Below are 72,089 nucleotides of genomic sequence, written 5' to 3' on the forward strand. Positions count from 1 at the left end.
GCTGGGGGACGGTTTTCCATTTATCCCCCCTTTCTTCTCTCTTTTTACAGTACATGCTGTGGGAGTCTGCTTTTACTCTCGAAACCACTCCCTTTAGGAGTTTACTTCCTCCAAAACCGCAGGGCACATCATTGCGGTGCTTGGGGCTAGCCTTTAGGACTGTTGGGGTTATCCTGCATTTGATGAATCCCCCTTCGGTCTCTGGTAGTAAGCTTTGAAAAATCCTTTTCAAGACAAATATTAGGAAGAGAAATAAAAGATAGAAAAAGGAGAAAATCTTTCTGAACCAATATTTGGTGGGAGAAGAAACTCATAAGAACTTATCTGGAGGACATGACTGGTCCCCGTGATCATGACGTGCACCATAGATTCCCGACCCAGTCTAGTTGTATCAATCGATTTGCCCGATGGTCTGACTTGCTGGGGATGATAAATGAGGGTCCATTTCGTTGCGAATGTGGTTGTTTTTTGTTGATCTGTCTTGTCGCCTCATAGTGCCCTTCGAGGGGTTTTCACTAATGAGACTCTCTCTTTTCTCTCATCTCCCGGCGCCTTATGGTGTCTGTGAAGGTTTTCACCGATAAGACTCTCTCATTTTATATCTCTCATCTTACGTCGCCTTTCGGTGCCTGTGAAGGTTTTCACCGATAAGACTCTCTCATTTTATTTCTTCATTGAGGAATCGGGGTTGTCGATACGACCCTCTCTTCTGGAGATTCCTTTGACCATCAATTCATTCCCAGTCTTATGATCTCTTCTTTTGCTGGGGATCGGTGTATTATTCTCGGCTTTATTTGCCTGACTTGGCATCTCTTGGATATTGATCGGGAGGTCTTTTGGACGTCGATGTTGGTTTTGGTATGGGGCTAAAGAAAGGCTATCAAAAATGAAAATAATTTTGATGGGTGATCTGCTACAACTTTTGGAATCAAACCTTTGTTGGAACTTAAAACATAGCCTCTGCCCCAGTTTTCTTGCTTGGGGGAATTTTATTTTTTTATACTTATGTTGAGCTATGTGCGTTACGCGCACTGTGCCTATTATGCACACTATGTACATTATACATCCTATATATACTATGATGCACACTATGACCGAGCCGTGAAGCGCCTACGTATCCTCTTTGAGGAATCAGGTCAAACGTAGTTCCCACGGTTTTGTATTTCTTATGATTTTTATCTTCTTTTTCTTTTCTTTCTCCTTTTTTTTTCATTTTCCTTTTTTATGTCTTTTCCATTAGTGATTCCAAAAGAGGGGTATGAAAGAATAACTTAAGGCTCAAAGGGGGAAGCAAGGGTTAAAGTGTTTGGATAGAAGAAAGAATTGCCTCCGTCATTTCATTATCCAATAAATACCAGATACAAACAAACGAACCAAAAATTGCCATAATCTAAAGAAATTACGCATAATATCTCTTGACTGCATCAGAATTGATAGCCATGTCGACACATCTTCCCTCGATATCTGTCAAACACAAAGCACCATTGGACAACACTCTGGTCACGATATAAGGCCCTTGCCAATTTGGGGCGAATTTGCCTTTTGCCTCAACCTGATGTGGGAGGATTTTCTTCAATACCTGCTGCCCTACTTCAAACTTCTTGGGGCGTACCTTCTTATTATATGTTCTCGCCATTCTCTTCTGGTATAGCTGACCATGGCACACTGTTGCCAATTTTTTCTCATCTTTCAAGCTCAACTGTTCCAATCGAGCTTTGACCCATTCCTCATCATCAATCCCGGCCTCAGCGACAATTCGGAGGGACGGAATTTCGACCTCTGCTGGTATTACAGCCTCAGTTCCATACACCAACAAATAAGGAGTTGTGCCTATGGAAGTTCGGACGGTAGTGCGGTAACCCAACAAAGCAAAGGGTAATCTCTCGTGCCATTGTCTGGACCTTTCCACCATTTTTCGCAGTATCTTCTTGATATTCTTATTGGCTGCTTCGACTGCTCCATTCGCCTTGGGACGATATGGGGTGGAATTGCGGTGTGTAATCTTGAATTATTGGCATACCTCTCTCATCAGGCTGCTATTAAGATTCGCACCGTTATCCGTGATGATTACTTTTGGGATCCCAAATCTGCAGATGATATGGGAGTGCACAAAATCCACCACTGCCTTTTTAGTTACCGATTTAAAGGTTTTAGCCTCAACCCATTTGGTGAAGTAATCAATGGTCACTAGAATGAACCTATGACCGTTGGATGCTGCCAGTTCGATAGGTCCAATGACATCCATGCCCCATGCTACAAACGGCCAGGGTGCTGACATCGTATGTAACTCTGTTGGCGGAGAATGGATCAGATCTCCATGTATCTGGCACTGATGGCATTTCCTCACGAAAGTGATATAGTCGTGTTCCATGGTGAGCCAATAACATCCTGTTCGAAGGATCTTCCTTGCCAATACATATCCGTTCATGTGTGGCCCACAAATTCAGCATGTACTTCTGCCATAACCGTCGTGGCTTGACCGGCATCTATGCATCTCAACAATCCCAAATTCGGGGTTCTTTTGTACAACACTCCTCTGCTGAGGAAGAAACCATTCGACAGACGCCGAAGGGCTCTTTTTTGGTCTCCAGTGGCCTGTTCTGGATATGTCCCCATTCTGAGGTATTCCTTGATGTCATGAAACTAGGGTTCGCCATCTGGTTCCTCTTCTACGGCGTTGCAATAAGCGTGATGATCATGGACCTGGATATGCAGAGGATCAACATACATTTTGTCAGGGTGGTGCAACATTGATGCTAAAGTGGCCAAGGCATCCGCAACCTCATTGTGAACTCTCGGGATATGTTTGAACTTTACCGATCGAAATCGCTTGCTCAGATCATGCAAGCATTGTCAGTATGGTATGAGCTTTAAATCTCGTATTTCCCATTCACCCTGAATTTGATGTACCAAGAGGTCCGAGTCTCCCAAGACCAAGACGTCTTGGACATCCATGTCCGCAGCTAAGCGCAGACCCAGAATGCAAGCTTCATACTCGGCCATATTATTGGTGCAATAGCAGCGTAGTTGAGTCGTAACAGGATAATGGCGTCCTGTTTCAGAAATGAGTACTGCTTCTATTCCAACCCCTTTTGCGTTTGCAGCTCCATCGAAGAAAAGCTTCCAACCCGGCTCCTCAGGTAATTCCAACTCATTTGTATGCATTACCTCTTCGTCGGGAAAATACGTTCTTAAAGGCTCGTATTTTTCATCAACAGGATTCTCTGCCAGATGATCGGCCAGCGCCTGGGCTTTCATGGCTGTCCTCGTCACATAGACAATATCAAACTCTGTGAGCAGAATTTGCCATTTTGCCAACCTTCCCGTGGGCATAGGTTTCTGAAAGATATACTTCAATAGGTCCAAACGGGATATGAGATAAGTAGTATACGAAGACAGGTAGTGCTTCAACTTCTGAGCTACCCAAGTTAGGGCGCAACATGTTTTCTCGAGTTGAGTGTACTTGACCTCATGTACTGTGAATTTCTTGCTAAGATAGTAGATGGCCTGCTCCTTCCTTCCTGTGTCATCATGTTGCCCTAGTACACAACCAAATGAATTTTCCAGGACCATCAGGTAAAGAATTAAGGGCTTCCCAGGCTTAGGCGGGACCAATACGGGTGGATTAGACAGATACCCTTTGATTTGGTCGAAGGCCTCCTGACACTCTGCCGTCCAACCTACCACAACATCCTTTTTTAGCAGTCGAAATATAGGCTCACAAGTCGCTGTGAGTTGAGCGATGAACCTGCTGATGTAATTAAGTCTACCCAAAAAACTCATCACCTCTGTTTTGTTCCTTGGCGGTGGCATATCTTGGATGGATTCAATTTTGGATGGGTCTAACTCAATCCCTCGTCGACTGACGATGAACCCTAACAGCTTTCCTGATGGAACCCTGAATGTGCATTTGGCCGGGTTAAGCTTGATATCATACCTTCGGAGTCTTTGGAAAAACCTCCTTAGGTCTGCTACATGGTCCTCCTGACGCCAAGATTTTATGATCACATCATCGACGTACACCTCAATTTCTTTGTGTATCATGTCATGAAACACAGCAGTCATTGCTCGCATGTACGTTGCCCCGGCGTTCTTCAATCCGAACGGCATTACCCGATAGCAGTAGGTTCCCCATGGCATAATAAACGCTGTCTTTTCCACATCCTCCTCGTCCATTAGGATCTGATGATAACCCGCATAGCAATCCACAAAGGATCCGATCTCGCGCCCCACGCAATTATCGATCAGGATATGAATGTTGGGTAACGGAAAATTTTCCTTGGGACTTGATTTGTTGAGGTTGCGGTAGTCGACGCACACCCTGATTTTTCCATCCTTCTTTGGGACTGGTACCACATTGGCCAACCACTCGGGATATCGAGTGACCCGAATGACCTTTGCCTGCAACTGCTTAATCACCTCTTCTTTGATCTTTACACTCATTTATGTTTTAAATTTCCTTAGTTTTTGCTTGACCGGAGGTTATGCCGGGTCAGTGGGCAGTTTATGAACCACTAAATTGGTGCTTAATCTAGGTATATCGTCATATGACCATGCAAAAACATCCTTGAATTCCTTGAGGGTTTTGATCAATTCTTCCCTGACATTCGGCTCAATGTGGATGCTAATTTTGGTTTCTTGGACGTTATCAGCATCTCCTAGATTCATAGCCTTAGTGTCATTTAGGTTGGGTTTGGGTTTTTCCTCAAATTGGTACAGTTCTCGGTTTATCCCTTCGAAGGCTTCACCTTCGTCACATTCAGATTCATTGTCACAAACGTCCTCTTGCATCATTGAGTCGGATTCAGATTTATTTATTAGACTAGGTCGAAGATCCGCTGTGCATGCCATGTCATTAGAACCAGTAAAAAGAGAACTGTTCAGAAAGAAAAAGAACAAAACAAAAATTAAAATAGGACAAAAAGAGAGAACTTTATTAAACTTGCGGGATAAAAGGGTTCACACTTTTACAAGACAAACGTAAAATTTGGATTACACCCTGGAATAATCCGAACAAAACAAACAAACAAAACATAAATCAAAGCCTACTACCAAGACTCCCCTCGGACCGGAATAGGAGTAACAGTCCAATTGTTGGTTTTGGCCTCAGGCCCCACAAACTGTATCTCTGCTCTACTGGAACCTTCTCCAGCTTCCACCATACTGACATCCGCGAATAGCCTCTCAAAACTCTGATTCAGGTCCTCATTTATACCGATCAAAGGTCCTAGAATCTTTGGGACCGGTGACCCCTTGGCACTTGCTTTGACAAAAGACCTTGAGAGACGTGGCACTGGTTTAGGCAGAAACCAAACCCTCTTTCTCATTTTTCGCGATTGCTTCCTATCTGCTGCGGTTGGTTTGAACCCCAATCCGAAAGTTTCCAGATTTTTAGGTAAGGTGACAGGTTGGACAATCCCCTGAAGCTTGATTCCCAGGACCCTTCCCGGCACGAATCTATTACCCAGCATTTCCGAGACCATCATGACTGTTGCTGCAGCTACCCTAGGGTGCGGGATGATTTCTCCTTCAGAAATTTTGTTGGCCGACCCTGTATCGAAAATCTGGTAGACCCAAGGACCTTTGTCATCAGCGGTCTCTATGAAAGGTACAATGGCTCCGCCCGTGGTGCACGTTGTATCCTCGCTGTGTAACACGACCTCTTGTCTTTCCCATTCGAACTTCACCATCTGATGTAGGGTGGAGGGCACCGCTTTGGCTGCATGAATCAATGGTCGTCCCAACAGCAGGTTATAAGATACTGTGGCGTCCAACACCTGGAATTCCATGGTAAACAGGACCGGACCAATGGTCAGTTCAAGTACAACATCCCCTACAGTGGCTGTTCCGTTTCCGTCAAACCTTAGGACACAGATACTATTCTTGTGGATCCTTCCGTGGTCGATTTTTAATTGGTCAGGGTAGATAGTGGACAAATATTGACGCTTGAGACGTTATCCCCCAATACTCGAGTTACCACCGAGTCTTCACATTTGACAGCTAGGTGTAGAGCTTTATTATGCTCCGTACCTTCCACCGGCAGATCATCATCTAAGAACGTTACCCTGTTCACCTCGAAAATCTTGTTGGCAATGGTTTCCAGGTGGTTTACAGAAATCTCATTGGGTACATGAGCTTCATTCAATATCTTCATCAGAGCCCGTCGATGCTCCTCAGAATGGATCAGTAATGACAGCAACGAGATCTGGGCCGGTGTTTTTCTCAGCTGTTCGACCACGTAGTAGTCCTGCACTTTCATCTTCCTCAGGAACTCCTCAGCCTCTTCTTTGGACACAGGTTTCTTGGTTGCAACTGGGTTGGTTCTTCTTAGCTCCACCGGAGCAAAACATCGACCTGATCGAGTCAGCCCTTGCGCTTCACAACTAACTTCTTCCACCTGTTTTCCTTTGTACATCACCACCGCCTTTTCATATTTCCAAGGCACAGCCTTGCTATCAATCATCGGCAGCTGGACTACCGGCTTTATGGTGACCAGTTCTCTATATGCCCCCTTCAACACAACAGCAGGTGCGGGCGGAACCCCTGATAATACCAACTTGTTTGGCTCGGGTTTGCTTGTCATGGCGGACGGGCTCTTTCCCAATATCACTACTGGCTTGACGCTTTCTCGCTGTGACTGTACCCTCGTTCCCCCACTGGTTGAGACTTGTTTTTGGGTGGCTTGGATCATCATCACTGTTTATGAGGGTTTTCTCAATTCTCCTCCCTCATACACCAACTCAATCATGTGAGTCTCGTGGTGCGCTGGCAGTGGGTTTTGGTTGATGTTAGGAGCTTCCGGTGTTTGGACCTCGATCTTATTGGTGTCGATAAGATCCTGTATGGCATGCCTTAACTTCCAACACTTCTCGGTGTCATGCCCGAGCATCCCTGAGCAGTATTCACAACTTATTGATCGATCCAAATTCTGAGGTGGGGGATTTGGTTCTCGAGTCTGGACAGGACTAACCAAACCTAATTGCCTCAGCTTGTGGAACAAAGCGGTGTAGGTTTCTCCCAACTCCGTGAAAGTTCTCTGTTTCCGCAACCTGTCATTCCTAGCATCTGGATTTCCCCGAAAGCCTGCCCCTGAAGGGTTTCTATACGCCCTCGGTGGAGGGTAGGTGTTTTGTGGTGGTGCATATATGTTCTGGGGAGCCGGCGCGCGTCATTGCGGGCGAACCGGAGGCTGAGTGTATGCTTGGGCCTGGTGTACGGAACAATGTGGTTCTCGAGGTGGATAGAAATTTTGTGGTGGGTTGTATGGGTAGTTTGCCCTGTGAGGTCTGGGTTGGTTGTAGTGTGGCCGGCCAGCCCTGGACCAACTGCCTGCCTCGATCGTGGCAACCTCTTCTTTCTTTCTTCTCAGCGCACCTCCCGTGCCGCTTTGAATAGCCTGGGTTGTGGCCTTGAGTGCCGAATAGTTCAAGATTTTGTCAGACCTCAGACCCTCTTCTATCATGACCCCTATCTTGACCACCTCGTTGAAAGATTTTCCAACTGTTGTCACCAAGTGACCAAAGTAGGTTGGATCCAATATTTGCAAGAAATAGTCCACCATCTCTCCCTCTCTCATGGGAGGTTCGACTCTAGCTGCTTGTTCTCTCCAGCGGAACCCAAACTCGCGAAAACTTTCCCCGGGTTTCTTCCCAGTTCTTAATAATGTGAGACGGTCAAGGACTATCTCGAGATTGTACTGGAAATGACCTGCAAAAGCCTGCGCCAGATCGTCCCAAGTATACCATCTACTGGAATCCTGCCTGGTATACCATTCTAGTGCAGATCCGCTCAGACTTTGGCCGAAATAAGCTATCAGCAGCTCATCTTTGCCGCCTTCCCCTCTCATTTTGCTACAGAATCCCCGCAAATGTGCCATGGGATCACCGTGCCCTTCATATAGATCAAATTTAGGCATCTTGAACCCAGCCGGGAGTTGGACGTCTGGGAAAGGGCATAGATCTTTGTATGCTACGCTGACCTGGTTGCCCAAATCGTGCAGGTTCCTGAAAGACTGCTCCAGGCTTTTGAACTTTCTCAATACCTCATCCTGTTCAGGGGCCTTGACCGGCTTCTCAATCTCTGCCGGCACTTCCAAGTGTGGATTGTAAGTCTGTGGCTCGGGAGCATGAAACGTAGGCTCGGGGGGATAGTATTGTGTATCGTGAGCCTGAAACAATGGCTCACTGGTCGTTCTTTGCAAAGGGGCTGATGTTGGTCCCACAAAAATGGGAATATTGGGTGTTGGGAGAGGTTGATGGGGTGGTGGAGCTTGGGAATCATGAGGGCTTCTTTCTTGATGATAACGGGGATTTGGGAGGCTTGTGGAAGGGCCGGAGTGAGGGTATTCCGGCGTGTGTCCCAGTGTTTCAGGGCTCTTTTGTGTTTTGGCTATGGCTAGCTGCATTGCGTTCATCTCTAGTCCCATCCTTTCAATCTTTTCCATCGCTTCTTTTAACAACTGGCTCATCGGCCTCTCTTCCTCATTGCTATTCTCTGAGGTAGTCATGCTTATTGCTATCGGTCCTTTGGATCTGGTTTGATAGGAGTGTGTTGCCAGAGTTCTTTAACAACTAACTTGTCTGGATCAGACAACAACAAACTTTTGTTAGCGTTACAGTTTAACAGATTTGATCATAACACATAGAGGATGCAATGCTCTTAGGCAGTTAACTGTTTCTACATGCTTTGCTTCGAACAACATGCGTCATCCCGGTTTGCTCATTTGTCCCCTTTTCTGTTATTTTATTTTATTTTTGTATCTTCTTTTTCTTTATTAAGAGCGGTCAAATCTTATGGGGATTGCCTACGTATCACGTCCCCGCGCGAATCAGACCAGACGTAGTTCTGCCTTAAAGTAAAGAAATACAAAATTCTTGTGAAATCATTAAATTCATTCTCAAAATTTTGCTATTACAAATTACTTCAAACAAGGAATAGCAACAATACAGACTCCACGGTTCTTTGACCCTATTTGATTGAAGGAAAAATAGAAAACAACATATGGGAAAACATCAAAGCCTAAATAAACAAGACTCGACCAAAGGTTAATTTTCCAACTTAAGGACCCGCGAGGCATCATTCGGCCTTTTCGCGGTTCTAGGTGCGAGATCCCTTTCGAGCTGCTCCAACTCGTGCATGGTCTGTTTGACATAACCCATCACTGCTGAGAGAACGGTAACGCTGGTCATGTTCTCACACCGCCGACACCGTCTGATGATGGCGTGGGCAATGGCCCTGATCTTATCTCTGGTTTGTTTCTTCTCTATGAGTAGGTGTCTTATCTGATCACTGCACGTCTTGAATACCTGTGAGTCCTGTATATGCTGATTCTTCAGCTGCCGCACTTCTGTCTTCATTTGGGCCAACAAGTCGTAACAGTATCTACTCTTCAATTGGAAATCACTGGCCTGCTTAACTGCTTTAAACTCAAGTGTAGCCATGTCTCTCTTTATATTGGCAACAGTCTTCTCGTGGTCACGTTTCAATTGGTTCAAGCATCGGCGATGCTTGTCTACTCTTGTTCCCCACTGTTCCTTGAACTCTGCCATGACCTTTTCGGATTATTCTAACCCGACTCGCCATTCCGTGATTTCTCTTTTCAAACCCTTTATTAACTGCTGGTCTGATCGACTGCTGGGTTGCTCCTCAAGAGACAATCTCAATTTTTGGATTTGGGCCTTAAGTTCTTCATTCTCTTGGATCAATCTATTCTTTTCGCTTCGATCCGCTGCGATTTGTACGCTGTTATCGAATTTCAGGCTGTCCATTTGTAGCTTCAAATCACCAATCTCTGCCCGATAACCCTTCTCTTTTGCTAACCAGTTCCATTGCCCTTGGGATGATTCTACGAAATCTTTGAGATGCGGTCTCTTAGCCGGTCTTTCGTAGGACAGGCTACCTCTAAACCAAGCGTGATATCCTGGGGCGACTTCCCCTTTTGCCGTATCAATCACACAAGTGTTTGCTGTCAGATGTTGGCACTCACTCCAGATTTGGCGAACTTCTTCTTCAGGGAAATGACCGTTCGGACTGATTTCAATCACTTGGGTACTCAAATCTTCATCTTTCGGTACCACTTGGTACCTCCCAAGTTGCCTCAAAACCCGATACGGTGCATAGGGTTGGATACTTTTCAGTCCCATCAACAGAAAGTGAGGCCGGGTTGCCGGCATGTATATGATTTCCTCAATAGGTGACCATCCGAGCGTCCACTGGATTTGGCTGGCAGTGAGAGTTCGGAGAAATGAGGTCCATGATGTGACTCCCTCAGGTAAATTGAGCCCTTTGATTCTCGTGTAGAATTCTCCAATACAAGTTTTCTCGGGCGAACCATAACCCAAGAGCGAGGAGCGATGGCATAAATGATCGGTCATCCACATTTGCAACAGTAGGTTACATCCTTCGAAAAAGTCGCCCCTGGCTCGACAAGCAGTGAGAGCCCGGAAAATGTCAGCCATAATCATAGGCGCCAGAGTACTTTTATCTTGGGTAAGCAAAGTATTGACGACCCCGGTTACCTTTAGATCAATGTTTCCATCTTTCCTAGGGAACACTATAAGACCCAGAAAGGCTGTCATAAAAGCCACTAGCCTGTGTTCGTCCCACTTTTGTCGGTTGCCTTTACTGCATAGTTTAAAATCCGGCTTATTGAACCCGCCCACGTGGCCGTATCTAGCATATATGAGGTGGAGACTGCAGAACCCTTTGGCAAGATCTGGATGGTGGAACGTTCGAGGTATTTTTAGGAAATCCAGAAACCGGTGTACCGTGACAGCTCTAGGTGCAATCAAGTATTTGAACCTAAAAGGGGCTTCATCACTTCCGATGTACCCTGCTATTTCTTCCAACGTCGGGGTGAGCTCGAAGTCCGAAAAATGGAACACGTTGTGTGCGGAATCCCAACAAGTGACCAATGATCTGATAATATCACCCCGAGGCTGAACGTTTAGTAGGTCCGGGAGACCTTTCAGATATTTCCTTACTTTGTCTTGCCCTTCTTTGCCTAAGTCGTTCCACCGTAACCGCAACTCAAAAGGGATCTTGGTCATTACTGAAAAAGGTTCGTTTTGTATCGTGCTCATCCTGCACATTTATTAGGGTGATTATGCCAAGTGAATAAAATAAAAAAAACTTTATTTAGATCTTTTTTTTTTAAATTAGGGGTCTAAAAACTTTTCAAGACTTTTTGGCAAGACAAATATTTTTGCAACAAATAAAGACATATATATATATTATTATTATTACTCGGATTTTCATAAAAATAATAAAAAAAACATTTTTTTTTAAAAATAAGACTCTTTTTCATCTTCATTTTTACGACAAGACACACTATATATTTTTTGAAAAACAAAATAGAACAATGACCCTTTTTTTTTCTTTTTTCTATTTTTCCTTTGCTTTTAATAAAACAAACTAACAAGACGTTTTTTTTTCATTTTCTCAAAATTTCGGCAGAGTTTTGACAGTATTTTGGCATTGGTTTTTTTTTTCAAAAATAAACAATTAGCTCCTTAACCGCTATTTCTTCTTCTTTTTTGTTTCCAATTTCACATTATTCATAATATTCAAACACCGGTCAGCATGCGGGCGTGAGACAAATAAATGCACGGAAAACAAATAGGATGCATTAGGACGGTCCTTTCATATCAGGTTGCTATTCCTAGACGGACCCAACCCCTGTGTTGAGTCCCCTAAGTCAAATGCAACGTGATGCAAATAAGCGTTCCTACTAGGGATCCTGCATGGAGTTTCGTTATACTAGGTTTATAACCTGGGTATATGTTCTAGACTGTGTACCCGAGCGGACAACTCGAGTCGAGGAGGGGCAACTTACCGGGAACCAAAAGGCCGTCCGGCTTCGTAACTTATCCGTCCTCTTTCTTATTTTGGGTATTGACACTAACAAAATAGGGAGCCTCGACCAGCGAGCTTCTCCCCGAAGGTAAGAAGAGAGAGGTTTCGGCACAGTTTATATACAGTTCAAATAATATCGAAGCGGTAAAAGCGACATTTAGCACATTAGGCTTAAATATGTAAAATCAGATAGAACCAAATATAACAATTTATCTAAGCTCGAATTCTAACCCTGAACCAGAGATTCTGGGTTTTCTTCCCCAGCAGAGTCGCCAGAGCTGTCACACCTCCTTTTTCCGCACCCGAGAGGGCGCAGGGGAGTTTTTTCCAATTAAAGGACAATCGAAACGGGATTTGTTTATTTATTTCAGAGTCACCACTTGGGAGATTTAGGCTGTCCCGAGTCACCAATTTTAATCCCGAATCGAGGAAAAGAATGACTTCATATTACAGGCTGCGTACCAGAAATCTGGATAAGGAATTCTGTTAACCCGGGAGAAGGTGTTAGGCATTCCCGAGTTCCGTGGTTCTAGCACGGTCGCTCAACTGTTATATTTGGCTTGATTATCTGATTTAATACATGTTGAACCTGTGTGCAAAATTTAACTTTTAACCGCTTTTGTCATTATTATTATTTTTACGAGAATTGCAACGTCGTGAAAACATATCTCGAACCACGTTACATCAATGTACCCGTGGTTATCGATATATCTCGACTCGGTTGAGATTTGGATTTGGGTCACATAAATGTGCACCCAAATTAAGGAAAATAAATTATTAAAGGCGCGCCTAAAGCAACTAGCGTCTTGTTATTTTAAGGAAAGTCGTAAAAATTCGTTAAACGGCATATCCTGAATTCTAAATACTTTAATATATACATACATCTAGAGGGCCCCGCAACTTTATACATTTTGTTTGTCGAGGCTCGTCTCATTCTATTTTTAAGAGGAATTTGCGACGTCATGAACATGCATCTCGAACCACGTCACAATCAATGTACCCGTGATTAGAAACACATTTCAAATTCGTCAAGATTTGGATTTGGGTCACACAAATGCGCACCCGAATTTAAGAAGGTAAAATTATTAAATACGTGCTTAAAGAGGCTATCGCGTTAATATTCCGGGAGGGTCGTGAGATTTGCTAAACGACCCGCCTTGGAAACTGAATGCTTCGATATATACATTTAACGAGGGCCCCGCAGCTTGTGCGTTTTTATTTGTCGAGGCTCATCTCGTCCTTATTTTAAAAGGATATCCTATAGCAACTACGTTTCTTGTCGCGTTTGTCTCTACTAATTGAAAACAGAGACAGTCCTAGTTAATTACATGCTTGTAAGTTATCTATAACAGAATTCCGAGTGCTTGCGCAAAATCAGAAGCGCGACCACGTACACAATTAGCCAAACGAATATTAAGCGCCCAAACCCCAAACCAAGCAGTAGCGGTTGGGCCTGGGCCACTATTTTTGATGCGAGCCTGCTTGGTCTATTTTGATCTAGGCTCAACCTTCATGAGATTGAGATTGCAAGTCTTATGTTCTTTGTTCTAAAGCATGGTTTATCAGTTATATGAGGCAATTTTATCGGAAGAGAAAGACCTTAACTAGTAGTGTACAGTTTTCATGCTTAGCATACATTAAAGAATTATACTACACAATTAAACTAAATCCAAGATACAACCTACTGCATTGGGAATACCTTTATCTAACAGCATTCATATACAACTATCATTCAATCCCCTACATTGACATCAACTAGGCTTGTAAGCTACCTTCAGTATCCCAAACAAAAATGTGAGCTATTAGACACTACATGACATTTAACACAACAGTCCATGTACATAAAAAGAAACATCTGCAGATCTTCTCTTTTACACTCATTGTTCAAACTTTCGAGTTACATTGATAGTGTAATTGTGTACCTGGTAAGGAAAGCAAAGGAAGAAGGAAATGATCAGCTGAGTCGTATGCAACAAACACAGCAACAGCAGATACACAACAACAACACAGCAACAACAACCAGCCAACAATGATGAAACTCAAGAGCAGTCGAGCAACAAACAAAAAATTCCAGAACCAGAGTAATGAACCAACAGAAATAACGGAGTACTCAATGCAGCAACACCAGCAGTTCAACAATCACAAGCAGCTCAATCAGGGCAAACAACAGAACTTGGCCAAGACAGCTTGACCAATGTGAATTCTTATGCAGTTTACAGACAATGTTTGGTTACAATATCCTCTGAATTTATGTGTCTTTCTTTCAGTTTTTCTTTTAAGAAAACCTTCTCTCTTAGGCTCCAAAAAAAAATCCCCTTCTAAATGGAAGGTCTCCCTATTTTATAGCCTGAATTCAGCACTTTACAGGCTGTGTAACAACTCAAAATTCCCCCTCCCCGTTGTTTTTCCACTCAGTTATTTTAAATAACCAAACTCCCATGAGATCCCTGACAACCCCCTTTTAATATTTATTAAACTAAAACAGGCCATGGGCAACAAGAATATAATCTGACAGCATGTGCTGTCAGACTATTTTAATCCAAAACAGCTGACCATACGCATGTTGCCCACAATCTGAACTAAGTGAACATGGCATCCATTTAAGCTCAAAGTCTGAACTGCCATTATAACCTACCCCCTAGATGTTCTTTAATTTAAATTGAACAAAACCAATAGGCAATACAATTCAGTTCCTAATGGGATTCAAATGTGATCACAGCAGAAATAAACAACACGAATCAAGTTGTTACCATTAATGACTGAAACTAATTGACGACATACATCGACTCGACTATATTTATCGTAACACATAACAATCAATCGTTCATATAAACAACACGTACAGAGTCCCGAATGACTTCAGACAACTTTGTTCAATCAACTGGGAACCTATATGAATTAACTCATTTGACGACTAATCTAATTGACGATCATGTATACCACAGAATACATTCAGAACACACAGAAAATCAACTGACCAAATAAAAGGTTTTTTGACAGAGATGGAAGAAATCCGGATGAAAAATAACAACAAATAACAAACAAACACAACGAAACATGCTGACAACTTAATTAGCAGTTGAATAAAACAAAAAGGACAAGAAAAACTTACCGGAAAATGTCCAAACCAAATTGAACCAAATCTGACTCAATTTTGACCCCTTGAGGCCGAACAAACTTTAATCAGGGTGTTCTCATATGAGAACACCTTGATTAAGGTCTATTAGACCTCAAACCTTGTTAAGACTGGCCGGTTTCCAAGGCTATTCATGTTCTAGGTTTTGGATTCTCAGATTTGAGATTCTAAGAGTTGTGGGTAGATTCGGACCAAACCAAGCCTGGTTTGGTCACGAGGGGGTCAGAGGGAGTGTCTGGTATGAAGATGGTGGGGTTTGGCATTGGTCAGAGTTTGACTCGAATCTTCAAATGAAGATTCGAGACGAAGGAAGGTGATTCGAGGCTAGGGGGTAACAGATCCATGTTCAGGAGAGTGAGGTGGTCCTAGGGTGTTCAGGAGGGGGTCATCGGCGTTCATGCCGCCGGGTTCTGGTGAAAGGGGAATCAGGGCGGCTGCTAGGGTTTGGGGGGTTTCAGGCTTGGGGAAGGAGATGAGTGAAGGTGAAGGGGGGGTTCGGATAGGGGGCGTGGGGTGTGATAGAAAGCTTATATATGGTCTAGGGGTTTAGATCTGAGCCGTTGGATCAGATGATCTCAACGGCTTGGATCTGATGGTGAGGGGTGAGACGAGGTCGTTTGGTATTAAAACGGGGTCGTTTGGGTTTAAGTGATGGGTTGGGTTGGACCGGCTAAACAGGTCGGGTTACGGGTGTGTATGTGGACCGTTGGATGGGTGTGTTTGAACGGCTCAGATCAGATGCCTGATGCGGCGTCGTTTTGGGAGGTGCCTGGGCAGGCCTGGTTTGGACCGGACTTGTGTGCTGGTTTGGGCCTATTTTTCTTTTATTTCTTGGGCCCAAGCTGATTTTCATTCACTCTTTTTTTTGTTTTCTATTTTTAAACAAAAAATGAAATAATAATAATAAAACAATGAAATTAAAACAAACAACAATGTAACATTTTAACATAATTATCACAAAAATATTTAAGTTAAATCACAACCTAGAACGAACGATGCATATATGTATATTTCGAATTTTCTTTCAACGACCAAATTACGGTTTGATTACCATGATAGACATAAGTTCTATTTTGATTGATAAGATCAAATGCAACATGGACCGAACCACAAATGACTAACAGCACATGCCACGAAAAAAAATTGAAAAATTGTACAGCGGAGTCATTTGTCACTATTTTTGTTTTCTTTTGGAGCGATTGTCCGGGAAGCAAAAATCACGTGCTTACAGCTGCCCCTCTTTGCACGAAGACACGAAGGGTTTTCGCGCAAAGATAAAGCGAGCGATTTTTGCCCGTCCGAATACTCCGTGTGAAGCATTTTTTTGAAAAAGATTTGACCGAACCTTTGCTTCAGAGGTTTCCTACATATCCTGGGCTGAGCAGGAATCAGGTCAATGTAGTTCGAAAAATTTTGGTAGCTGGGACTACCGTGTGACTGTAGTGCTCGCTGCTGTTGTGCGCTGTTGCATGCTGCTGTAGGATGCTACTGCTCACTGATCTCCTTGTTACATTGTTCGTGAAAGGAAAAACAAGAAGCTAAGCTAGAGTATGAGATCTCATCTATCTTCAACTTGTTCTTGTTGCCTTGCTTTCTTGTCGGCTAACGCTTTCCTTTGATGCCTTTATTTTGTGAACTTGGGGGATGATGCTGGTCCTTCGCCTTTTCTGAATGCCAGTTTTCATCACTTTGCTTGATCTGCTGGGAACATGGCCCTCTTCTTTAAACCTTCCAATGGTTTCTTCAGTGGTATCACAGTTTGTTATGTTGGGCATGCTATAACGTTCCCAAACTGCTTCTTTTGAGACGCGTTCCTTCTTCCTTTTGAATCGCGCGCTTGTCTTTGCAGCCTTCTGCTTCTTGGTGCTGGGGATTTTATTGTTTCCTGCTTGGGGGTCTCTGTTGTAACCTTCCACCTTCAGGTGGGGTTACTGATTCCAAAATCTAGAGCTGAAAAGTATTCCCGCATTTACTGGTGGGCGACCTAAAACTTAAACGTATTCTCGCATTTTACTGGTGGGTGACCTAGAACTTTAATGTATTCCCGCATTTTACTGGTATAAGACCTAGAACTTAAATGTATTCCTGCATTTTTACTGGTGGGCGAACTAGAACTTAAAAGTATTCCCGCATTTTTACTGGTGGGCGACCTAGAACTTAAAAGTATTCCTGCATTATATTGGTGGGCGACCTAGAACTTAAAAGTATTCCCGCATTTTACTGGTGGGCGACCTAGAACTTAAAAGTATTCCCGCATTTTACTGGTGGGCGACCTAGAACTTAAATGTATTCCCGCATTTTACTGGTGGGCGACCTAAAACTTAAAAGTATTCCCGCATTATACTGGTGGGCGACCTAGAACTTAAATGTATTCCCGCATTTTACTGGTGGGCGACCTAGAGCTGAAAAAGTATTCCCGCATTTTACTGGTGGGCGACCTAGAACTTAAATGTATTCCCGCATTTTACTGGTGGGCAACCTAGAACTTAAATGTATACCCGCATTATACTGGTGGGCGACCTAGAACTTAAAAGTATTCCCGCATTTTACTGGTGGGTGACCTAGAACTTAAATGTATTCTCGCATTTTACTGGTGGGCGACCTAGAACTTAAATGTATTCCCGGATTTTACTGGTGGGCGACCTAGAACTTAAATGTATTCCCGCATTTTACTGGTGGGCGACCTAGAACTTAAATGTATTCCCGCATTATACTGGTGGGCGACCTAGAACTTAAAAGTATTCCCGCATTTTTCTGGTGGGCGACCTAGAACTTAAATGTATTCCCGCATTTTACTGGTGGGCGACCTAGAACTTAAATGTATTCCCGCATTTTACTGGTGGGCGACCTAGAACTTAAATGTATTCCCGCATTATACTGGTGGGCGACCTAGAACTTAAATGTATTCCCGCATTATACTGGTGGGCGACCTAGAACTTAAATGTATTCCCGCATTTTACTGGTGGGCGACCTAGAACTTAAATGTATTCCCGCATTTTACTGGTGGGCGACCTAGAACTTAAATGTATTCCCGCATTATACTAGTGGGCGACCTAGAACTTAAAAGTATTCCCGCATTTTTCTGGTGGGCGACCTAGAACTTAAATGTATTCCCGCATTTTACTGGTGGACGACCTAGAACTTAAATGTATTCCCGCATTTTACTGGTGGGCGACCTAGAACTTAAATGTATTGAGATTGTTTCCCCATTCTTTCGAGAAATTTTTTGACAATCGGTAATAAATTTTCTGCCCCGGTTTTTGGTGATTTCCCTGGCGTTGCGTCTTGCTGCCATTATCAATCCTTTGTTTTCCTGCAGCAGACAGAAGGATTCAGTCAGTTTCACTTATGGTGGGAAGAGGTGCCTTTCCGGTGGATGCTTCTCCTTCTCTTTCCTTTTTTCTTGCTCCGTGTCCCCATAATTGGTTGGCGGACAAAATCGCTTGCTGGGGGTTTCCGGCCTGCTGGGGGACGGTTTTCCATTTATCCCCCTTTTCTTCTCTCTTTTTACAGTACATGCTGTGGGAGTCTGCTTTTACTCTCGAAACCACTCCCTTTAGGAGTTTACTTCCTCCAAAACCGCAGGGCACAACATTGCAGTGCTTGGGGCCAGCCTTTAGGACTGTTGGGGTTATCCTGCATTTGATGAATCCCCCTCCGGTCTTTGGTAGTAAGCTTTGAAAAATCCTTTTCAAGACAAATTTTAGGAAGAGAAATAAAAGATAGAAAAAGGAGAAAATCTTTCTGAACCAATATTTGGTAGGAGAAGAAACTCATAAGAACTTATATGGTTGACATGACTGGTCCCCGTGATCATGACGTGCACCACAGATTCCCGACCCAGTCTAGTTGTATCAATCGATTTGCCCGATGGTCTGACTTGCTGGGGATGATAAATGAGGGTCCATTTCGTTGCGAATGTGGTTGCTTTTTGTTGATTTGTCTTGTCGCCTCATAGTGCCCTTCGAGGGGTTTTCACTAATGAGACTCTCTCTTTTCTCTCATCTCCCGGCGCCTTATGGTGTCTGTGAAGGTTTTCACCGATAAGACTCTCTCATTTTATATCTCTCATCTTACGTCGCCTTTCGGTGCCTGTGAAGGTTTTCACCGATAAGAATCTCTCATTTTATTTTTTCATTGAGGAATCGGGGTGTTGTCGATACGACCCTCTCTTCTGGAGATTCCTTTGACCATCAATTCATTCCCAGTCTTATGATCTCTTCTTTTGCTGGGGATCGGTGTATTATTCTCGGCTTTATTTGCCTGACTTGACATCTCTTGGATATTGATCGGGAGGTCTTTTGGACGTCAATGTTGGTTTTGGTGTGGGGCTAAAGAAAGGCTAAAAATGAAAATAATTTTTATGGGTGATCTGCTCCAACTTTTGGAATCAAACCTTTGTTGGAACTTAAAACATAGCCTCTGCCCCAGTTTTCTTGCTTGGGGGAATTTTATTTTTTTATACTTATGTTGAGCTATGTGCGTTACGCGCACTGTGCCTATTATGCACACTATGTACATTATGCATCCTATATACACTATGATGCACACTATGACCGAGCCGTGAGGCGCCTACGTATCCTCTTTGAGGAATCAGGTCAAACGTAGTTCCCACGGTTTTGTATTTCTTATGATTTTTATCTTCTTTTTCTTTTCTTTCTCCTTTTTTTTTCATTTTCCTTTTTTTATGTCTTTTCCATTAGTGATTCCAAAAGAGGGGTATGAAAGAATAACTTAAGGCTCAAAGAGGGAAGCAAGGGTTAAAGTGTTTTGATAGAAGAAAGAATTGCCTCCGTCATTTCATTATCCAATAAATACCAGATACAAACAAACGAACCAAAAATTGCCATAATCTAAAGAAATTACGCATAATATCTCTTGACTGCATCAGAATTGATAGCCATGTCGACACATCTTCCCTCGATATCTGTCAAACACAAAGCACCATTGGACAACACTCTGGTCACGATATAAGGCCCTTGCCAATTTGGGGCGAATTTGCCTTTTGCCTCGACCTGATATGGGAGGATTTTCTTCAATACCTGCTGCCCTACTTCAAACTTCCTGGGGCGTACCTTCTTATTATATGTTCTCGCCATTCTCTTCTGGTATAGCTGACCATAGTACACTGCTGCCAATCTTTTCTCATCTATCAAGCTCAACTGTTCCAATCGAGCTTTGACCCATTCCTCATCATCAATCCCGGCCTCAGCGAAAATCCGGAGGGACGGAATTTCGACCTCTGCTGGTATTACAGCCTCAGTTCCGTACACCAATAAATAAGGAGTTGTACCTATGGAAGTCCGGACGGTAGTGCGGTAACCTAACAGAGCAAAGGATAATCTCTCGTGCCATATTCTGGACCCTTCCACCATTTTTCGCAGTATCTTCTTGATATTCTTATTGGCTGCTTCGACTGCTCCATTCGCCTTGGGACGATATGGGGTGGAATTGCGGTGTGTAATCTTGAATTGTTTGCATACCTCTCTCATCAGGCTGCTATTAAGATTCGCACCGTTATCCGTGATGATTACTTTTGGGATCCCAAATCTGCAGATGATATGGGAGTGCACAAAATCCACCACTGCCTTTTTAATTACCGACTTGAAGGTTTTAGCCTCAACCCATTTGGTGAAGTAATCAATGGTCACTAGAATGAACCTATGACCGTTGGATGCTGCCGGTTCGATAGGTCCAATGACATCCATGCCCCATGCTACAAATGGCCAAGGTGCTGACATCGTATGTAACTCTGTTGGCGGAGAATGGATCAGATCTCCATGTATCTGGCACTGATGGCATTTCCTCACGAAAGTGATACAGTCGTGTTCCATGGTGAGCCAATAACATCCTGTTCGAAGGATCTTCCTTGCCAATACATATCCGCTCATGTGTGGCCCACAAATTCCAGCATGTACTTCTGCCATAACACTCGTGGCTTGACCGGCATCTATGCATCTCAACAATCCCAATTCCGGGGTTCTTTTGTACAACACTCCTACGCCGAGGAAGAAACCATTCGACAGACGCCGAAGGGCTCTTTTCTGGTCTCCAGTGGCCTGTTTTGGATATGTCCCCATTCTGAGGTATTCCTTGATGTCATGAAACCAGGGTTCGCCATCTGGTTCCTCTTCTATAGCGTTGCAATAAGCGTGATGATCACGGACCTGGATGTGCAGAGGATCAACATACATTTTGTCAGGGTGGCGCAGCATTGATGCTAAAGTGGCCAAGGCATCCGCAACCTCATTGTGAACTCTCGGGATATGTTTGAACTTCACCGATCGAAATCGCTTGCTCATATCATGCAAGCATTGTTGGTATGGTATGAGCTTTAAATCTCGTGTTTCCCATTCACCCTGAATTTGATGTACCAAGAGGTCTGAGTCTCCCAAGACCAAGACGTCTTGGACATCCATGTCCGCAGCTAAGCGCAGACCCAGAATGCAAGCTTCATACTCGGCCATATTATTGGTGCAATAGAAGCGTAGTTGAGCCGTAACAGGATAATGGCGTCCTGTTTCAGAAATGAGTACTGCTCCTATTCCAACCCCTTTTGCGTTTGCAGCTCCATCGAAGAAAAGCTTCCAACCCGGCTCCTCAGGTAATTCCAACTCATTTGTATGCATTACCTCTTCGTCGGGAAAATACGTTCTTAAAGGCTCGTATTTTTCATCAACAGGATTCTTTGCCAGATGATCGGCCAGCGCCTGGGCTTTCATGGCTGTCCTCCTCACATAGACGATATCAAAATCTGTGAGCAGAATTTGCCATTTTGCCAACCTTCCCGTGGGCATAGGTTTCTGAAAGATATACTTCAATAGGTCCAAACGGGATATGAGATAAGTAGTATACGAAGACAGGTAGTGCTTCAACTTCTGAGCTACCCAAGTTAGGGCGCAACATGTTTTCTTGAGTTGAGTATACTTGACCTCATGTACTGTGAATTTCTTGCTAAGATAGTAGATGGCCTGCTCCTTCCTTCATGTGTCATCATGTTGCCCTAGTACACAACCAAATGAATTTTCCAGGATCGTCAGGTAAAGAATTAAGGGCTTCCCAGGCTTAGGCGGGACCAATACGGGTGGATTAGACAGATACCCTTTGATTTGGTCGAAGGCCTCCTAACACTCTGCCATCTAACCTACCGCAGCATCCTTTCTTAGCAGTCGAAATATGGGCTCACAAGTCGCTGTGAGTTGAGCGATGAACCTGCTGATGTAATTAAGTCTACCCAGCAAACTCATCAACTCTGTTTTGTTCCTTGGCGGTGGCAAATCTCGGATGGATTCAATTTTGGATGGGTCTAACTCAATCCCTTGTTGACTGACAATGAACCCTAACAGCTTTCCTGATGGAACCCCGAATGCGCATTTGGCCGGGTTAAGCTTGATATCATACCTTCGGAGTCTTTGGAAAAACCTCCTTAGGTCTGCTACATGGTCCTCCTAACGCCAAGATTTTATGATCACATCATCGACGTACACCTCAATTTCTTTGTGTATCATGTCATGAAACACAGCAGTCATTGCTCGCATGTACGTTGCCCCGGCATTCTTCAATCCGAACGGCATTACCCGATAGCAGTAGGTTCCCCATGGCGTAATAAACGCTGTATTTTCCGCATCCTCCTCGTCCATTAGGATCTGATGATAACCCGCATAGCAATCCACAAAGGATCCGATCTAGCACCCCGCGCAATTATCGATCAGGATATGAATGTTGGGTAACGGAAAATTGTCCTTGGGACTTGCTTTGTTGAGGTTGCGGTAGTCGACGCACACCCTGATTTTTCCATCCTTCTTTGGGACTGGTACTACATTGGCCAACCACTCGGGATATCGAGAGACCCGAATGACCTTTGCCTGCAACTGCTTAATCACCTATTCTTTGATCTTTACACTCATTTCTGTTTTAAATTTCCTTAGTTTTTGCTTGACCGGAGGGTATGCCGGGTCAGTGGGCAGTTTATGAACCACTAAATTGGTGCTTAATCCAGGCATATCGTCATATGACCATGCAAAAACATCCTTGAATTCCGTGAGGGTTTTGATCAATTCTTCCCTGACATTCGGCTCAATGTGGATGCTAATTTTGGTTTCTTGGACATTATCAGCGTCTCCTAGATTCACAGCCTCAGTGTCATTTAGGTTGGGTTTGGGTTTTTCCTCAAATTGGTACAGTTCTGGGTTTATCCCTTCGAAGGCTTCACCTTCGTCACATTCAGATTCATTGTCACAAACGTCCTCTTGTATCATTGAGTCGGATTCAGATTGATTTATTAGACTAGGTCGAAGATCCGTTGTGCATGCCATGTCATTAGAACCAGTAAAAAGAGAACTGTTCAGAAAGAAAAAGAACAAAACAAAAATTAAAATAGGACAAAAAGAGAGAACTTTATTAAACTTGCGGGATAAAAGGGTTCACACTTTTACAAGACAAACGTAAATTTGGATTACACCCTGGAATAATCCGAACAAAACAAACAAACAAAACATAAATCAAAGCCTACTACCAAGACTCCCCTCGGACCGGAAGAGGAGTAACAGTCCAATTGTTGGTTTTGGCCTCAGGCCCCACAAACTGTATCTCTGCTCTGCTGGAACCTTCTCCAGCTTCCACCATACTGACATCCGCGAATAGCCTCTCAAAACTCTGATTCAGGTCCTCATTTATACCGATCAAAGGTCCTAGAATCTTTGGGATCGGTGACCCCTTGGCACTTGCTTTGACAAAAGACCTTGAGAGACGTGGCACTGGTTTAGGCAGAAACCAAACCCTCTTCCTCATTTTTCGCGCTTGCTTCCTATCTGCTGCGGTTGGTTTGAACCCCAATCCGAAAGTTTCCAGATTTTTAGGTAAGGTGACAGGTTGGACAATCCCCTGAAGCTTGATTCCCAGGCCCCTTCCCGGCACTAATCCATTACCCAGCATTTCTGAGACCATCATGACTGTTGCGGCAGCTACCCTAGGGTGCGGGATGATTTCTCCTTCAGAAATTTTGTTGGCCGACCCTGTATCGAAAATCTGGTAGACCCAAGGACCTTTGTCAACAACGGTCTCTATGAAAGGTACAATGGCTCCGCCCGTGGTGCACGTTGTATCCTCGCCGTGTAACACGACCTCTTGTCTTTCCCACTCGAACTTCACCATCTGATGTAGGGTGGAGGGCACCGCTTTGGCTGCATGAATCCATGGTCGTCCCAACAGCAGGTTATAAGATACTGTGGCGTCCAACACCTGGAATTCCATGGTAAACAGGACCGGACCAATGGTCAGTTCATGTACAACATCCCCTACAGGGGCTGTTCCATTTTCGTCAAACCCTCGGACACAGATACTGTTCTTGTGGATCCTTCCGTGGTCGATTTTTAACTGGTTCAGGGTAGATAGTGGACAAATATTGGCGCTTGAGCCGTTATCCACCAATACTCGAGTTACCACCGAGTCTTCACATTTGACAGCTAGGTATAGAGCTTTATTATGCTCCGTACCTTCCACCGGCAGATCATCATCTGAGAACGTTACCCTGTTCACCTCGAAAATCTTGTTGGCAATGGTTTCCAGGTGGTTTACAGAAATCTCATTGGGTACATGAGCTTCGTTCAATATCTTCATCAGAGCCCGTCGATGCTCCTCAGAATGGATCAGTAATGACAACAACGAGATCTGGGCCGGTGTTTTTCTCAGCTGTTCGACTACGGAGTAGTCCTGCACTTTCATCTTCCTCAGGAACTCCTCAGCCTCTTCTTTGGACACAGGTTTCTTGGTTGCAACTGGGTTGGTTCTTCTTAGCTCCACCGGAGCAAAACATCGACCTGATCGAGTCAGCCCTTGCGCTTCACAACTAACTTCTTCCACCTGTTTTCCTTTGTACATCACCACCGCCTTTTCTTATTTCCAAGGCACAGCCTTGCTATCAATCATCGGCAGCTGGACTACCGGCTTTATGGTGACCAGTTCTCTATATGCCCCCTTCAACACAACAGCAGGTGCGGGCGGAACCCCTGATAATACCAACTTATTTGGCTCGGGTTTGCTGGTCATGGCGGACGGGCTCTTTCCCAATATCACTACTGGTTTGACGCTTTCTCCCTGTGACTGTACCCTCGTTCCCCCACTGGTTGAGACTTCTTTTTGGGCGGCTTGGATCATCATCACTGTTTGTGAGGGTTTTCTCAATTCTCCTCCCTCATACACCAACTCAATCATGTGAGTCTCGTGGTGCGCTGGTAGTGGGTTTTGGTTGATGTTAGGAGCTTCCGGTGTCTGGACCTCGATCTTATTGGTGTCGATAAGATCCTGTATGGCATGCCTTAACTTCCAACACTTCTCGGTGTCATGCCCGAGCATCCCTGAGCAGTATTCACAACTTATTGATCGATCCAAATTCTGAGGTAGGGGATTTGGTTCTCGAGTCTGGACAGGACTAACCAAACCCAATTGCCTCAGCTTGTGGAACAAAGCGGTGTAGGTTTCTCCCAACTCCGTGAAAGTTCTCTGTTTCTGCAACCTGTCATTCCTAGCATCTGGATTTCCCCGAAAGCCTGCCCCTGAAGGGTTTCTATACGCCCTCGGTGGAGGGTAGGTGTTTTGTGGTGGTGCATATATGTTCTGGGGAGCCGGCGCGCGCCATTACGGGCGAACCGGAGGCTGAGTGTATGCTTGGGCCTGGTGTACGGAACAATGTGGTTCTCGAGGTGGATAGAAATTTTGTGGTGGGTTGTATGGGTAGTTTGCCCTGTGAGGTCTGGGTTGGTTGTAGTGTGGCCGGCCAGCCCTGGACCAACTGCCTGCCTCGATCGTGGCAACCTCTTCTTTCTTTCTTCTCAGCGCACCTCCCGTGCCGCTTTGAATAGCCTGGGTTGTGGCCTTGAATGCCGAATAGTTCAAGATTTTGTCAGACCTCAGACCCTCTTCTATCATGACCCCTATCTTGACCAAACTCGCGGAACCCAAACTCGCGAAAACTTTCCCCGGGTTTCTTCCCAGTTCTTAATAATGTGAGACGGTTAGGGACTATCTCGAGATTGTACTGGAAATGACCTGCAAAAGCCTGCGCCAGATCGTCCCAAGTATACCATCTACTAGAATCCTGCCTGGTATACCATTCTAGTGCAGATCCGCTCAGACTTTGGCTGAAATAAGCTATCAGCAGCTCATCCTTGCCGCCTGCCCCTCTCATTTTGCTACAGAATCCCCGCAAATGTGCCATGGGATCACCGTGCCCTTCATATAGATCAAATTTAGGCATCTTGAACCTAGCCGGGAGTTGGACGTCTGGGAAAGGGCATAGTTCTTTGTATGCTACGCTGACCTGGTTGCCCAAACCGTGCAGGTTCCTGAAAGACTGCTCCAGGCTTTTGAACTTTCTCAATACCTCATCCTGTTCAGGGGCCTTGACCGGCTTCTCAATCTCTGCCGGCACTTCCAAGTGTGGATTGTAAGTTTGTGGCTCGGGAGCATGAAACGTAGGCTCGGGGGGATAGTATTGTGTATCGTGAGCCTGGAACAATGGCTCACTGGTCGTTCTTTGCAAAAGGGCTGATGTTGGTCCCACAAAAATGGGAATATTGGGTGTTAGGAGAGGTTGATGGGGTGGTGGAGCTTGGGAATCATGAGGGCTTCTTTCTTGATGATAACGGGGATTTGGGAGGCTTGTGGAAGGGCCGGAGTGAGGGTACTCTGGCGTGTGTCCCAGTGTTTCAGGGCTCTTTTGTGTTTTCGCTATGGCTAGATGCATTGCGTTCATCTCTAGTCCCATCCTTTCAATCTTTTCCATCGCTTCTTTTAACAACTGGCTCATCGGCCTCTCTTCCTCATTGCTATTCTCTGAGGTAGTCATGCTTATTGCTATCGGTCCTTTGGATCTGGTTTGATAGGAGTGTGTTGTCAGAGTTCTTTAACAACTAACTTGTCTGGATCAGACAACAACAAACTTTTGTTAGCGTTAGAGTTTAACAGATTTGATCATAACACATAGAGGATGCAATGCTCTTAGGCAGTTAACTGTTTCTACATGCTTTGCTTCGAACAACATGCGTCATCCCGGTTTGCTCATTTGTCCCCTTTTCTGTTATTTTATTTTATTTTTGTATCTTCTTTTTCTTTATTAAGAGCGGTCGAATCTTATGGGGATTGCCTACGTATCACGTCCCCGCGCGAATTAGACCAGGCGTAGTTCTGCCTTAAAGTAAAGAAATACAAAATTCTTGTGAAATCATTAAATTCATTCTCAAAATTTTGCTATTACAAATTACTTCAAACAAGGAATAGCAACAATACAGACTCCACGGTTCTTTGACCCTATTTGATTGAAGGAAAAATAGAAAACAACATATGGGAAAACATCAAAGCCTAAATAAACAAGACTCGACCAAAGGTTAATTTTCCAACTTAAGGACCCGCGGGGCATCATTCGGCCTTTTCGCGGTTCTAGGTGCGAGATCCCTTTCGAGCTGCTCCAACTCGTGCATGGTCTGTTTGACATAACCCATCACTGCTGAGAGAACGGTAACGCTGGTCATGTTCTCACACCGCCGACACCGTCTGATGATGGCGTGGGCAATGGCCCTGATCTTATCTCTGGTTTGTTTCTTCTCTATGAGTAGGTGTCTTATCTGATCACTGCACGTCTTGAATACCTGTGAGTCCTGTATATGCTGATTCTTCAGCTGCCGCACTTCTGTCTTCATTTGGGCCAACAAGTCGTAACAGTATCTACTCTCCAATTGGAAATCCCTGGCCTGCTTAACTGCTTTAAACTCAAGTGTAGCCATGTCTCTCTTTATTTTGGCAACAGTCTTCTCGTGGTCACGTTTCAATTGGTTCAAGCATCGGCGATGCTTGTTTACTCTTGTTCCCCACTGTGCCTTGAACTCTGCCATGACCTTTTCGGATTCTTCTAACCCGACTCGCCATTCCGTGATTTCTCTTTTCAAACCCTTTATTAACTGCTGGTCTGATCGACTTCTGGGCTGCTCCTCAAGAGACAATCTCAATTTTTGGATTTGGGCCTTAAGTTCTTCATTCTCTTGGATCAATCTATTCTTTTCGCTTCGATCCGCTGCGATTTGTACGCTGTTATCGAATTTCAGGCTGTCCATTTGTAGCTTCAAATCACCAATCTCTGCCCGATAACCCTTCTCTTTTGCTAACCAGTTCCATTGCCCTTGGGATGATTCTATGAAATCTTTGAGATGCGGTCTCTTAGCCGGTCTTTCGTAGGACAGGCTACCTCTAAACCAAGCGTGATATCCTGGGGCGACTTCCCCTTTTGCCGTATCAATCACACAAGTATTTGCTGTCAGATGTTGGCACTCACTCCAGATTTGGCGAACTTCTTCTTCAGGGAAATGACCGTTCGGACTGATTTCAATCACTTGGGGTACTCAAATCTTCATCTTTCGGTACCACTTGGTACCTCCCAAGTTGCCTCAAAACCCGATACGGTGCATAGGGTTGGATACTTTTCAGTCCCATCAACAGAAAGTGAGGCCGGGTTGCCGGCATGTATATGATTTCCTCAATAGGTGACCATCCGAGCGTCCACTGGATTTGGCTGGCAGTGAGAGTTCGGAGAAATGAGGTCCATGATGTGACTCCCTCAGGTAAATTGAGCCCTTTGATTCTCGTGTAGAATTCTCCAATACAAGTTTTCTCGGGCGAACCATAACCCAAGAGCGAGGAGCGATGGCATAAATGATCGGTCATCCACATTTGCAACAGTAGGTTACATCCTTCGAAAAAGTCGCCCCTGGCTCGACAAGCAGTGAGAGCCCGGAAAATGTCAGCCATAATCATAGGCGCCAGAGTACTTTTATCTTGGGTAAGCAAAGTATTGATGACCCCGGTTACCTTTAGATTGATGTTTCCATCTTTCCTAGGGAACACTATAAGACCCAGAAAGGCTGTCATAAAAGCCACTAGCCTGTGTTCGTCCCACTTTTGTCGGTTGCCTCTACTGCATAGTTTGAAATCCGGCTTATTGAACCCGCCCACGTGGCCGTATCTAGCATATATGAGGTGGAGACTGCAGAACCCTTTGGCAAGATCTGGATGGTGGAACGTTCGAGGTATTTTTAGGAAATCCAGAAACCAGTGTACCGTGACAGCTCTAGGTGCAATCAAGTATTTGAACCTAAAAGGGGCTTCATCACTTTCGATGTACCCTGCTATTTCTTCCAACGTCGGGGTGAGCTCGAAGTCCGAAAAATGGAACACGTTGTGTGCGGAATCCCAACAAGTGACCAATGATCTGATAATATCACCCCGAGGCTGAACGTTTAGTAGGTCCGGGAGACCTTTCAGATATTTCCTTACTTTGTCTTGCCCTTCTTTGCCTAAGTCGTTCCACCATAACCGCAACTCAAAAGGGATCTTGGTCATTACTGAAAAAGGTTCGTTTTGTATCGTGCTCATCATGCACATTTATTAGGGTGATTATGCCAAGTGAATAAAATAAAAAAAAACTTTATTTAGATCTTTTTTTTTTTGAAAATTAGGGGTCTAAAAACTTTTCAAGACTTTTTGGCAAGACAAATATTTTTGCAACAAATAAAGACATATATATATATATATTTTATTATTATTACTCGGATTTTATTACTCGGATTTTCATAAAAATAATAAAAAAACATTTTTTTTTAAAAATAAGACTCTTTTTCATCTTCATTTTTACGACAAGACACACTATATATTTTTTGAAAAACAAAATAGAACAATGACCCTTTTTTTTTTTTATTTTTCCTTTGATTTTAATAAAACAAACTAACAAGACGTTTTTTTTTATTTTCTCAAAATTTCGGCAGAGTTTTGACAGTATTTTGGCATTGGTTTTTTTTTTCAAAAATAAACAATTAGCTCCTTAACCGTTATTTCTTCTTCTTTTTTGTTTCCAATTTCACATTATTCATAATATTCAAACACCGGTCAGCATGCGGGCGCGAGACAAATAAATGCACGGAAAACAAATAGGATGCATTAGGACGGTCCTTTCATATCAGGTTGCTATTCCTAGACGGACCCAACCCCTGTGTTGAGTCCCCTAAGTCAAATGCAACGTGATGCAAAAAAGCATTCCTACTAGGGATCCAGCATGGAGTTTCGTTATACTAGGTTTATAACCTGGGTATATGTTCTAGACTGTGTACCCGAGCGGACAACTCGAGTCGAGGAGGGGCAACTTACTGGGAACCAAAAGGCCGTCCGGCTTCGTAACTTATCCGTCCTCTTTCTTATTTTGGGTATTGACACTAACAGAATAGGGAGCCTCGACCAGCGAGCTTCTCCCCGGAGGTAAGAAGAGAGAGGTTTCGGCACAGTTTATATACAATTCAAATAATATCGAAGCGGTAAAAGCGACATTTAGCACATTAGGCTTAAATATGTAAAAATCAGATAGAACCAAATATAACAATTTATCTAAGCTCGAATTCTAACCCTGAACCAGAGATTCTGGGTTTTCTTCCCCAGCAGAGTCGCCAAAGCTGTCACACCTCCTTTTTCCGCACCCGAGAGGGCGCAGGGGAGTTTTTTCCAATTAAAGGACAATCGAAACGGGATTTGTTTATTTATTTCAGAGTCGCCACTTGGGAGATTTAGGGTGTCCCGAGTCACCAATTTTAATCCCGAATCGAGGAAAAGAATGACTTCATATTACAGTCTGCGTACCAGAAATCTGGATAAGGAATTCTGTTAACCCGAGAGAAGGTGTTAGGCATTCCCGAGTTCCGTGGTTCTAGCACGGTCGCTCAACTGTTATATTTGGCTTGATTATCTGATTTAATACATGTTGAACCTGTGTGCAAAATTTAACTTTTAACCGCTTTTGTCATTATTATTATTTTTACGAGAATTGCAACGTCGTGAAAACATATCTCGAACCACGTTACATCAATGTACCCGTGGTTATCGATATATCTCGACTCGATTGAGATTTGGATTTGGGTCACATAAATGTGCACCCAAAGTAAGGAAAATAAATTATTAAAGGCGCGCCTAAAGCAACTAGCGTCTTGTTATTTTGGGGAAAGTCGTAAAAATTCGTTAAACGGCATATCCCGAATTCTAAATACTTTAATATATACATACATCTAGAGGGCCCCGCAGCTTTATACATTTTGTTTGTCGAGGCTCGTCTCATTCTATTTTTAAGAGGAATTTGCAACGTCATGGACATGCATCTCGAACCACGTCACAATCAATGTACCCGTGATTAGAAACATATTTCAAATCCGTCAAGATTTGGATTTGGGTCACATAAATGCGCACCCGAATTTAAGAAGGTAAAATTATTAAATACGTGCTTAAAGAGGCTATCGCGTTATTATTCCGGGAGGGTCGTGAGATTTGCTAAACGACCCGCCTTGGAAACTGAATGCTTCGATATATACATTTAACGAGGGCCCTGCAGCTTGTGCGTTTTTATTTGTCGAGGCTCATCTTGTCCTTATTTTAAAAGGATATCCTATAGCAACTACGTTTCTTATCGCGTTTGTCTCTACTAATTGAAAACAGAGACAGTCCTAGTTAATTACATGCTTGTAAGTTATCTATAACAGAATTCCGAGTGCTTGCGCAAAATCAGAAGCGCGACCACGTACAAAATCAGCCAAACGAATATTAAGGGCCCAAACCCCAAACCAAGCAGTAGCGGTTGGGCCTGGGCCACTATTTTTGATGCGGGCCTGCTTGGTCTATTTTGACCTAGGCTCAACCTTCATGAGATTGAGATTGCAAGCCTTATGTTCTTTGTTCTAAAGCATGGTTTATCAGTTAGATGAGGCAATTTTATCGGAAGAGAAAGAACTTAACTAGTAGTGTACAGTTTTCATGCTTAGCATACATTAAAGAATTATACTACACAATTAAACTAAATCCAAGACACAACCTACTGCATTGGGAATACCTTTATCTAACAGCATTCATATACAACTATCATTCAATCCCCTACATTGACATCAGCTAGGCTTGTAAGCTACCTTCAGTATCCCAAACAAAAATGTGAGCTATTAGACACTACATGACATTTAACACAACAGTCCATGTACATAAAAAGAAACATCTGCAGATCTTCTCTTTTACACTCATTGCTCAAACTTTCGAGTTACATTGATAGTGTAATTGTGTACCTGGTAAGGAAAGCAAAGGAAGAAGGGAATGATCAGCTGAGTCGTATGCAACAAACACAGCAACAGCAGATACACAACAATAACACAGCAACAACAACCAGCCAACAATGATGAAACTCAAGAGCAGTCGAGCAACAAACAAACAATTCCAGAACCAGAGTAATGAACCAACAGAAATAACGGAGTACTCAATGCAGCAACACCAGCAGTTCAACAATCACAAGCAGCTCAATCAGGGCAAACAACAGAACTTGGCCAAGACAGCTTGACCAATGTGAATTCTTATGCAGTTTACAGACAATGTTTGGTTACAATATCCTCTGAATTTATGTGTCTTTCTTTCAGTTTTTCTTTTAAGAAAACCTTATCTCTTAGGCTCCAAAAAAATAATCCCTTTCTAAATGGAAGGTCTGCCTCTTTTATAGCCTGAATTCAGCACTTTACAGGCTGTGTGACAACTCAAAATTCCCCCTCCCCGTTGTTTTTCCACTCAGTTATTTTAAATAACCAAACTCCCATGAGATCCCTGACAGCCCCCTTTTAATATTTATTAAACTAAAACAGGCCATGGGCAGCAAGAATATAATCTGACAGCATGTGCTGTCAGACTATTTTAATCCAAAACAGCTGACCATATGCATGCTGCCCACAATCTGAACTAAGCGAACATGGCATACATTTAAGCTCAAAGTCTGAACTGCCATTATAACCTACCCCCTAGATGTTCTTTAATTCAAATTGAACAAAACCAATAGGCAATACAATTCAGTTCCTAATGGGATTCAAATGCGATCACAGCAGAAATAAACAACACGAATCAAGTTGTTACCATTAATGACTGAAACTAATTGACGACATACATCGACTCGACTATATTAATCGTAACACATAACAATCAATCGTTCATATAAACAACACGTACAGAGTCTCGAATGACTTCAGACAACTTTGTTCAATCAACTGGGAACCTATATGAATTAACTCATTTGACGACTAATCTAATTGACGATCATGTATACCACAGAATACATTCAGAACACACAGAAAATCAACTGACCAAATAAAAGGTTTTTTGACAGAGATGGAAGAAATCCGGATGAAAAATAACAACAAATAACAAACAAACACAACGAAACATGCTGACAACTTAATTAGCAGTTGAATAAAACAAAAAGGACAAGAAAAACTTACCGGAAAATGTCCAAACCAAATTGAACCAAATCTGACTCAATTTTGACCCCTTGAGGCCGAACAAACTTTAATCAGGGTGTTCTCACATGAGAACACCTTGATTAAGGTCTATTAGACCTCAAACCTTGTTAAGACTGGCCGGTTTCCAAGGCTATTCATGTTCTAGGTTTTGGATTCTCAGATTTGAGATTCTAAGAGTTGTGGGTAGATTCGGACCAAACCAAGCCTGGTTTGGTCACGAGGGGGGTCAAGGGAGTGTCTGGTATGAAGATGGTGGGGTTTGGCATTGGTCAGAGTTTGACTCGAATCTTCAAATGAAGATTCGAGACGAAGGAAGGTGATTCGAGGCTAGGGGGTAACAGATCCATGTTCAGGAGAGTGAGGTGGTCCTAGGGTGTTCAGGAGGGGGTCATCGGCGTTCATGCCGCCGGGTTCTGGTGAAAGGGGGGTTCGAATAGGGGGCGTGGGGTGTGATAGAAAGCTTATATATGGTCTAGGGGTTTAGATCTGAGCCGTTGGATCAGATGATCTCAACGGCTTGGATCTGATGGTGAGGGGTGAGACGAGGTCGTTTGGTATTAAAACAGGGTCGTTTGGGTTTAAGTGATGGGTTGGGTTGGACCGGCTAAACAGGTCGGGTTACGGGTGCTGAGGTAGACCGTTGGATTAGTGGGATTGAACGGCTCAGATCAGACGCCTGATGCGGCGTCGTTTTGGGAGGTGCCTGGGCAGGCCTGGTTTGGACCGGACTTGTGTGCTGGTTTGGGCCTATTTTTCTTTTATTTCTTGGGCCCAAACTGATTTTCATTCACTCTTTTCTTTTGTTTTCTATTTTTAAACAAAAAATGAAATAATAATAATAAAACAATGAAATTAAAACAAACAACAATGTAACATTTTAACATAATTATCACAAAAATATTTAAGTAAGTTAAATCATAACCTAGAACGAACGATGCATATATGTATATTTCGAATTTTCTTTCAACGACCGAATTACGGTTTGATTACCATGACAGACATAAGTTCTATTTTGAACTATAAGATCAAATGCAACATGGACCGAACCACAAATGACTAACAGCACATGAGACGAAAAAAAATTGAAAAATTGTACAGCGGAGTCATTTGTCACTATTTTTGTTTTCTTTTGGAGCGATTGTCCGGGAAGCAAAAATCACGTGCTTACAACCACAATTAACATCACTACGGTCGGGCTATCGAACACGGGGTCAGAAGTGAATTACGAGTCGGACCAATCTGCGAATCGAGCGATCTCCCCTTGCATGCAATGATGTGGTGGTAAACCTCTCATTCTAATTCAGTGCTCTCCGAACCGTGCAGGAAGGTTTCCCATTACACGACTCACCAACTTGATCTTCCGCGGGAACCGTATGTCCGAACAGGCCTGGAAAAAAGGTAAGGTCCTTTTAGCCATCCCTTCGATCAAATAGAGCTTCTTATCCTACGTTGTTCTTTTTTTCCCACGGTAGCGATATTCCTTTGCTACTTCTTTCCTCGGCTAATGGAAAAAAATCCTTCTTTTTACCCTGTCTGGCGCCATCCATCTCCAAATAGTAAATGCGCTGCTGAGCTCAGATGTCCGCTCGTCTGGCAAGTTGGCAGAAAGCACTTCCTCCCCTCTTTGTATGGAAAAGCTTCTGAAAGCCTATTAGTTAGTATTAGTAAAAAAACCTAGTTAAGGGGTCCGTAGTTGTCGCAATCGCTCATTGGTCTTCACCTCAAGTGCTTTCTTCAATGAGTCCAAGTTGCCTTCACAAATAAGAAATCAAGGACTTGTCGGTAGATCAGCTAGCTCGCGCTCTAGTCTTTCATTGATCTTTTCTACCCCTCGCTCTATGAGGATGCGCGCCTATCCAGACCTGGCCGATGGCTACTTCCAATTCAAGTGCCACTTATCTTAACACAACTCGAGCTAATCGACTCCCATCCTAGATAGACCTGGTGAAAGCAATCAAGCCAAAGCAATACTTATTCCTTCAACGGTAAGAGATGCAAATGAAATAGTAGTGGTTATGCCGACATTTACTCAAAGAAGAATAGTATTAGAGTCAAGACCGGTGCTATCCCCTTCCCCTGCTATGCTTCCTTACTCAACAATCAAAGAAGCATTTTCGATTCCCTGATCCACTCTCGTGCTAACATGCTAACAACGGTTTAGGTAAGCCAGGGGCTAAGCGGGAATGCCCTATCTAAGAGCCTACTTCCTTTTGCTCTTGGGGATTCATCTCTACCTTTTTCATAAAATGTAGTGGCCAAACCAGATAGTCCATTTCCTCTCTTTTCTCGCTCCTCAAGAAAGATGGCTAGAAACTTCCTATTCGATGAAAGTTCGAAATAACACCCTTAAGGCCAAGGGCCTTCGCCAAAAATAAGAGTTCGACCTCGATCGAACAATGAAGGGTTAGTATTTCGATGAAAGTTCGAAATAACACTCTTAAGTCCAAGTACCTTCGCCAAAGAGAAGAGTTCGACTTCTATCGAACAATGACGGGTTAATATTTCGACGAAAGTTTGAAATAACACCCTCAAGGCCAAGGGCCTTCACCAAAGAAATGAGTTCGACCTCAATCGAACAATGACGGGTTAATATTTCGACGAAAGTTCGAAATAACACCCTTAAGGCCAAGGGCCTTCGCCAAAGAGAAGAGTCCGACCTCGATCAAACAATGACGGGTTAATATTTCGACGAAAGTGCGAAATAACACCCTTAAGGCCAAGGGCCTTCGCCAAAGAGAACAGTTCACCCTCGATCGAACAATCACGGATTAGTATTTCAACAAAAGTTCGAAACCTCCTCGAGGCCAAGGGCCATTTAAAATAAAAGAAGGGGGGAAATAAAACCGGGACTCACGATGGGATAATCTTTCGATATAAGCTCAAAAGTAACATCCGTACGGCTAAGGTCACTATTAGAAAAAGAGTTCGAAGCCATCCGAACTGTGATGGGATGGTACTTCGACACAAGTTCGAAAATACTGCCCCAACAGCTAAAGCCGCCATCAAAATCCTACACAATCCATGTGGCGTTAAATTCCCTAAGAATCGGGAACTCGCTGAACAGAGATCTACTTCTTTGCACTAGAGTTATGAAAAGCAAAACGAGGAAAGAAATACAGGAGGCGTACAACAGTGAGAAATTCCTCTTTATACGAAGCTACTGCGCAAATAGCCGCAGATTACATACGGCTAAAACCAACAGAGTCCAAGAAAAAAAACAAATAAACAACCAATAAAAAAAGACAAACAAAGACAACAATTCTTTCACTCGTCGTCATCACCGCCACCCTCTTCACCACCGTCTCCAGGAAGTCCTCCTTTATCATCACCACCCTCATCGGCTTCCGGCGTCACACATATCCACAATTAACATGAGCCTCTCGTGCCTTCACCCGTGCTTCTTCATATGCGGCCCTGGAAACATTGCCCGCCTCCCACAAACTCTTATATATGTTCCGCTGGGCTTCAACATGAACCCAAAGCTCATGTAAATGACGGTGAACAACGGCAAAGGAAGATTCTACTTGAGCCAACAGTTGCTCATTTTCGGTCTCAAGAGCAGCAACCCGGTCCCCTAAGGTCGATGCATCCCTGTCGATCTCACCAATATGCTCCTCGAGCCTCGCTTCCCTTAGCGTGGTCGTCGCCCTCTCCAATTCCTGTTCGGATTGGAGGACGCGGATGGTGTTCTCTAGAGCCACCGCCCTCGCCAAAGCCGATGACCAGGCACTCTCGATGTTTTCCAATCCAACAACCTTTCTCTCCAACTAGGACAACTTTCCCATCCACTCCGCGCTCATCGCCTCGACCCTGATAACATTCTGATCCATCTCAGATTGCATCGACCTCAACTTCCCTTGAAGATAGTCGCACTCTGCAGCAACCCCTTTGCCCAACTCAAGCTCTTCGTCCTTGGTACAAAGTTGTTCCTCGAGTATGCTATTTCTGCGAATAGCCTGCATCAATTCCTGATCCCTCTTCTCCAATTCCTCCCCAAGGAATCGATCACCAGGGCTCGCCTTCAGTCGCTCGTGCATCTCATGGAACTTATTGCGATAGCGCCAATATTTATCCAACGTCTTCAGGAAAATCTTGGCCCGAGTGTTAGCCCTACGAGCGCTCTCAATTTCCACCATGTAATTCTGAAAAGCGAAAAGATGTGTCAAGCTTATAGCGGCCACTTCATGCATCAAATCAATATCAGGAACGTCCCGAAGAGCCTCGCTCTCGGTGGGTGATCACTCCCAACTCTAGTCCTAAAAAAGATAAGCGATCGCTACAAATATAATCCGGTCTAAAGGTTCGGATTCGAATCCCACAGAGAATTAAGGCTTAGCTATATCTGTTTAATATCACTAAAAAGACAAGTTTGAACAATTTTCTAAATTATAAAGATTGAGATTTATATTTCTAACTAATTAACTAGCAAATACTAGAAAGCGGTAAAATTATCAACTAACGAGATAAAGGGTTGGAGACTAAATTAAGGAGGTCTAGAGTTATGATTTTCCCAACTGTCAGAATCCTTCTAGCTATGTTCCCTACAATTTTGCCAATGTATTCTCTACTAATCGTGAGCACTTTAGGTGTCGTAATTCTCTCTCGAGCAACTACAACAATTTACTAGACATATTCTCTCGAACTACGCTAGTTAGCTTTATCTAACCGCTCACTATGACCACGTTAAGGCTTTGTTATTTCTAAACCTGCCTTTAAACCCGCTGTATTGATTTCTCACATACGTTAGGAGTGACGTTATTCAACAACTACCTAAATATGTAGCATTTCAATCAACACATAATAAATAGGCACAGTCAATCGATGACCATTCAATCAACAACAATAAACACGTAGTTGAACAAGTAGAGAAATCTAACAACTCAATTATATAAAAACATAACAAGAATTTATCCTACAAAAGGTTCTATCAAAACCATAGATAACAAATTAGCTATTCATAATAGTATGAAAACAACAATACTAAAAGTCATAACCAACAATGAAAAATAGGAAGAGAAAGGAAAACTCGTAGAAGAATTCCCCGCCTTACTCCTATTGTGTCGCTGCCTCCTTAGGTCGAATCTGTGTCAAAAATCTGTCCAAAAACCCTTAAAATACCATTTTTCCATGTATATATACCAAGCAGGGTCGGTCCCAAACAATTATACCTTCTCCTACGTGAAAAAGGACAATTTTTCAGGTCTGCACGCTCGCAGTCACGGTCTGGGCGCGGTATTTTTCTAGTGCACTGCCTCAGTCCCAAACTCCCAGTGCACTATTCCGTTTGGAATTTGGAAAAAGGTAAAACATGAAAATTGTATCCCTTTGCGTTATCTTTCCAACCATATATTATGGGTCCCAAATGGAGTTTTGAGAGAAACATTATGTGCATTTTACTAGACAGTGCGCAATATGCCTACTCGATTCTTCGTTTCGTTGCTCTATCATCTGTTGATCCCCGAATACGATCCCGGCTTAATTCCTAGGCTTTTACTCAGAATTCAAAGATCCAAATCACTTGAATTCATTCCATAACATCTACATAGCTCGAAAGCACTCCTACAATGCATAAAACACACAATTAGTGCAAAACACGTGCTCCTAAAGCACAAACTCAACTAAAGTGCAGTAAATTAGAGTGTAATAATCAACTAAAATATGTAATTATAACCTATTAGCGGCAAAATAAAAGAGGTCAAACTGCGGCATCAGGTCCTCCGTGTCCCCCAGAAGGTTAATATCTGAAGAGATTTCAAGAATACGGGACGAGCATCTTGCATGAACCACCGAACGAGTAAGACCCTCTTCAAACATCCTGAAGTCATCAGGGTTAAGATGAGACTCAGATTTGTAGTCGTCGACAACGATACCCTTTCCCCTTTCTGCGACCGAGGAGGAAGCACGACCCGACACCGAAGATGAAGGCCCGTCCAAAGCAGTATTGACGGCCTCAGGATTCTGAACCCCCGTAGAGGTAGGTTGTTGATCATCATAGCGATCGGGATCTCCGTCGATAGGGCGGCGTAGCGGCTGGCTCTGTCTCTACAAGCGGAATAGCATCAACTCTTGCCTCGGATCCCGTCAAGGAGAGATCACCCTCTGAACGCACCGCGGCCAAAGGAGCTATTTCAGAGTCCACTCGCTGCCTTTCTGACGACCCCTCCCCCATCTTCAGCAAGGGAAGATTCCCTCGTTCGGTAAGTGACAAGGGTCGAAATATCAATTCGAGAAGCAGCCTCCGTGCACACAGCCATGACCGTAGACTCAACAGAAGCGGCCCTCGATGAAGGTTGGGTAGTAGACCCTGAGGTAGGGCGAGCGAACGATGTGGGCTGACGAAATGTTAGTGGGGGAGCCCTCGTTCTCCGCACTTTCCCAGACATAGACGAACGTCACATAAGCAACAAAGTCAAAAAAAGAAGGGGGAGAATAGCGGAAAACAAAAATGATATTACTCACCAGTAAGGTGCTTACGTCCATATTTCTCATAGAAGGACGCCATGTGCGGACCCCCACCGTATGAGGAAGGATGGTGTTCCCCCACTCACGGATACCGTCAACAGGTGCAGGGGGTAGTTTCGCGACTACAAAAACAAAAATAGTTTTTTAGTACTGCTCACAGGAAAGAGGTCGAGCATCATTCAGACCAAGAGTATAGACACTTACGTGCAAAATTCCATTTCTCGAGGAACCCCGTAGGATGTGCCACAAGGTTCTTAGTCCGCACATAAAAGTAATTCTCGTAGAAGCGACGGTTGGCTCTGTCGTCCATTTTCACTACCAGACTCTTCATCCCTCGATGGCGCATATGAATCATCGTACCACGAATGAGTTGAGGGGCAATGATATTGAGCATGTGACTCAAAGTAATCTCCCGACTAGCAAGCTCCGCAAACTTGAGTAGCATGAGGAACAACTTATACAGGTACGACGAAAGTTAAGCCGGGCATACCTCGTAAAAGCGGGAAAAATCTACCACTAAGAGAGGGAGAGGAAGCGTGTACCCAACAATAAAGGGATAGGCGCAGAACACGTAATACCCTAGGCAGTCAAAATGAACTATGTCGTTCCCCACCGCCGGCAGCATTTCGACGTGGTGAGGGATTCCCCACCTAGCCTTCAATTCTGCGTTCCCCTCCTCATTTATGATAGAGGAAGCAGGTTCCGGCTCTTCCCCGGCGGGACTATGGAAATCATTCCATGGTTTCCCAGGGCGAGGCAAGATCTCAGCCACCGATGGAACCTCCTCATCTTCTACCACTTTTACTCCTTCAGTGGCAAGAACATCGCTTTCCGGTGCCGGAGTTGTGGAAGGATGGTCAGCACGAGAAGAATTACCAGCCATTTGTATCAATTTGATAAAACAAAGGGATGGAAGGAAAAAAGAAAGACGAAAGTTCTTGGCTAATCGGAGAAAATAAAAAATCCGAAGTATCAGGAGAAAAGAAGATTCACAAAGTTCTTTCAAGTAAAGGCAAGGAAGTATGTCAATCGAACGATACTTTCTTTCTATTTATAAGAGACATAAATTCTCCAAGCACGAAACCCAAGAGTCACCAATCGAAGTTGATAGGGCATGAAACGGTTCAACCCCCTGGGAACGTGTGTCATAATGGCAGCAACTACGAACGACGTTTCAAGTTAAACGATGTTTCAATTCCAAAACGACCGCGACGGTTCAAGGGCATCACAAGGGCGCCGTCACATTACTTGAAACTAAAATCCATACCTAAAGGGTAGGTAGTCAGATATCTCTTAGATGTGTAAAAGTCATGATCCGTCTGCCAGGCGCGACAAGAGACGGCCCCGGCAGATGAAGGGACTAACTGTATTGATCAAAATCTGACCGATGTGGTCGACACAACTGGGATCCCGTCCAAGAAACGGGTTAGCGAAAGACGCCATGAGTTGTTCCAAACCACGTACTCATAGTGCCCGCTAAGTCGAAGAACAATACTCAGGGGACGACGAAAACAGACGTGGTATGAAGGTGCCTTGACCCAAGAACGTAGCAAGGACTCCATGACTATATATATAGGGAGGGAACCTTCCTAGAAAGGGGGGCTTTTTTTTTTCTCTCTTTCCTCTCCTCTGTAATCTTCTTAGCAAAAGGAAGATAAAATAATCGTCCACTCATTATGTAAACGGATTATCTCCATCAATTGGTGGAAAAAGAAATGAAACAGATCAATGAGATTGATCGCCCCTATTTTTATTTTATGCATCATTTTCTGATTCGTTTGTAGATCTGGAATTTACTATGCGTGACTAAGATTAACCTCTTCATTTTCTTTAGTTTGATTTAATAAAAAATGTTTCAGTATCTTTTGGCCAAACACAGTTCTCATAAGCTTTTTTCTTACTTTCATTGCTAAATGCTGTCACATCAATATTTTTCGATTTGCTTATTTAAAAAAAGAAGAAAAAAAAGAATATTGGTATTGCATAATTGAGCAATTCTCACTATCCCCCTTCTTCCTTTCCTTTCCAAGATCTCATATGTAATATAGAAATTTATAACCAAAAAAACTACGCGTGTATGCAAATATATCAATTTGCAATTTGACGAGCATTTGGGATAAAAGATTGTAAATTCAATTATCTATAAGCATCTCTAATAGCCAATGAAATTTCCATGACGTGTGGCATGAAGTTTGAGTTAATGCAAAGAATTCAGAGGGCACCTCTCTTTTATTTTGTTGTCACTTTGCTGGAGGGAGTACGCGCTGTCTACCAAACCACGAAATAAAGAAATTGAAATGCAAATATTTCTAAAAATAAATAAGATATTTTTACAAAGCACATCAATATCAAAGAACCTCACCAGGAAAAAAATAATGCTTTATAATGCAGCAACGGTTGGCAGTTACACCAGAATTCAGCCCTACTTCTCCATCTCGTCATATATTATATTATGTCCAGTTACAACTAGGCAACCATAGGCACCAGCTAACGTTTTAGGTTGGCCCCCCGAAGGCCTACTTTTTCTTGCATTAAGGTTGCAATTGGACTTATGTTGTTGGAACCTACTACTATAAAGAGAGAGGAGGAGGAAAAAGTTTGTACTCGTCTTCTTAATATAAGAGGCGAGCTTTGTCTTTTGTTTGTTACAGTAGCTTTAGTACACGACTTAGTGTCTTTCGTGTATTTTTATCTTTTTGGACTTCTGTTATTACTTGTTATTTACTTTTGTTTGGTTTTCTAATTGCATTACTTAGTGTTAGCTTTGTGTTTTCGCTTGGTTTTCTGATTGGTTTGCTTATCATTACCCCTTCTCTTTTATCTCTCATGAGCCGAGGGTTTACCGGAAACAATCTCTCTACCTTTTTTAAAGGTAGGGATAAGGTCTACGTACACACCATCCTCCCCAGATCCCACTTATGAGAACACATTGTGTTTGTCGTTGTCGTCGTTGTTCATAATAGAGGAGGCAGCATATTTGCTCGCAATAGAAGGGATATCCTTCTACAAGGAGTGTCTTCCAACACCACTTCACAGATAAACATTCACTAAATCTACATGTAAACCAATGCCAAATATCAATTTGGGACAAAATGGTAAAACCTTAGAACCTCTACAATTTCGGACTCAAACTCACATACAAATCGAGTTAGTGATAATAGGTCAGACATTGCTTGTACAAAATTCTGTGTGCGAACAAACTATGTAACCTAGTGAATCAGCCCACTTGGCTCAGTAGACAGGGGATCTAGCCTTAACATATGGGTTCCCGGCCCAGTAGCTTTTGCCCAAATCTTGTATTTACATTAGAAAATTCAATAAAACTTTATAAATATTCGATTTTGAATCCATTTATTATTATGTATTTAACTCGAGGTTGTTGCAGGAACCCAAAAATTTAAATTCCCGGATCTGCCTCTGTCCATAGGTAGTCGCTCAAGTGGCATTTAGCTTAGTGGATAAGTGCCAATTGCATAGCATCTATAGAGTTCAAGATATGTAACATAACAGAATGTAGCAGCAAGAAAATTCTAATTCAGAAACTCTATTAATCATGATGCATATTTCATGTTAAAAAGCTTCAAGAAATGGCCCAGTGTAAAAAGCATGAGCATTGTGACATTGGTCAATAATAAACACATTGTTATTCTCACTGTGTTACTCATGCCATATTTATTGAAGTTTCCTCAGACAAATGGAAATGATCAACCTATCAAGAATAACAATCTAAAAAGCATAATTAGCAAACCTCTCAAATTAAATGCTCATCATTTTCTGCTATGAATCCACCACAATAGATTTGAGAGTGAATTCCCATCATCATGATTGCTCAAGTCCCTCACTTTCTTTAGAGCTTGCTTCTTTCTATAAATAGCTTCCAAGGCATAAACAAATCCTTTCCAACCTTCCTCAGTTCTATTTTTAGGTACACTAGTGAGTGCCCATTTAACAAGCTCCTTCACATAATCGACATCAGAAAACACAACCTCAGTAATTGGCAGTAATGGCAGAACTTGAATCCCCAGCCTAATGTCTTTTCTCTCAGCTGGAGCAAACCAAAGAATACTGTCTCTTTTTCTAGACCATAAAATACCAACCACCTTATTTTTCTTGACAAAACTCGGCGCATAGATTCTGTTGTCTCCTTTTACATGCCACCAAGTCTGTGCTGATAGAGTTTCAAAGGCAGTAAGAGTTGATCCGATTGAAACAAGATCAGAATCTCCATACGCGAACCCCATCAATGCTGCTGAATAATACGCGTTAATCGCTTCACTTGTACTCTCTTGATTTCTCCCAAATGGAAATTCATTCAACCCTGCAGCCCAAGAATGTAACTTCCAGAAGTCAAAACACCTAACACGAGTATAATGCCGGTTCTGTTTAAGTCCCAAGTTCGTGTAATCTTCAACTAAAGCATAGGCTTGCTTTTTGTACTGCTTTCCCCAAGCAGGATCAAATTTAGTAAGCACAGAAATACCATACACAAAGTATCCCAAATGAAAATGATGGTCATTGTATATTCCAAAACCAAAATCACCTGTTGTATCATTTAGCCCTTGTTTAGTCACAAGGCCGCCCCATTTTCTGTCATAGAAAAAGCCATTGGCACCAAATGTACCATTTAACCATGGCTCTATTGTATCCTTCAAGTACTGAACAACGACCGGCGTTATCTTAGGATAAGAAACCTCTTCTGCAATCAATGCCAATCTTGCTGCTCTAGCAATCAATTTCCCATAAAAGTACGATGATGTAGTAGATATGTTTGATGCATTCAAAGTCTTGACATCTTTACCAAGTGCACGAATAATTTCAGGGTTAGATTTTTTATTCAAACCTTTAACCGAATGCCATGATACTGGAATTGAATCCGTTTCAAGCTCCCACGAATTTCCAACAACACCAACAAGCTCACCATCCATGCTCCTATACTTGAAATCATCCAAAATAGTTACTGAAGAATCTGCTGTTGAAAGAAGTCGGCGATGGAGAGGATGAGCAAGCATAAGCAACTTGCCTTTACCTTTCACATCCCATTTGTAACTAAGACCAAAAGGCCTCAAAGTTGCACTTCCAGACACGGGATAAGCCGAGCTGTACTGATCAAGAATTTTCTCACATTGGCGATCAGAATTAGCCAAGAGAGCAATTCGTATTACACCCGAGAATCCATTAGAAATTATGGAGGATACATTGTGAGTCAAATGAATAGGAGAAGATGCATATAGGATCCATGTTTGACGATTGCGGAGTCTAATTGTATACTTAGTCAAAGAACTATCACAAGAGAGTTTGCGAATGGGATGAACGGTTGAGATTGAAATGGAAGTGTTTCTACTAACGGCAAAGGTTAAATAAGGACTACCTCTGACCAGAAAGAATCTAAGGTTACTTGATGTTAAGTCTAAAGTAACACTAAGATCACTATATGATGAGATTATGTGGTGCTGCGTTGGGTTAGGATTCTTGAAAGCGGATATAGTCAAATCCGGGCGAAAAATCTGTTCTATTAAAGCAGAGGTTATATTCTGAGATGGGTAACTAAGAGAAACAGAGGAGTTAGCAGAGCGAATTAGATAGGGTTGAATGTACTCAGGTGTGTCACCATTCTTGAGCACAAAATTTTGGAAAAATGAATTAGTGGGCAAAGGGGTGGAAAGAAGTTGGCTAGAAAAGTAATCTGCTGGATTAGGCAAGACTTTAGATTTTGCTTTGGTGAAGAGAAAATGATGGTGTGGTCTATGGTTTGAATGTGAGGTTAACTGAGCATTATAACCATTAACAAAAACAGAAAATGAATAGAACAGTAAAATGAGCAACATTGCATACTCACTGTGCAAAGAAGTTTGGTTTCCAGCTCCCAACATTTGAGATGATTGTTGAACAGATTTTGGAAGACCCTTTAATTTTTGGCTACTGAGTTTATTTAAAAGAAGATGGATGAGGATTGGTTAGACAATATAAAAACAATTCTCCACTTAAAAAGAAATAGTCGTACCAAGTTGACACAGAAGAAGGATTTAATTCAGAACGTGACAGAATCGTGTTTCCTACTTTACATTTCTTTCCTTTTTCGTAGTTGTCAAGACCAGCTGGCTAGCATCATCTTGTGCTTAAAAAGTGGCTAAAAGTCCAAAGATTTCTGCAAAATTAATGGAATTGTGATTAACAAGGAAAAGAAATGAGGAAAAATAGGAGATCTGAGAGACAGACAGAGAAAGGATACTGGTAATTGCTTTCTTTTAATTATAGTTGAATGTATTGCATAATGGATTTTAATGTTGTAACGTTACAGAACTGTACGGAAGGAAAAGAAACAACGTTGCCAGGACTTATTCTATGTAAACTGTAGTTTGTAATTGGCATTAAATATCAGTTAATAGGACCCATTCAACTGAGATGGAATAAAACAAAATATAGTGAACGTTACTAACGAATATTTGCTGCATCTTTGGTTGCTAAAGTCAATAACCCACTACCTAACTCTCTTAGAAATAGATTACTATGATGATTCTCGTAATTTACATATGGGACAATAATTCAAAAGGAGAAGCCATATTTTGTTACCACGTCATGCAGGGGCGGTTCTAGTGGCGGAGACACAATTTTCCCTAAGAGGTTCAAAAAAGAAAAAAGTTAAGAAAGGTTGTAGCTAGTGGGAATGAAACTAATGAATTTACAAAAGGTTTTGAACTCCCTTGACCACTAAGTTATGCCTTGGGATGACTCCAGTGTAATTTTTCGGCAAAAGGCGTTGGGGTGAACCCTCTTCCGCCCCCCTAAATTCGCTCTTGGGCAGCTCAAGTATATGCGGCGCCTAAAACCAAAGTTTAATGTGAGACCTAATTTTTTTTAAACGTTATAAATGATGTTTTTATTTAAAGTCTAATCTTCTAACTTTTGAAATACAAAGTTGTTAATAATCCTTTTTATAATCGACTTTCTCTAATAATTCCTTTTCAATTGATAATATAGCCAACTCATTTAATCTTTCTTGAGATATTGTTGATTTTACATAGGATTTTATAGAGTAATAGAAGTATAGAACTATTGGAAGCTTAAATTTCTTAGAGAAAGAAGGTGAGTAAGAATATTAAAGAGAAAGATAGAAAATATATAAGGGTTTCTGAAATATGAAGAGATTGAGAAAAAAAAATATTAACTTGGACAAATTAAAATAAGTCAAATTATTATTTTATTTATATATTTGTATTAAAAATATTAAATATTTTTTTTTAAATACCTACAAATCTATTATTCCAAAAAAAAAATGGGACCCCTTAAATTTAGGGGCCTAAGGCACAAGCCTTACTACTCAAAACATTAGAGTCGGCCCTGACGTCATGATCAGAAAGATTAAGAGCCCGTTTGGATGGACTTGTTGTAAGTGGCTTTTAAGCCAAAAGTTATTTTAGCTTTAAAATAAGTACTTAAAAGTACTTTTTTATTTTATTCAAACACTATAAAATGGCTTAAAAACTATTTTGGCTTAAAAACACTTAAAATAAATCAATCCAAACGAGCTCTAAAGATATTCTAGGGCAACGGGAAAAAGAGAAAACCAAAGAGCATAGCGAAATGTGGTCGCAGAAAGTGCTTCAAGAAACGGTAAGTTCAAAGTTGCAGGCGAAAACAGACAAAACTGTCCCTTTCTGGTGTGCATCTTGTTTAAAATATATACTGTATTCCAACTTTAATTTGTTACTTTTAAGATTAAATTATTTAATTTATCGTGAATAATAAATGCGGCTAATTACATTTTCCAGATTCTTGGTGTGTCATAAGAAAGATTTTTGTAGAAGTAGAGCAAGAATATCAGGACCGTCACCACTAGCCACATCTTGAAGGCTGAGGTCAACGTATCACATTCACATCAGATGATTCACACTTGTTGAAAATGGTAATCCAGTGCGTCACTTGAATGAGAATGCCTCTAGAACTATTTGACATGCCTACGCCTAATGTGAAGTTAACTCTTGAATCCAGGTTGTTGTTTGTCATGGTTCTACGGCTCCTCCTTCATGCATATGCCATATGGAATGGCCAATAAAGAGCCAAACATCCCATATTCAGAAGCAATATATGTTTTTAGCCCCAACAAATACTTAGCTGAGTTTGATTCAAGAAAAAATTCAAACTAAGCTCCAAATATGACTCTTCACCTTTGAGGCCATATCCATAACTAGCTGGTCAGATTGGTAGCCTTTACAAAAGGCTTTTCAGATTGACACATCCTCAAAACCTGAATCTTGCACCAGGAAAAACAAATAAATTTTACTGTGTTCGGCAAGCAACTAACTGAAGCAACCAAGTTAAACTTCTGTTGAGAAAAACATACCTATATATACGTGGAAGAGGTCTTTTCTACTAGAGATTTAAGCAGCAACATAACACATTTTGCAGAAATATTTTGCAACATAACACCTTTTCTTATGGCTTCAAGCCTTCAACATGATCAGAAGCATATAATATAGAGCACTAAAACAAAAATCAATCAGATCAACCATACCCATTTACTCTGATAGAGAAGAATGTACACGCAATTAAGTACCTGAAACTATCTGAGGTTGACGTCCCAGAATATGAAAAGGTGTTACAGCATCTTGTGACTCTATAAAGCCAACATATAATACACTGGTCAATTCACATGCCTTAAGCAGAGAAACAAGAGATAGGCAAGAAGTTACATTATCAGATACAAATTCAACAGAAATTACTCCTTTGTCATCAGAAGCATTGGTATCTCAACTCCAAAATAGTGAGACGCACACGAGGTACAAAATGCAACACATCACAAGTTTCAAAGTTTTCCTATCAGACATTTTAAACTCATATACATTCAACAGTTACGCTAATTAAAAAGCAATGACACAGTGTGGCCTTAGTAGACTATGCACCTGAATGGTTGATCCAGTTTTTCACTTGAATTATCAAATATCAGGTGCATGAATATGCTTAACTAGCGCTGAGACATCTTTGTATTCCTCTTTACAGCTGACATTAACTTCATTCCCCTTTATGAGATTTTCCCATCTTACTAAACTCTTATTGCACTTAGAGAAACAGTTATGAATGAACAATCAGCAAAGAATTCGACAACTTTATGAATACTTAGTAAACAACCAAGACCTAACTCCAATACCAAGTAAGATCAGATGCAGAATACTCCCTCAAGCATTCTAGTAAAAGCAAGACTTCAACAGAGCCTACTCTTTTCCTAAGTCTTGGGACACCGAAACCTCATCTTAAACGATGTTATAATGTTCCTTTGCTTCTACCCTCTTACTTGCCTAAAAAGTAAAGAACATTGGAAGTGACAATTGTTGCAGGTCCAAAAATTTCACCAGCAGCAGCAAATTTGATTTAAAAAGAAAAAGGAGAACAGAAAGGAGACAAAACCGAACAGTGCCCAGATTTCAAGACAAATTTGGACCAACGGCTACCTGCTAGATGAAAAGCTGAAAAGGGGTCAAAGAATTGGGCAACAATGGAGACAGAGATGTCCAAAACAAGAACAGAGATCGAAGAACGACGACTTTCAAGCAGAGCATTGCACAGAAAGATTTCGGCTTGGAATTTTCAGATCACTGGATGATCAATAAGTTTTGATTTGCAAACAAGTGTTTTATTTTTTCAGTGCTACAAGGGATTTGGTTGATTAGATTTAGTCTCCATTCATAACAAGCAGATATTTTACTTCCTTTTTAATGTATATCTCACCAGAAATCCAAATTAAGTATTTATGTCTGCGAACATTAATATCCTTCACCAGACGCAATTTCATAACTTCACATCTAATATTGGAAATGTCTGGAACCAACCTCAGATACACAAAGATCAGCTCAGTAACAATATACATGGCTTCACCTACTAAATTAGGAGATTACAGGTACACCAATGATCGATTCAGCAAATTATTTATTCATGGTATTTAACATTTTTGTTTTTCATCCTAAGGAACCGAAACTTTGGTTAGACATTATAAAATTTGAGCTTTTATTTAAAACAACTAAGATCGGGGAAGAACTTACAGCAATCATATCGCAAAGCATTGAGCTGCAGACTAATGATCCAATTTATATACAAACAAAAGAAACGACAGGTACCAAATTACGAAACAAAATAACCTTCTTTTTTGTTCTGATCATGTCATATTTTGAGTATACTCAATTAAAGCCTTAAAAGGACATTCCAAATGTAACACACCATAAAACTTAATGAGAGTAGTGTCGGAACCAGCAGAACTTGCTTCCTTTATCACTTTCCTCCACTTTATCATCTCTAGTATGAATCCACCACAGTAGATTTGAAAGCGAGTTTCCATCATCAAATCCAGTTAAACTCCTAGTTTTGTCCAAAGCACCCACTTTATCATATATTGCTTCCAATGTATACACAAACCCTTTCCACCCTTCTCCAACCCCACCTTCCCTTGCCAGAGCTGGCAGTGTCCATTCGACCAACTGCTTCACAAACTGAACGTCTGAAAACAGAACTTCAGTAATGGGCAAAATGGGTAAGACCTGAATTCCAAGTCTACACTCTCTCCATTCAGCTGGAGCAAACCAAAGGCCACTGTCCCTTTTGTTAGACCATAAAACACCCACCACCCTGTTATCCTTTGTAAATTCTTCCCCATACAAAGTGCTTCCCTCTTTCACATGCCACCAAGTCTGTGCAGAATGAATCTCAAAAGCCGAAAGGGTGGATCCAATGGCAACAAGATTGGTATCCCCATAGGCCAAACCCATTAAAGCTGCTGAATAGTATGCATTTACTGCTTCACTTGTGCTCTCCTGGTTCCGTCCATCTGCAAATTCTGTTAATCCCCCAGCCCAAGAATGCAGCTTCCACAAGTCAAAACACCTCAAGCGAGCATATTTCGAATTTGTTCGCCTGCTTAAATTCATAAAATCCGCCATAAGTGCATAAGCTTGTGGCCTATACTTTCTTCCCCAGATTGGGTCTATCTTGGCTAGCACTGCAATAGCATAAAGGAAATGGCCAATATGAAAATGGTGATCATTATATACCCCAAAACCAAAGTCAGCTCCCGAATCTAGCGCCCCTTGTTTAGTCACAATTCCACCCCATTTCGATTCATAAAAGAAACCATTTGCTTCAAAAGTCCCCTCCAACCATGGTTCAACTGTATCCTTCAAGAATTTGCGGATAACCGGGATAACATCAAGGTAACAAACCTCTTCAGCTATCAATGCCAGCCTTGCTGCTCTCGCAATCAATTTACCATAAAAGTAAGACGATGTTGTTGATATTCCCTTCGAATCCAACGAAGCAACATCCTTATTCAAAGCATCAATTATTTCTAAACAAGCCTCTTCCTTAACACCTTTAATGGAATGCCATGTTACAGAAACTGGATCGCTCTTCAATATCCATGAGTCTCCAACAACACCAATAAGCTCACCATCAATACTATTGTACTTAAATCCATCTAAAACAGTTACCGCACAATCGGTAGCAGAAAGCAGCTGGAGATGGAGAGGGTGAGCCAACATAAGCAAGTCGCCCCATCCATTCTTTTCCCACTTGTACTCCAAGCAAAATGGCTGACTAAAAACAGCATTACCACTTGTAGGATAACAAGAACTAAAACGATCAAGTACTGCTTCACACGTTGGGTCAGAATTTGGCAAACAAGCAATCCGAATAACACCCGAAAACACACCGGACTTGATAGTGGACAAATCATGACTCAAATCAATGGGAGAAGAAGCATACAGAAGCCAAGTTTGCCCATTGTTGAGCTTAACAGTATATTTGGTACGATTACTATTCGAATTACACTCAAGAATGGCATGAATTGTTGAAATCGAAAGCGCTACATTTCCAAGAACGTTACACGTAATAAAGGGGGAACCTTTAACAAGAAAGAACCTGAGATTACTAGAAGGAAGGTCTAATGTGACACTAAGATCATCAAAGGATGAAATTACATGGGGTGAATTTGGATTGGGATTATTCAAAGCAGTGATAGTCAAATCAGCTATAAAATTTTGGTAAATGAAAGCAGGATTATGGAACTGAGATGGGTAACAAAGAGTGAGGGATGAAAGTGAGGATTTTACAATATAAGGGTGTATGAATTCAGGCTGATCACCATTCTTGAGGACAAAATTTTGGAAAAAAGAATTTGTGGGTAATGGATTTGAGAGGAGATTAGGGGCAAAAAAGGAAGAAGGATCAGGAAGAACAGTGGATTGAGTACTGGGGAACAGGAAAGGCTGTGATGATGACATGGCAAAGAAATGTGAAGAAGATGAAGGTGGTGGTGGTTCAGGCTGTGGAGGGGTTTTATAGGGTTTTTTGAAAGGTTTTGTGATGATAGCTTTGACTTGTCTTTTGATTTTCTTCAACACCTGACTTAAGATATCGAAATCGTAAGCGCGTTAATTGATCTGAAAATTTTGGGAGGAATACAAAATTTTATTATTTATGTCAAGTGCACAACATACCTGTCAATTTTGGTACGTCAGATTAATGGAGTTGTAGTTGGGAAACATGCGCGTTCGAATAGCCGCCAGGTGAGAGGAAATAAGGAAGAAAGAATGCAAAGTTGACTAAGTTTTAACGGAATTTCAAGATTGCAAGAGATGATAATTTTTTGAAAATACATTCACATCTCTCTTAACGGCATCACTAACACTTATCCATAATAATCAAGCTTTTTCGTAATTAATTTTTATATCAATAATATATGTTACTCCATTATAAGCATGGAGTAGGGAATTAGTCACTAGATATCTCTTGCTGTAAAGCTAACCACTTTGCAACTTAGGAAATGGATTAAGAAGAAATCGGGGATTTGGGATGTGGGACCTCTTGCTTACATGTTATTAGGAAGCAAAGAAAGCAAGAATCAGACGCCAATTTTTTTGGCCGAGAATAGCAAATTATTTTACATGTTTCTTAAAAGTCACAGTTATTACCAAGGGTATACAAAGGAAACCGATAAATTGCATCAACCCGAAAATTCGAGTCAAACCGAGAAAAAAAAACTCACTATGGTTTTGTTTGATTTGGTTTGACATTGGTGTTTAACCAAAAATCTGAGCCTTTGATCAAAACTAGAAATAAAGAGAAATTCGGATTACTGATAATCTGGAGACGAAAATAAAAGATTTCTGAGAATAATAAAGTAATAAGTAGTTTTGTATTTCAGTGTAATCTCAATAATATTTCGTGTCCTTACAGATGTTGAGTCCTTCTCCTTTTATAGTTAATTCTAGGAGAAGATGTAATGCCTTTGTCTTAATGAGGCAATTATGAGTAATAAATGACATTTAAAAGAAACGTTACACAATCATTTCTATTTAATTCAGATTCTCTAACGTATTTGATATTTAATGCTGGATTTAGACTCTTTTACGTCATCAGATTCGTATCTTCAACTTCTTTCGATCTTTGATCTTTAAATGACTCGAATAGGTACGAGACTCGTACCTATTTTAGTAACGATCCACACCTATGTTGCTTTCTTTTCCCCATATCTGTTGTCGCCCATGCCTCTTGGCTATTTATTGCGTTTTGACCTTTTGACCAGTCCATGTGTCATGACACGTCATCTTCAATATTCAGACTCAGTTTTTTCCCAATACAGATAGTCCCCCCACTTTCCATTTATTTATTAATTAAATATTTGGGAAGTGGATCTTCACGAAAAAGGAATTTTCGCCGTAATTAATGTTATGTCAGTACTGACGCTTCAATTGTCTTTTCTATTTAATGCTCTGCACACGTATCACCTTCTGATATGTATGTAATTCTATAGCCTTTTTCCAAGGCTTCTTCATCCCCTCTATTTACGAAGTGATAGTTGCCTTTATTATAGGCTTTCCATCATTACACTTTTTTGTTTGACGGTCGTTGTTATACACATATTTAACCCTTTTTTCCTTTGTCTTCTTCTAACCCTTAACATATACTTTACTCTTTACTTTTGTTCATTTCTCCTTTAGTTCATCCTTTCTCTGCAATGACATCTCCGAATCCTAACCCTAAGAGAATCCCAATTCTTGATAGCTTCCCCAACGCCCCTGTAAGACATAAAAGGGGTAGAGGTGGCAGGCTTCGTAGCCTAGGATCCGTTCGTGGTGGTTCCTCTGGTTCCATCACTCCTTCTTCTAGTTTTAGCACTATTTCTAGAGGTTCTATTACTAAGAAATCCTCTTCTAAAGGTAAAGAACTTTCCGAGCCTCTTCAAGAGCCTTTAGTTGAGGAAATAGTACCCAATGACTTGTCATTTGAGAATGATAGGAAATCTCTTCGTGATCAAGTTGTTAATTTAGAGAAAGCTGACATTTTTCCTTCTCTAATCACTGAACCTTTGATTTCTATTGTTCGAAAAGATTGCAACTGGAGAAGTGATCTTCGTATAGTGATCCCTAATCCAAACCAAAGAATATCTTCCTTTAGGATTTAATCCTGCTATTGACCCGGTTATACTTGATTTTTGTCTCTTTTTCAAAATTTGCTTAGGACAAATTGGTCACCTGGTATGGAGAGCAGTGGCTTGTTTGAGATATTTGTCTGTAAAAGCCAATGTTAGCTTTACCTTCCCCCACCTTATTCATCTTTACCACCCCAAATTATTCCGCCATGGGGTTTTTACTTTAACTGCAAGAAGTAAAAGGGTCTTAAGATGACAAGGATCATGGGTGGTACACTCGTTATGTTGCTGTTCACACAGTTGATTTGGTGGGTGAAACAAATATCCCCTTCCCTAAGAAGTGGAACTTTGCACGTAAGTTTTTTTTACTTACCGTACCTATCTTTAAGAATTTCAATTTCTTTTCTAATTTCATCTCTTTTTGCTTTTCTATAGCAACTATGGGAGATGTGGAACCCGTTCTTAATTTCCGTGGTTGGGTAGATTCAATCTTGAAAGTCGTGCCTATGGAGACAAGAACTTGGAAATCCATTTCCAATTTACATGGTTGGAAAGTAAAAACTCACGATATGCATCCCTTTATGCTTTTTTTTTATGTTAAGTCCCTTTTTGTTTCTAACTTTTTTTTTCATCCTTCTTTTTGTCAGGATTTGCTATTCGAGGAATGACAGCCGAAGTAGCTATTGCCCTTCGAGCCTCTTCTGGTACTTCACTCTCTTTGGAAAGAACTCAAGATACGCTATCAAAGAGGAAAGTTGTAGAAGAGGATTCTGAGAATGATGAAGATGAAGACACCTCTTTAATAGCTAGACCAAGAGTTTGGAGACGCATCGTTTCCGAGGATGAAGCTGAAGTTACCCCTGTCCATGCCTCTCTTACCGAACCTGTTCGCATTCCTTCTGATGATGAAACCACTCCGAGGGACACCAATGAGTCTATTCAACGCCTCTTTGTTAGTGGTTTTGAAAGTGGAGAACTAGGTCCAGTTTTAGATGAAGTTCCTTTTTCTTCCTCTGTTCCTCAGTTGGTTTCAAGTGCTTCCTTGCCCATTCTATCTGTTCCTGCTCCCTTATCTATTTCAGCTCCCTTGCCTGTCTCTTCTTCCTTACCTGCTTCGAGTCCTTCGACTCTTGTTATTTTCACTTCTTCTACCGCTCCTCCTTCTATAGCTCCCCCTCCCTCTGTTCAACATGCAGGGGAGGGTTCCAGTAGCAGAAGCTTGGCTATGAGGAGTGTTACACTTGAAGTTCCTGCTAATAACAGTCTTTTAAGGAAGTCTGGTGGAACAGATGCCTGGCTTAGGCCTTTGATTGGAGATATTGAGAAGAAGAAGATGAGCAGTCACAGTTGCTTAACTCTGGTGAATGACATAGTTCATTCTACTTTGAAGGTATTTTCTTTCTACTTACTAACAAGTTTTTTTATTTCTAAATTCTTACTTCTATGAGTTGTCTCTGTAGGCTAACCTCATTGGTACAGAATTGATGGGAAAAATTTCCCTTCTGGAAAAGAAAACTCGTGAGTCTGAAAAGCCTATCCACGAGGCTGAGGAAATAGCCAAGAGAGCCCAACTAGAAGCAGATAATTGGAAAGAGCAGTTTGAGAATGCACAGGGAACCATAGAAGAATTGCAAGAGAGTAGAAATCATCTGGAGCAGCAAAAGCGAAGTCTGACTTCTAAGCTAGCAGTTGCCAAAGCTTCTTCAAGTCAATTTGAAAAAGACAAGGAGCGCCTTGAATGTTGCTTTTCAGAACAATTATCAAAGTCAAGTGAAGAAATCAGAAAACTTAAGGCACTCTTGGCCAAGAAAGAAGAATATGCAGGAGAATTAGTGCAGAACTTGACTCAAGTTCAAGCTGATTTAAAGATCTCCTCTGACAAAGTACATGCCTTAAAAAGTTCCCATGCCTCCCTTGAAGTTTCCCTTGATTCTCATTTAGCTGAACATCAAGTGTTAAAGAATGATCTTGCTATGTGGGAAAGGGAGTATGGACTTCTTGAGGAGAAGTTTGATTTAGAGGTGAGTTGTGCTTTCTTAAACTCTCGTCGTGATGCTTTAATGGATGTCAGTCAAGAAAACTTTGACTTAGACTCAGAGTTGGCCAAAGTTTTAGAGACCATTAAAAGAACCCAACAATCATTTGACTTTCCATCTCCGGCAATTGAAGCTCCCGTGGCTAAGGAACCTGTAAATGACGAAGCCGTTGCTGTGGCAGTTGAAGTTGAAGATGTTGCAATTCCAGCTTCCGAGGGTGAAATTTCTACGACTCAGTCTATGGAAGCTGAAACTTCCGTGACTCTTGCTCCTCTCGTTGAACCTAACACTTCAAGCCTAGCTGAATCCGCTCCTGTTGCTGCTTCTTCAGAAGTTGTCACCGTGCCTGTGGCTGTTTCTGAAAGTGAAATTAATATTGCAACTTATGATGTGCCAACCCCTTCGGTGACTAGTTAAATTTCCAGATTTTGTTTTTACTTTCTTTGTTGGATGATGGTTTTATCCCTTAGTTATTTTTTAAGGGATTTTTTTGGTGAAAGTCCTCAGTTATCATAATGGGGCATTTGTATAAACCTTTTTGTTGACTAAGTTCTTACTTAGTCTTTTTAATTATATCAAGAAGTTTGTTAGTACTTCAATGTGCTCTATTCTTGCCTTTTCCTTATCTACTTAGGACTTATAAAATAGTTTAGCATTTTTATCCTTTGAAAATACTTTATGATTCTCCTCATGACTTATTAACATGAAGTTTATAAAAGAGGACCCTTTTATATATCGACACTTAGTGAAGAAGACGTCTCAACTTCATAATGGTGTTATAATACGATGAAAGAAATAGGAACACACATTTTTTGTTTGAAACAACTTTGACAAGTTTTTATTCATGAACTTGGACAAGCTTTTGAATATTACATGTATTGAGATACATCTATAACTTTCTCGTAACTGTTTTTCTTGCAACAGATTTTTATAAAGTAAATACTTTTCAACAAGGTTTTTCCTTATAACCTGTTTCAATACATAGTCATGACCCTATCTTAATGTATTAGGAAGGGTTTGAGAGGTGATTCCGTTGTTCTCATGGGAAAGAATACTACGATGAATGTTTTGCATCTTCCTTTGTTTTGATAGGAAAGAACACAATGATGAATGCTGAGGTTCCGTAACTTCTGCTCGATACTTGTTTCAGTTTACGTCTCTGTCTTACCGCACGTATTTGTGTACAATATGCAGTCCCCCAAGTGTTTGAGCGCTGAAGTATGAAGCCTCGAGCACTTGTCTGTTTCTCACAATTTGGTCCTTTTTCCTAAAAACAGAAAAACATACGGGACTCGGAGGTGCAATTAAAGATGAAGACTGCCTAACCGTGTGTATTTCCATCAGATTAATTTGTAACCCTGGGCTGGGAATTTTAGAATATTCCATTTTGTCGTGCAGGTCGTGACTCGTCATTTGGCACGAGTTAGGGTTTTTGCCTAGCATCTAAAATCGTTAGTAAAATTTTAACAATTCAAAGAAAAATTCTAATACAGCGATACCTGATCGTAGGTACTTTCTTAGAAATAATATCGCTTTAGGTGGACAACATTCCAATGCGAGGGTAGAACCTTGCCATCCATTGTCTCCAACTCGTATGCTCCTTTTCCCGCAATGTCATGAACTCTGTAGGGTCCTTCCCATGTTGGACTTAGCTTTCCTAAATTAGCAGCTTTTGTAGATTGGAACACATTTTTAAGCACGAAGTCCCCAATTTTAAAGAATCTGAGGCGTGCTTTCCTGTTATACCGTTCAATTACTTGCTTTTGTGCTGCCATCCTTATTAGTGCAACTTCTCTTCTTCCTTCGAGCAAATCATGATTCACCCGCACCTCTTCATCATTTGATTCCTTCGTTGCTTGAACGTACCGTGTGCTTGGTTCTCCTATTTCAACTGGAATTAAAGCCTCCGCACCATAAACCATTGAAAAGGGTGTTTCTCCCGTGCTTGTTTTTGTCGTTGTACTATAAGCCCATAATACTCCAGGTAATACCTCAGGCCAATTACCTTTTGAATCCTGTAACCTTTTCTTCAAATTGTTGATAATGACCTTGTTTGTGGATTCCGCTTGTCCATTACCCACTGGATGGTATGGTGTAGATGTTATCTTTTTAATTTGCCAACTTTGAAAAAATTCAGTGATTTGAGCTCCTATGAATTGCGGACCGTTGTCACATACGATTTCCTTTGGTGCTCCAAAACGGCATATTATATTTCTCCAAATGAAGTCTTTAACTTCCTTCTCTCGTACCTGTTTAAATGCTCCTGCTTCTACCCATTTAGTAAAATAATCTGTAAGTACAAGTAGAAATTTCACCTGACCTTTTGCTTGTGGCAATGGACCAACGATATCCATTCCTCATTTCATAAATGGCCACAGGGCTATAACAGTGTGCAATAGCTCAGCTGGTCTATGCATATTATTGCTGTATCTTTGACATTTATCACACTTCGACACGAAACCGTTTGCTTCTTCTTCCATTTTAGGCCAATAATACCCTGTTCGAATCAGCGTTTTTACCAGCGACCTCCCTCTTGCGTGATTTCCACAATGTCTTTCATGTACTTCTCTCATCACATATTCTGTATGGGAAGGTCCGAGACACCTTGCTAATGGCCCACCGAACATCTTTCGATAAAGATTTCCTTGATGTAAACAGTAACGAGCAGCTTTTTTGCGAAGTGCATAAGCTTTTCTTTTGTCAGTAGGCACGGTTCCTCGCTGTAAAATAGCAATAATTTCATTTCTCCAATCCCATGTTAAATGATTAAAATTTACCTCGTTCTTATCAGGTTCGAGAACGGAATGAAATAAATGTACGACTGAAACATTTGCATCATTTGCTACGTCTGCTGCAGATGCGAGATTAGCTAAAGCATATGCCTCCACATTCTCATCTCTTGGGATCTGCATTACTTTCCAAGTTTGGAATTGCTTTATTAGTTCCTGTACCTTTTCGAGATATTCTTGCATTCGTGTCTCCCTAGCTGTATAAGTCCCCAACATTTGATTGACCACGAGTTGAGAATCACTCTTGATTATAATCTGTGTTATGCCGAGTTTTCGTGCCAATTCTAGATCTGCAATTACAGCCTCATACTCTGCTTCATTATTAGTTATAGAATGATATTTTATAGCCTGTCTAATAGTCTCACCCGTAGGTGGTATGAGAACTATCCCTAGGCCTGCTCCTTTTACATTAGACGAACCATCAGTGAATAAAATCCAAGTCCCCGGGTTTGCACCATTAAAAACTTGTAATTCTTTTTCTGCTTCTAAATGCATCCCCTAGCAAAAATCAGCTACGAAATCGACTAATACTTGAGATTTTATAGCAGTCCTAGGTTGTTAAATGATTTCGTATTCACTTAATTCTATAGCCCATTTTGCTAACCTCCCTGACAATTCATGTTTATGCAAAATATTTCGTAATGGAAAAGCAGTAACTACAACAATGGGATGACATTGAAAATAAGGTCTTAATTTTCTATATGACATGATCAAAGCTAATGCTAATTTTTCTAGTTGTAGATATTGTGTTTCAGCATCTAATAAAGACTTGCTTACATAATAGATATGAGATTGTTTACCTTGGTCCTCAGGGACTAAAACAACACTTACCGCAACTTCTGACATGGCCAAATAGATGAGTAGCTTTTCTCCTTCTTTTGGTTTTGCCAATAATGGTGGATTTGACAAGTAGGCTTTTAAATTTCTAAGGGCTTGTTGGCAATCTTCGTTCCACTCAAAATGATCTTGCTTTTTGAGTGCGGAGAAAAATTTAAAGCATTTTTCTGAAGATTTGGGAATAAATCTCCCTAAAGCTTCAATTCTTCCCGTTAGCCTTTGGACTTCTTTTTTACTCGTAAGGATATCAGGGATCTCCTCTATTGTTTGATCTGAGAAGGATTTACCTCAATACCACGGTTAGAAACGAGAAACCCAAAAATTTGCCTGAGGCAACCCCAAATGCACATTTTTCTGGATTGAGTTTCATATTAAATTTTCGTAAAATTTCAAATGTAACAGATAAATGAGAAATATGATCATGAGAATGTTGGGTTTTGACGAGCATATCGTCTATATATACCTCCATGGTTTTTCCTAAATGTTCTTGGAACATTTTGGTGACCAACCTTTGATAGGTTGCTCCAGCATTTTTGAGACCAAAGGGCATTACTTTATAATAGTAAGTCCCCCTGTCTATGATGAAAGAAGTTTTTTCTTCGTCACTGGGGTCCATTTTAATTTGGTTGTACCCCGAATATGCATCTAAAAATTCAAAATTTCATGTCCTGCAGTTGCATCAATTAACTGATCTATATGCGGTAAAGGGAAAGAATCTTTTGGGCAGGCTTTGTTAAGATCTGTATAATCCACACAAACCCGCCACTTACCGTTTTTTTAGGTACAACCACTGTGTTTGATAACCAATTAGGGTACTTTACCTCGCGTATTGACCCAATTTTTAATAGCTTTTGGACCTCATCTTGAATCACCTGATTTTTGAAAGCTCATTGCTTTCTTTTCTTTTGCTTTACTGGTGTGAAGGATGGGTCTTCATTTAGTTTGTGAGTCATCACATCCGGTGGTATCCCTGTCAATCAGCATGGGACCAAGCAAAACAGTCCACGTTAACTTTTAAAAATTCAATCAACATACCTCGCATGTCTAAGCTTAAATTGGCTCCAACATAAACCTTCCGTTCAGGCCATTGCCCAAATAATATCACAGTCTCGAGCTCTTCAATTGTTGTTTTGATATTTTCATTCTCTCCAGGTTCCTGAATTGTATCAGGTCTCGAGTCTAAATTTGTCTTTTCTTGTTCGGTTGAGGTTTGATCCTTGATACCTTCAACTGTTTCCTGTAATTGCTATTTTTCTTTATTTACGGTGCTCGTATCTGTTACATCGTTGATACTCCTGGCTGTCTGCTGATCCCCACGAATTTGGCAAATTCCCTACGGTTATGGAATTTAATAACTTGATGTAGAGTTGATGGGACAACATCCATGTCATGGATCCAATGTCTCCCCATGATCATATTGTAAGCTATTTCCATATCTACTACCTGAAATTTAGTTTCTTTAACAACACCTGCAGCAAAAGTTGTTAGAATTACCTCTCTTTTTGTTACCACACTTGAATTGTCGAACCCGGATAGGGTATGCGCCTTAGGTATCATTTTGTCTTCAGCTTGCATTTCACGTAATACCCTTAATAGTATAATATTCACGGAACTTCCTGGATCAATCAAAACTCGTTTTACATTAGTATCATATACAAGTAAAGATATTACCAGTGCGTCGTTATGTGGGGTCATTACTCCTTCGGTATCTGCATCATTGAAAGAAATACTTTCGTTTTCTAAAACCTACCGTACCCGTTTACCGTGTGTTATCGTTACTTTAGAAACCTTGTTAGTAGCCATATATGTTACACCGTGAATATCTTCTCCCCCACTTATAACATTCACGGTTCTCTTGGGTGAAGGGGGCTTTGGTGGCTCCTGCCTATTTTTCATATAGGCTTGCTTACCTTTCTCACTAAATAACTCAGTGAGATACCCTTGTTTCAATAGATGATCCACTTCACTTTGTAAGAATCTACATTCTGAAGTTTTGTGCCCGTGATCATTGTGGAATTCGCACCAATGGTCTGGATTGCGTCTATTTGGATTTGACCGCATCTCTTTTGGCCATCGTACCTTATCTCCCATGCTCCTCAAAATAGCTACGAGCTCAGAGGTAGTGATATTAAAGTTATATCCGCCAAACCTTGCCTTTAAACTTTTGTCATCATCTCGTAACTCTTGTCTGTTTCAGTCATTTATGAACCTTGATGAAGAACCAGATTCCTTGTTCCTCGATTTTTGATCATATCATTGACTATCCTGCTTTGACCGTGAATCTTTCCCTGCAGGTTCCATATATGGATCGTACCTATTTTTACCTGATCTTTTTTCTGTTTCTGATCTCCTGGATTTGCTCCTTTCTTCATGATGAAACTGAGGTAGGATATCTTCCTCAATTCGCAACTTCGTACTATACTTGTTATAAACGTCATTCCACGTGGTTGTAGGGAACTCTCGAAGGCTTTCTTTAAGTCTTCTTGTGGCTTCTGAGCTTTTGTCATTTAAGTTGCTTGCAAAAGCTATTGCAGCCTAGTTATCAGGTACACGAGGTAAAGTCATTCTTTCACATTGGAATCTATCAACAAAATCTCTGAGCAACTCGGAATCCCCTTGCTTGATTTTGAAAATATCCTCCATTCTTTTCTCAACTTTTTGAGCTCCCGAGTGTGCTTTAATAAAAGAATCTGCAAGCTCAGCAAAAGAATTAATAGAATTTTCGGGTAAAAGAGAATACCAGGTTAATGCACCCTTGGTGAGTGTTTCTCCAAATTTCTTGACCAGTACTGATTCAATTTCTTGTTTGGTCAAGTCATTGCCTAACATGCCTGTTGTAAATGCAGTTACGTGATCACGTGGGTCTGTTGTGCCATCATATTTCGAGACGTCAGGCATTTTGAACTTTTTAGGGATTGGAAGGGGAGCATCACTTGGTTTCCAAGGTTGTTGTGAGTATTTATCCACATCCACTCCTTTGATTACAGGGGGAACTCCAGGGATTTGCTCGATGTGCTTATTCTGTTCCTTAAGCTGTTTCTTCAAAGTTAGTACTAAATTTTGCAAATGAGAATTATTTGAATTACCTGGTTCTCCTTCTTGTGGTTCGCTGGGGGTTCCTCCATTTCCAGAATTAACAAGGCCAAAACGAGGATTCTCCAATGTATTATTATTAGGCGTAGGTGTGGGTGGTGCAACAGGTAATCGACTAACTAGAGCTTGAAGAGTTTTGCTAACCCGTGCATCAATCACTTTTTGTAAAGCTTCATCTACCCCTTCAAAATGTTCAGATTGCTCTTGTTGATCAGCACTAGATTCAGGAGTAGGAGTGCTTTCACGAGATTGACGTGGTGAATTTTGAGGGGAGGGAACCACGTCAATGTTCTGTAAATCTCCTTGATTTTGATGGATTTGATTTTCATGGTTTCCCAAGGTGTTTTCACTGTTATTGTTGTTTGACATGATGATAACAACGACTGGAATGTAGCTTAAAAGAGAAGATTATCAGATTTCCGGTAACGAAACCAATTTATTTAACTAAAAATCTAAGTCTTTGATCAAAACTAAAAATAAAGAGAAATTCGGGTTACTGATAATCTGGAGACGAAAATAATAGAAGATTTCTGAGAATAATAAAGTAATAAGTAGTTTTGTATTTCAGTGTAATCTCAATAATATTTCGTGTCCTTACAGATGTTGAGTCCTTCTCCTTTTATAGTTGATTCTAGGAGAAGATGTAATGCCTTTGTCTTAATGAGGCAATTATGAGCAATAAATGACATTTAAAAGAAACGTTACACAATCATTTCTATTTAATTCAGATTCTCTAACGTATTTGATATTTAATGCTGTATTTAGACTCTTTTACGTCATCAGATTCGTATCTTCAACTTCTTCCGATCTTTGATCTTTAAATGACTCGAATAGATACGAGACTCGTACCTATTTTAGTAACGGTCCACACCTATGTTGCTTTCTTTTTCCCATATCTGTTGTCGCCCGTGCCTCTTGGCTATTTATTGCGTTTTGACCTTTTGACCAGTCCACGTGTCATGACACGTCATCTTCAATATTCAGACTCAGTTTTTTCCCAATACAATTTGGAAAAAAATCCGACCATAATTGGTTTGGTTTGGTTTTAAATAAAGAAAGTCAAACCAAAACCAAACTAACCCGAAATTACATATATAAATTTTTTATATATATTTAATATACAAATATACTTATTGTGATGTAATTTATAAATATTTCTTAAAATTTTTCATAATTTTATCTTTTAAGGTATTATTTCAAGGTTGGACTTAGAACTTTTGAATGTTCCAATAAGTTTTATACCCATTAATATTAGTAAATTAAATAATGCTAACAAAAGCTCAAACCAAAATCAAATCAATATTAATGCTAATAAAAGACATTCAATTCAATATTACGAACGAGAATGTATTGAATATCTATTTTTGTTTTGCAATAATTTAGATAAAAATGCATAACCTATTTTTATTTTTTCTTTAGCGTTTAGTCATGTAAATAATACTCCCTTATTAGTCTACTTATTTTAGCATGACTTAGTACTTTTATATTATGTCTATTTTTATTATGGCTCTTTAATTAGCAATATTTATATTACATAATTTATTGTCTTTATTGTTGAATATTTTAGGATAATGCCATGGACACATCTCATATTTTGTATTATTTTCTAGGAAAATACTTTATATAGTTGTATCTTACTAGGATTAAAGAAATATTTTGAGCACAAGTTATATGTTTTGTTCTACGAAGATTTTATCGGAAAAAATCCGAGAAAAACCGAAAAACCCGAAAACCCGAGAAAAACCGAGATTAAAAAACCCGTTATTGATTTGGTTTGGTCTTTAGATTTAATAACCCGACACAATTGGTTTGATTTTGTAATTTGAAAGTTCGAACCAACCCGACCTATGTACACCCCTAGTTGTTATACATGTACAGTAACATGAAAAAATTAGTAACTTACTTTCAATCTATATTAGAAATTGTATACCCCCTCCGGTTCACAATAAGTAGCCAATTTATTTTTTTATTTTGGTCCAAAATAAATGTACATTTATATAATCAAGAAAAACTTCAATTTATTTTTACAAAGTTACCCTTATGTACATATTCTAAAAATATTTCTTATTCCTCACATTAAATATTTAATTAAGGGTAGTTTAGTCATACTAGGTATTTTTGTATAGAATTTAGTATTTTTTTAATGGGCATACCAAAAGTAAATTGGTCACTTATTGTGGACCGGAGGGAGTAATAGTTTTCGGTAAACCTTTTTCAAGTTCATCATTGATGTCATCTACTAGCGAATGCATGTATTATCCACTAGGGTTCAATTACCCAATAGTTTCTATCGGAAATACAGATATATAGTGAAACATCACTATAATTCTTTAAATAATAAATTAATTTATAATTTCAAAGGTATAATGCGTTTAATTTTAATAACCTAAACCAAGTTTAAATGGTGGATACCGTATGACCCAAGATTTAGATCTTGGTTTATACAATCAATTCAAGTTGAAATAAGATTAATCTTAACCAATATTAATATTCAAAAGATAGACGAAATGTATTTATTGTAGATACCTCCTGTGTACTGTTGAATAGAATTAAATGATAGCAATAATGGTGCAATGGACGATTCGAGAATGTGCAATCGCAATAAATAATAATAAATGGCATTCAAGTAAATAAATGGATAGACGTCACCCGACAAAAGGTGAGATTTTGATCTCCAATAATTTTTCTGACAATGATGGATAATGATAAGTCTTTTGATATTCGGAATCTTCTTGGATCGGGGAAGAAAAAATAGGTAAAGATGTAAATAGGTGAACTTTGTATGTATATATCAAGGGAGAATCTGCATTCAAGTAAATAAATGGATAGACGTCACCCGACAAAAGGTGAGATTTTGATCTCCAATAATTTTTCTGACAATGATGGATAATGATAAGTCTTTTGATATTCGGAATCTTCTTGGATCGGGGAAGAAAAAATAGGTAAAGATGTAAATAGGTGAACTTTGTATGTATATATCAAGGGAGAATCTTGAGAGAATGTCAATGTGTTGTTCTTTACAATGAATGTCTCATCAAATTTATAACCACATATTTTTCTATTTATAAGGATACGCGGGCCACAAAATCCTACATAATACAACTGGGAGAATATTGTGGAATATATTCTAGGGAACCATAATGCTAGAACTAGCCGTTATTGCTTTAATGAAAGGGTGCTCGTCCTCGTCCTCTGTTGAATCATTTCGACCTCGTCGACTATGCGTTGTCTTCTCGTGACGCAATCCTTTAAGGCCAGGTCATTGTATCCTATTGACGATGTGTGGCAGCCTTCAAAGGCTTCCTTGATGTCGACTTGGTCCACGTGTAACATGGTAGTCCATGTCCATACAGATACTACTTTGCTAACATCCCCTACAAAAAGGAAAATCTTCTAGATTCAGGATTGCATTTTTGTTTTCTCTTCGAGCTAGACAGGAGCAGTAAACAGATGCACAAAAATGGAGATAGGCATTGGAATGTGTTTTTTTTCATGGAAAAGAAAGTGCTCCTTCTGTCTCGTGTTATGTGTCGTATTTCTCTTTTGCACGCCCTTTAAAAAATATTAATTAGGAAAGAGATTAGACTATTATACCCTTATTTATATCTTAGATATAATCTCTCTTCACTGAATATATATTCTATTTATGTATTATCTCTATCTTCAAGAACAATTATTACTAAGGGTAAAAAAGAAAAAACAATCATTTTTGTCTTGAACTTCTAAAATGTCAAATAATTTGAGACAACTATTTTAATAACCATGACTATAAATATGAGACTGAGGAAGTACCACTTTTTCGTTCCTCGTTGGACTGTTTTTACAAGCATAATGGTCCCAACTTTAAAGACATGTTGTTGATCTTATTAAATTATTGGTCCGACCCTTTGAGGCCAGGTCATTGACTCCAAAATTATTGGATGTAATTCTTACTCAATTTATAACTTGATTTATGATAAATAGATAAATTTGATGCAAAAGTAGAGCGAGAGTACATTCTACGACTATTCATGATATGTGCATCTTTTTAACCAATAGAGAGATCCAAAGACAGGATGGTCTCCGCGATTGAAGAGTCTTTAACCAAGAGCCCAATAGAGACAAGAAGCAAGAAAATTCATAATTTCATAGTAAGAACATGAGAACAAATTTGACATTCTAGTCAATAGTGTTCTTTGAGATTGAACCAAATAGAATAAAGGAAGGATGTGGAAAAAAAACTCAATATACATTAGGAGGTTGCTATTTGAGGCTATTTATGTTCTTGTCTCTACTTGCTTTATTTATGAATGTGTTAAAGAGTTCCAATTTTTTATATTCAACTATAGAGTTTTTGACTCCAAATGGTCCTTTTTGGCAATTCTTTATATATCAAAGGGCCAAAGATACCCTGAGAAAATATTTAAATATACAATTCATTATACCTTAGGTCCAAATATACCTCTGCTGTAATACTATTGGTTCAAATGTACCCCTCTTCCGTTAAGTTTATCCAAGGTGAACATCCAATCATACGTGACACTGATATTTGATGAGCCGGATGCCACGCATGACATGCCCCCTCGGTGCCCCTACTCTGTGTATAAAAAACTAAAATTTGAAATACAACATCTTTTATGGTAGCGAAAATAGTGGCAATAGTGGTGGAGGGCAAGAAAATTTTAGTGGTGGAAAAAAAATAGAAGTGAGGGGATTGGGTTAGGGGCAATGAGGTGGCTTCATGTGGCATCCGCCTTATCAAATGCCAGTGCCATGTAGGATTGGATGTCCACTTTGGACAAACTTAACGTAAAAGGGTATATTTGAACCAATAGTATAACGATAGAGTTATATTTGGATTCAAAGTATAACGAGGGGTATATTTAAACTTTTTCTAATAGTATAGAGGTATATTTGACTCTTTTATGTTCTTCATACTTGAGCAATGACGGTTACCATTTATCGAATTATAATTTTGGAACTTATCTTGATATTATGTGACGTTTTTAGTCTTAGTTGAATGATTTGCGTATTATTGTGGCAATGTTGATAGTTGGAACTTTTAATTTACAAATGTTACGTGCTAAATGAAATTAATCCGAGAAAGAAAGGAACATTCAACGCTGAAAAAGAATTCATTGATAAAGTGCACAAGTTTATCAAGGAACACTCTTAAACTCTTGATTGTTTGAATACAACATTTTTAGGATGTTAAGATATTAGATAAAGGCAAAATGTTTGGGCAATTTTGTATTGAGTCCATTATTTGTACTAGTTGGCCCACCGAGTCAGGCCCACTAACTATTTATTATTTGGTTCTTTCATTTTGTAAAGATAGATAGACACTTCTGAGGAATAGATGAGATGAGATTCTCTCGAACCTTCCCTCAAGCAATGAACCCTATTTTACATTTTGTCAATCTCTCTATAAATCTCGATAGTTAACGTAGTATCAGAGCGTATATCCTAGTAGATCGTCTCATCAGCTTTCGATCGATATTAACCTCTTCAGCTTTCATCAATTTTTTCGTTTGGACTACGTTCGTACTGGATTAGGGTTTTATTTGTTTTTCTAGGTGATTCCTTCTCATTCGCGTATGTTTCTGCTAGATTTCACTACTTCTCTTAATATTTGGTTGTACCTGGCTGATTTGCTCATCTACTTCGAGCTAGGGTTTTTCGTCTGTGTTGGCTGAGTCTTCGGAAGTTTGTTCACAAGACTGTTCTCTTTTCGGTTGCAAAAGAAGGGGGTAAACCAGTTCTATCTTCATATTTCATCAATTTGTTTGTTGAATTGTTGATTGTCTTTTATTGATATATTCTCTCTCAATGACGAATGATAATCCTGTAATTAAACCTTCTTCTTCCTCTACTGCATCTCGTACTGTGTTTCACGAAGATGACTTTACACATCCATGTCATCTATTATACGTACATCCACTAAACATGCTGGGAATCTCTTTGGTCTCTAGTCCATTTGATGGGAGCTACTATGGCAGTTGGAGGAGAAACATCTTGGTTGCTCTCTCCATTTGTAACAAACTTGATTTTATCAACGGGACCTCTACCAAACCTCTTCCAGGATCTCCTCTGGCACGCTAGTGGCAACAGTGTAATGATCTTGTGGTCTCATGGTTGGTTAATTCCCTATCAAAAGAAATATCTTGCAGTGTAGAATACTCTGAATATACTAAAGATATTTGGTATGAATTGTAGGAGAGATATGGTAAGGTTGATAGGGCAAGAGTTTTTGAGCTAAAGAAAGAATTAGCACATATATCTCAAGGGTCTTTAGACATAACTTCTTATTTTAATAAAATCAAACAACTCTGGGATGAAATAGCTTCTTATAAGATCAGAGTTTGCACTTGTGGGGGATAAGGCTGCTGAAGATGAAGAGCATAAGGTTTATCAGTTCCTTATAGGTCTGAATGACACCTACATGCAAACTCGCAAAAACATTTTAATGATGAAACCACTTCCATCTATTGGGAATGTGTACAACATCTTATTGTCTGATGAGAAGCAGAGGCAGGTGTCTTCTGCCTCCTAATTCTCCACACATTCTGCCTCATTCAATGTTGGGACTTCTAAGATATCATTTCCTTCCAAGGTTTCTTTTGAGGCTCCAGGTCTTCTGTCATATGAAAACATTGCAAGAAACCTGGAATCCTCCTCCTCGCAGAATTGTTGCACATTTTGAGCTTGAATCCTCTGGTGGTTCTTCTGTGCCTGGTGGTTCTAATGGCCCTGTTGAGAATGAGGAGTCCTCTGTCATTCTTGGCATTACCAAGGATCAATACTCTCAACTGATGATCTTATTACAATAATCCTAGATCTCTACTTCCCCACATACTCCACCTCTTTTGGCTTCTGCTAACTTTGCTGGTAAGCCCATGCCTTATGAGAGGTGTTTCTTATGAAGCTTGTATGTTATCTAGTGTGAATGACAATGATTAGACAATAGATTCTGGAGATACTGATCACATGACTTCTATTAGGAGTTTACTCTTTGATATAATCACTTTTCCTATTCCTTATCTTGTGTCTCTTCCAAATGGTTATAAAGTGAAGGTTACCAATGTTAATTCTTTAGCTTTATTTCTTGACTTAATCTTTCTTAATGTTCTTTACATACCTAGTTTTAAACATAATCTCATATCTGTCCACAAGTTTTTGTCTCAATGTGATGATGTTGTACAGTTTATCAAGCCTGCTTGTACTTTACAGGGCCCTTTAGTGAGGAAGCCAATGCAATATGCCCCTCGCACCAGTAGGAAATATATATCTCAACCCGTGGTAGAAATCATAAAGAACTCTCTGAAACCAATTTACACTTAACCACACCATCAGGACCGAATTCCTCTAACTCAACCAAACTATGCAAGCCATCAAAACCCGAGAGTATCGCCACACAACACTTGAAAAAACTCACTACATCATAAGAACCAGAAGATCCAATCACATCTATCACATGCTAATCCAACTTGTCACCAAGCTGTCCTAATTCTCCGAGTTCCTTCTGGATTACCTTTAAATTTATACTCTTCCTTGCTATAATACCACAGTCCGTAACCAAAACTCACCACAAGAGATCCTAGCATAAAACCATATTGTCCTAAGGCTCATAAGCCGTTGAATGCTCTCTTAAGCACCCCCAAAAGTACCATAACTGAGATACCCACTCTGCTAAAATGAAAGAGTTAGTGATTCTTTATTTCGCTGCTTGCCTAGCTTCCACGAGTAGGCGCCATCACGACTTCCGAGGGTGGGAAATCCCGGTCATGACAGTGAATGAGCTGAGTATTTTACTTTTGAGATATCTCTTTTATAATTGCATTTATATTATTATTGAACTGTTGTGAAAAATATTGGCATTGGACCCGATCCCGTGTTAGCTCGTCACTGCTTTCAACCTAAGGTTAGGTCTGTTACTTACTCAGTACATGGGGTCGATTGTATTGATACTATATTTCTGCACATTACGTGCAGATATTGGTTGTTGTTGTTGATGTGCTCGATGGTTGCGGGACTTGAAGATGTATCGGCGTCCCTGTTGTAGCTGCCTCCATTGTTCGGGGTAGCCTTAGCTTATAAAACTCTGTTTATGTACTTTTCAAACAGACTATGTATTTCTTTAATTTCCGATTTGTAAACTCTATTCTTAGAAGCTCATGATTTGTATTACCAGTCCTTGGGATGTATATAGAATTCAGTAAATTTATTTTGGTTTAATCGACTTAATAAGATTATTGAAACTAGATAGCTTTAGTTGGCTTACTTAGCGGGTTGGGTTAGGTGTCATCACTACTGGTGAATTTTGGGTCGTGTTCCAATAAAATGAATAAATCTGATGTTGTTTGGCATTATAGACTTGGACATATTCCCTTTTCCAAAATGAAACTTATTTCTGGTATTGATTGTGAACTATCCTCTAATAGTCCTTCATCTGTCCCATTTACCCCTTAGCAAGACATACTAGGCTCCCTTTTCCTGATAGTTATATCCACTCCACTCACCCTTTCCAGTTTAAACATATAGATACTTGGGGTCCCTACTCCACTTCCACTCATTCTAGTTCCAAATATTTTCTTACTATAGTAAATGACTGTACAAGGGCTACCTGGACACGTTTGATGGGTGCAAAGAGCAATGCTTTTGATTTGTTAAAATGTCGCGACCCAATTTTTCCCTCCGTAAGTTGTCGTGACGGCACCTAGTCTCTACGACTAGGTAAGCGTAACACTTTGCGAAAATATAACAAAAGCATGAACATTAACTACTAACAATAACAATTATCTAATAGGCAACTGAATGCCACTCGGCATATACAATTATCACTTCTGAAATGTACAAAACAATTCCCAAAATTCAGAACACCGCAAGTCACAAACTACTAAGAAGTCTTAACTATTCTATACATCATTTCTACAAAAAGAAGGAAAATGAACATAACGAATAGATGGGGACTCCGAGGATCTGCAAGCGCGGGCAGATATACCTTGAAGTCTCCAATAAGCAGCAGCGACTGTGGCTAGTGATGAGGCTAATAAGATGCACCTGGATCTGCACACAAAAAATATATGCAGGAAAGGGCGTGAGTACACCACAATGGTACCCAGTAAGTGCCAAGCCTAACCTCGGTCA

The 72,089-nt window shown here is 40.7% G+C and overlaps 2 protein-coding genes and 1 long non-coding RNA gene across 3 annotated transcripts; all 3 read right to left on the reverse strand.

The window, feature by feature from the left end:
• Positions 1–43,322: 43,322 nt before the first annotated feature.
• LOC107806871 (glucan endo-1,3-beta-D-glucosidase-like) lies at positions 43,323–46,019 on the reverse strand. Its single transcript, XM_016631142.2, has one exon. The coding sequence runs from the start codon at positions 45,663–45,665 to the stop codon at positions 43,563–43,565; it is 2,103 nt and encodes a 700-aa protein (XP_016486628.1). The 5' UTR covers positions 45,666–46,019; the 3' UTR covers positions 43,323–43,562.
• Positions 46,020–47,556: 1,537 nt separating this feature from the next.
• Positions 47,557–48,487, reverse strand: LOC107806870 (uncharacterized). The gene is made up of 3 exons (XR_001652773.2): positions 48,350–48,487; positions 48,137–48,276; positions 47,557–48,046 (listed from the first exon to the last, which is right to left on the reverse strand). It is a non-coding gene; the product is annotated as an uncharacterized LOC107806870 (long non-coding RNA).
• A 1,286-nt stretch (positions 48,488–49,773) lies between these two features.
• On the reverse strand, positions 49,774–52,332 carry LOC107824319 (glucan endo-1,3-beta-D-glucosidase). Its single transcript, XM_016651066.2, has one exon. It carries the CDS (start codon positions 52,056–52,058, stop codon positions 50,013–50,015), a length of 2,046 nt encoding a protein of 681 aa, XP_016506552.2. The 5' UTR covers positions 52,059–52,332; the 3' UTR covers positions 49,774–50,012.
• Between the last annotated feature and the right edge of the window lie 19,757 nt (positions 52,333–72,089).

The sequence above is a fragment of the Nicotiana tabacum genome, chromosome 3 (genome assembly GCF_000715075.1).
Source record: "Nicotiana tabacum cultivar K326 chromosome 3, ASM71507v2, whole genome shotgun sequence".
NCBI lineage: Eukaryota > Viridiplantae > Streptophyta > Magnoliopsida > Solanales > Solanaceae > Nicotiana > Nicotiana tabacum.

What these genes read in the sequence shown, in the direction of transcription:
- LOC107806871 (XM_016631142.2), bottom strand. Translation starts at nt 45,665, where the DNA reads ATGTTGGGAGCTGGAAACCAAACTTCTTTGCACAGTGAGTATGCAATG.
- LOC107824319 (XM_016651066.2), bottom strand. Translation starts at nt 52,058, where the DNA reads ATGTCATCATCACAGCCTTTCCTGTTCCCCAGTACTCAATCCACTGTT.